The sequence below is a fragment of the Homo sapiens genome, chromosome 7 (genome assembly GCF_000001405.40).
Source record: "Homo sapiens chromosome 7, GRCh38.p14 Primary Assembly".
Lineage (NCBI taxonomy): Eukaryota > Metazoa > Chordata > Mammalia > Primates > Hominidae > Homo > Homo sapiens.
The window spans coordinates 56,221,823-56,293,911 of record NC_000007.14 but is presented as its reverse complement, the minus strand read 5'-3'; the positions used below and the strand labels follow the sequence as shown (position 1 = coordinate 56,293,911).

General features: G+C 43.7%; 2 pseudogenes; one reads left to right on the top strand and one right to left on the bottom strand.

The window, feature by feature from the left end:
* XPOTP2 (XPOT pseudogene 2) lies at positions 1,928-6,125 on the bottom strand (annotated as a pseudogene).
* CCNJP1 (cyclin J pseudogene 1) lies at positions 63,952-65,481 on the top strand (annotated as a pseudogene).
* Positions 65,482-72,089: the final 6,608 nt, after the last annotated feature.

Here is a 72,089-nt window from a genome sequence, read left to right as displayed (position 1 = left end):
GCCTTACTTTCCTCCTCTGTAAAAGGATCCTAAATCTGTGTGTGAGGAAGGGCAAGTGTGGTAATGGCTGGGTTCAGCAGAATCCCTGCATACAGTTGTATAAGGTGCATATTGCCCAATCCCAGGAGCCACCACATACATAGGCTAAATGTGAATGGAGCCACCTGGAATTGTTCCACATGGTGACCTGCCTCTCAGGTGCCTTCTGCCTCTAATGATTTTGCAATTCACTGATGGTTTTCTTTTATCCAGACATGAAACACTATTCTTTGTATGAAGGATGGAACCACATTTACCTCCCCAATATTTTCTAGTCTATCTGGTTTTGAGTACAACTTAATTGCACCCAAAACTGTCCATGTAAAAAACAATCTTCTCCAAACTCCTCTAGCATCTCCACTTGCTTTCAGCGTCTCCATAGAGAACCCTCCCTCCTGTGGCGATGTCTGTGCGTAAGCAAGCGAATCTGAAATTCTGTGTCTTCACAGATGGATAATTTCAAGACAAGCCCAAAGTACATTAACAGAGGAATGGGGAAGAAATCTACAAGGAAGCCATATAAGCAGCCTTAAGCAAGAGAAAAGTAGGTGATTCTGATAATGCTACAAGTTCCAGGAACCCAGAAAGGATAAGAATGAATAAAAGTATATATTTTAATCAAATTGAGTTTTTCCTATTATGAAAGTCTGATATGCTCATTATAAAAATAAAAGTTTTAACATAGTGTATTTCACCTCCTTTTGACTTTTCCATTCTTCTTTAATTTTTTTTTTTTTTTGGAGATGGAGTCTCGCTCTGTTGCCCAGGCTGGAGTGCAGTGGCCCAATCTCAGCTCACTGCAACCTCTGCCCCCAGGGTTCAAGCTATTCTCCTGCCTCAGCCTCTGGAGTAGCTGGGATTACAGGCACCTGCCACTGTACCCGGCAATTTTTTGTATTTTTAGTAGAGACAGGGTTTCACCATCTTGGCCAGGCTGGTCTGGAACTCCTGACCTCGTGATCCACCTGCCTCAGCCTCCCAAAGTGCTGGGATTACAGGCTTGAGCCACCGCGCCCGGCCTATTCCTTTAATTTTATGTTTGTTGTTGTTGTTGTTGTTGTTTTTTGTTGTTGTTGTTGTTGTTGTTGTTTGAGATGGAGTTTCGCTCTTGTTGCCTAGGCTGGAGTGCAATGGCACAATCTCGGCTCACTGCAACAACGTCCGCCTCCTGGGTTCAAGCGGTTCTCCTGCCTCAGCCTCCCAAGTAGCTGGGATTATAGGCACCTGCCACCATGCCCAGCTAATTTTTTGTATTTTTAGTAGAGACAGGGTTTCAGCATGTTGGCCAAGGTAGTCTTGAACTCTTGACCTCAGGTGATCCACCTGCCTCAGCCTCCCAAAGTGCTGGGATTACAGGAGTGAGCCACTGTGCCCTGCCTAATTTTACATTTTATACCCTTTTTATTTTGTTTTATTTGAATCCGTTTAATGTAAGTATAATAATGCTGTAGGTAAATTTCATGAATATTTTAGCTTTTTAAGCTTACGGCTATTTAACAAACAATTTATCTCATACTATCACAACCACTTTATAAACATAATGTTTAGTTAAGTTTTTTTGGCCAGGTGCGGTGGCTGACGCCTGTAATCCCAGCACTTTGGGAGGCCAACGTGGGTGGATTGTGAGGTCAGGAGGTCCAGACCAGCCTGGCTAATATGGTGAAACCCCGTCTCTACTGAAAATACAAAAAATTAGCCGGGCGTGGTGGCACGCGCCTGTAGTCCCAGCTACTTGGGAGGCTGAGTCAGGAGAATCACTTGAACCCAGGAGGTGGAGGTTGCAGTGAGCCAAGATGGCACCATTGCACTCCAGCCTGGGCGACAGAATGAGACTCCCTCTCAAAAAAAAAAAAAAGTTTTGTTTTTTGTTTTAGTTTTTGTTTTTTTTAGATTTCACTATGTAAAATTTATTTATATATATATATTTTAAAAAGTATAACACTGGAGCCTAAAACCATTCTCTTTTGTAGAATACATATTGGCATTGAAACAGTTTAAAGAAATGAAATGGCTATCTACAAAAAGTTAGTTTTGATTGTTGTATTCCCCCCATACTTTATGTGTCTTCACACATAAAGAAAATTTTCAAACATTTTATATTCAGCAATTTTTTAAAAAGTGTACTGTTTTCTACTGCTATAGTCTTTATAAAGGACTTGACTTAAAACTTCAAATAAAAAAGAATTAAGGTTCTAGGATAACTCTGTGTCTTTTAAGAGCATCTTTATACAGAACAATTTGGACCGGCATGCAGGCAACATCTTTTGTTGTTACATACCTGTATTAGGAAAATTACACCCATTTCACATAAAAATCCCAAAACATATACTGCAATAAGCTCAAAACAATGTGAAAAAGACCAGTGTGAATGGCACACACAAATCGCTTCTTTATAAATTAACTGGAATTCCTGATCATGAAGTAGGCACAGGGAAATCCAGTCAATAGGGCTTTGCTCTCTGGAAGAACACCTTTAAGTAATTTTTTAAAACTTTAGCATCAGGCTGCTGAAGCGCTTGACAAAACTCCTGAATTATTTCTGGAGCTACTTGCAAGGAGGGCAGGTATTCTTGTTGAAGATACTGAACACATTCTGGGCCCCATTTGAGATGAATTGTTTTCAGTGTCACTGCACACTCAGATAAAGCCAATACTGTTTGTGCATCTGCCAGGTCAAAGGTTTGTTTTAAAGGTGCTAGGAAACATGAGGGGACAATGTGCTTATAAACAAAATCAGCAAATCCCACTGGTCCATCTTTACCTCTCCAGAGTTCCACCAACTTTGAGAGGATGATAAAACATGTTTTCTGTGCAATTGGATCTGGATATTCAACTGCTCCTTGGGTAACAGTAACCAGCACTCTACATTTTGTGCAGCTTGATTTGCTATAACTTCACTCATCCCACTGCCTGTGACTGTTTGCAGGAAAGCAAAGTAACTCCTCCACAACATCTGCTTCTCTAAAGCAGCAGACTAGTCATTTTCTTCCGCTGGCTGGAGCAGCACTTCAAAAATTGCATGAAGCAGGGGCATGAACATCTGTTGTAAAAACGGAGATACCTGTCTCTTGAATTTGGCCGTAATCTGGTTGATAAGAAGAATGAACTCCTGGAGGTCTTCTGCTTCACAATCTTTGAGCATACGTTCTGAAGCAGCTGGGATGAACGGAAAAACTTCTTCCCCCAGGCAAATAACCATTCGATGAAGGAAAGTACGGACTCCACTTCTGAGAATATCCTTTTGTAAGGGACAACTGAGGGCTGGCAGGAATGTCTGTAAACAGTCCAGACAAACTTCAGAACAGCCACATTGTTTTATAGTCTGCTTGTTGCTGAAAGCTTTACTGGTTGGACTTGCAAATCCAACAGCATGGTTGAGACAGTCTGCTAGAGAGGCTTGCCTATCTTCATCTTGTGCCAGCATCAACTATTCTAACAGAATTTTAAACTTCTCCATTAGTGGAGTCAACAGATTCCTCACCAAGGCTTGTTTCCTTTCTGCCAGGTATTCACTATTAACAGTCAGCACTCCAGCTGTCTCATAAATAAAAAGTTGATCATCGCTGCCCAGTAAAGACTGGTGGCCATTCTCAGGTGGAGAAAGCTCTAATAAATCTTGTATTCTATTCAAAATATCCTCAGTGAGAGGATTCATTTGCTTATTGAGAGATTTGACAAATCTAGAAAACAGGTAAGCCATCCTGCTCCGAACTTTTGCACTGGAATGCCGCAGACTTCTGTGATCTAAGAAAGCCATTAGTACACGTGGAATGTGCTGAGGTTCAACTGTGAAAAACTTTTCATATCTAACAACATTTTTGAAGAACTCCAACGTCACAGATGTATGCTGATAGGAACTGACTCTTGATGTTACCAGAATTCTCATCATATCCTGCAAAGCACTGGCTTTTGAAACATCACCTGCAAATGGAACACCGTGAGATACTAGAAGAGCTTCTGCCAACATATACAGCAATTTTTTTTTTTTTTTTTTTTTTTTTTTGAGATGGAGTCTCGCTCTGTCTGAGTGCAGTGGCGCGATCTCGGCTCACTGCAAGCTCCACCTCCCGGGTTCACGCCTTTCCTCTGCCTCAGTCTACGGAGTAGCTGGGACTACAGGCACTCGCTACCACGCCCGGCTAATTTTTTGTATTTTTTTAGTAGAGACAGGGTTTCACCGTGTTAGCCAGGATGGTCTCCATCTCCTGACCTCGTGATCCGCCTGCCTCGGGCTCCCAAAGTGCTGGGATTACAGGCATGAGCCACCGCGCCCGGCCATATACAGCAATCTTATTGCTACTTCAACTTCCATAAACCATGTAGTCTGCCAATCCTGCAGTGTAGAACTAAAAACGCTGTGAACAGAGGCCACCAGTAACTCTGGTGAAACTTGAGCAAGCCTGTCCAACAGTAACTTCAGTTGTTTTCTATATTCTACAAACATGGCTTCATCTTCACCCTCATTTTCGAAGTTATATTCTTCATCGTAAGTCAATTTTTTCATAACGGCCAACATGATTGCCTCTACATTAGCTTTTTGCTGATCCAAGAGCACTGTAAGCTGTTTCCAAATATGAAGATAATAATAACAAAATCCTATAATATTAGGAGAAATATCATCTTCCTCATGAATTAGTAGCTGCAACATCAGTGCCACTTTTGTTTCAATAGCTTGTAGTGCCTCTTGAGCATTCTTAATATCCGCATTCTTAATTAATTTACTCCAACTATCAATCAATTACTGTCCCATTCCATTTACCAGCTTAGAAAATCTGGCCAGGAAGTCAACATCTTCTTCCTGGTCAATGCTGAAAGACCCAGCAGACTGTAATCCTTGGCACAAAGATTCTACTAGTTTCATTTTATCGACAGGGTCCATTCCTTTATTTACAACTTCAAATAAACAGTCACATGCTTCTTCCCGTAGAACTCCTATTGACATATGACCTAGCAGCACACTTATAAACCTATCATTGGCTATAAGGGGTAAGTCTATCCAAGAGACGTAAGCCCCAACTACTTCAAAGCACTGACGGTCACTTCAGAATTAGTATACTGATAATTTTGTAATATTTGGTACCATCATTCCACCAGATTTGGAATGCACTGTTCCCTCATGGTATCTTTAATGAGAGTATTCCTACGAGCCTCCTCTGACGTATGCACCACATCACGATCCACCAACTCTGAATCGATAGCCATGAGGATTCGCAGGCACACATCTACTCCCCTTGGATTTAGGTCCACTACTGAGAGAATGTAAACAAAAATACTTGGGCCACTTAGTGAGATATTCTGTAACAAAAAGCAAGGCGAAGACTTGGGCGGCTTTATTTCGTATAAAGGTCTTCTCTGGTTGGGGATTCAGCATCTGAGCTTGCAGCCATGATATGCGCGTCTCCCTAATTAGTTGTTGTTGAACCGTGGTTAGTTCTGAGTATTTGTATTTAACTTAATGTTCCAGCACTTGAAAGCAGAAAAACTTTACATGTTCATCACTATATGTCCTCTGGGCTACAGCCTCTGTGCACACACCTGCCAGGTATCTGGGGAAATCTTTAACCGCTCAAAATAGGCCAGGGCCCTTTGTCTAAAGTCTGAATCAGCATTTGATTTTGGCCCTAATACAGCCTGTTCACCCATCCTTGCTGCCATACTTGGAGTTTTCTGGTTACAATTGGCGTGCCCTCTGATCCCACAGAGGAATTTATAAACATCTTCCCTATCACTCCATCCCGCCTCCCAGCCTGCACTCCAGATGGTCAGACGGCAGAGCGCAGCGGCGCGGCACGCAGAGAGCTGGGAGAGCGGCCCTAGTCGTCGCCGTAGTCCTCCGTCACGGCTGCAGCGCCAACGCCAGAGACGGAGCTGTCCGGGACCGCGCGCCTCTCGTCGCTCCGCGTCCCCTGGCACCTTCTCTTGCATGGCGCCAGGCAGGCAGGCAGGCAGGCAAGCAAGCAAGCGGGCGGGGTCGGCGCCCCAGGAAGGGAAACAGCTCGAGCGCCGGCTAACGCCGCCGCCGTCGCCGCTGTGTCAGCGCCAAGCGCGCTCCCCGCGTCTGTGCCGCGCGGGCGGGCGCCGGCGCCCAAAAAAAAGTTTTTGTTTTTTTTTTACTTACGCCTGTAATCCTAGCAGTTTGGGAGGCCGAGGCAGGCAGATCACCTGAGGTCAGGAGCTCGAGACCAGCCTGGCCAACATGGTGAAACCCTGTCTTTACTAAAAATAGCAAAATTAGCTGGGCATGGTGGTTGGTGTGTGCCTGTAACCATAGCTACCTGGGAGGCTGAGGCAGGACAATCACTGGAACCGGGGAGGCAGAGGCTGCAGTGAGCTGCGACTGTGCCACTGCACTCCAGCCTGGGTGATAGAGCGAGACTCTGTCTCAAAAACAAACAAACAAACAAAAACCTTTGTTGATATAATTACAGATTCACGTGCAGTTCTAAGAAAAATTAGAGCACTCTATATTCAGTTTTCCCAATGGTGACATCTTGAAAAACTACAGTACAATATTACACACAGGATGACATTGATATAAGCAGTTGATCTTTTTCAGGTTTCCCCAATTTTATGTATAACTCATTTGTGTCCGTGTGCATGTACATTTAATTTTATACAAAGATATCGTATCTGAAGCTTTCTTTATCCACCACCATCAAGATATTGAACAACACCATTGCCAGGAGGACATCTCATGTCAGTCTTTCATAACTGCACCCACCTTCCTTTTCGCTCCCACCCCTAACCTTTGGTAATCTTGTTTTTTCTAAAATTTTGTTATTTCAAAAATATTCTATAAATAAAATCATATAGCAATATGTAACACTTCGGGGCTGGCTTTTTTCACTTAGGATAAATTCCCTGGAGACTCATCCAAGTTTTTTTATTTAAAAAATCAATAATTTATTCTCTTTTTATTGCTGCATAGTACCCATGGTATGCATCTACCACAGTTTGTTTAATCATTCACCAGGTGAAATACACTGGGCTTTTTCCAATTTCAGACTGCTACTAATAAAGCTACTGTTTTCAGAATTTTAAGTGAACATAAGTTTCCCATTTCTCTGAGATAAATGATCAAGTACACAATTTCTGGATTGTGTAACATTGTGTATTTAACTTTATAAGAAACTGCCAAACTGTTTTACAGAGTGACTGTGCCATTTTACATTTCTGCCAACAGTGACTGAGCGATTCAGTTTCTGCATATCCTCACTAGCATTTAGGGTTCTTACTATTTTTTGTTTTGGTTATTTTGCTAGGTGTGTAGAAATATCTCATTGTAGTTTAATTTGGGGAGGCTTTTAAGTTACAAATTCAATTTTTGAATCATTTTGGGGCAGATCAGGTGATCCACTTCATTTTTGTTGAGTTTTGGCAGTATGTGGCTTTGAGGAATTGGTCCATTTCTCCTAAGTTGTGATTTTTGGTATTCTCTTAATGTTTTAATGGCTACAGAATCTGCAGCAATATCCCAGAATATAGTATTAATATATCCTATATGTAGGTGTTATATTTTTGATATTGATGATTTGTGTCATCTATTTTTGTCAGTTTTCTTTTTTTTTTTTTTTTTCTTTTTTTTTTGAGACGGAGTCTCGCTCTGTCGCCCAGGCTGGAGTGCAGTGGCGCAATCTCGGCTCACTGCAAGCTCCGCCTCCCGGGTTCACGCCATTCTCCTGCCTCAGCCTCCCAAGTAGCTGGGACTACAGGCGCCCGCCACTACGCCCGGCTAATTTTTTGTATTTTTAGTAGAGACGGGGTTTCACCGTTTTAGCCGGGATGGTCTCGATCTCCTGACCTCGTGATCCGCCCGCCTCGGCCTCCCAAAGTGCTGGGATTACAGGCGTGAGCCACCGCGCCCGGCCTATTTTTGTCAGTTTTCTAAAGGTTTATCAAGTGTACTATTTTGAAGAACCAGCTTCTTATTTCATTGATTTTTCTCTATTGTTTTTCTTTCCTTAATTTAATTCCTGGTGTAATTTTTATTATTTCCTTCCTTATGCTTGGTTTAGATTTATTTAAAAAAAAATTTTTTTTTTTTTGAGACGGAGTCTCACTCTGTTGCCCAAGCTGGAGTGCAGTGGCATGATCTCGGCTCACTGCAACCTCTGCCTCCCGGGTTCAAGCAATTCTCCTGCCTCAGCCTCCCGAGTAGCTGGGACTACAGGTGCACGCCACCACGCCCAACTGATTTTTTGTATTTTTTTTTTAGTAGAGACGGGGCTTCAGCATGTTGGCCAGGATGGTCTCGATCTCTTGACCTCATGATCCGCCCACCTCAGCCTCCCAAAGTGCTGGGATTACAGGCGTGAGCCACCGCGCCCAGCCAGATTTATTTATTTATTTATTTATTTTGAGACGGACTCTCGCTCTTTAGCCCAGGCCAGACTGCAGTGGCGCTATCTCGGCTCACTGCAAGCTCCGCCTCCCATGTTCACGCCATTCTCCTTCCTCAGCCTCCTGAGTAGCTGGGACTGCAGGTGCCTGCCACCGCACCGGGCTAATTTTTTGTATTTTTAGTAGAGACGGGGTTTCACCGTGTTAGCCAGGATGGTCTCGATCTCCTGACCTCGTGATCCGCCCGCCTCGGCCTCCCAAAGTGCTGGGATTACAGACGTGAGCCACCGCGCCCGGCCGCCAGATTTATTTTTATATTTTTGATTTCCTGAGGCATAGGAACTTAGATTACTTATTGAGATCTTTCCTTTTTCCTTATATAAGCATTTAGTTTTACAAATTTTCGTCTCATAATGTCTTTAGCTACATCCCAATATTTTGTTATGTTTTATTCTTGTTTGCTTGTATGCATTTTTACTTGTTTTGAAGCTTCCTATTTGGCCAGTGGACTATATAGGAGTGTGTCGTTTAATTTTTCCAGTTTAGTTTTGTTGTTTTTGTCTTATTGGTTTCTAGTTTGAATCCATGACCAGAGCACACACTGTATATAATTTCAATTTTTAAAAATTTGTTGAAGTGTATTTTGTGGTTCAGGATATAGTCTATCTTAGAATATGTTCCATGGGCACTGGGGAAAAAATAGCGTATTATTTTACTGTTGTTTGCTGTGTTCTATGTATGTCAATTAGAACCTGTTGGTTGATTATATGATTCCAATCTTCTGTATCTTCACCAGTTTCTACCTAGTAGTTATATTAGTAGTTGGGAGAGAACTGTTAAATTCTTGAACCCTGATTTTGGATTTGTCTAGTTATCCTTACCGCTCTATTGATTTTTGCTTCATGGATTTTGATGCTGTGTTCTTTGGTCCATACACATTTGGGATCAGTAGGTCTTTCTGGAGAATTGATGTGTTTATCATATATAATAATGGTATGTCTCTCTTTGTAGTAATTTCCTTTGCTATGAGTCTACTTTAACAGATATTATTATAGCCACCCTTGATTTTCTTTTATTATAGTATTCCTGATGTATATTTTCCATCATTTTACTTTTGACCTACCTATGTCTGGATTTGATGTGAGTTTCTTGTAAACATCATATAGTTGTGTCATAATGTTTTTATCTACCCTACCAATGTCTACATTTTTGTTGATGATATATTAAGACCACTTTCAGTGAAAGTAATTATTGACTCATTAGTGCTTAAATATATCTTTTTTCCCTGATTGTCCCCTCTGTTTTTCTTTTCGTGTCTTACTTTCCTGAGGACCACTTGAATGTTTTTTAAATATACCATCTCAGTTAATTTATAATGTTTTTGACTGTATTTCTTTGTATAGTGTTTTTGTTTGTTTGTTTTGATGGAGTCTCACTCTCACCAGGCTGGAGTGTAGTGGTGCAAGCTCAGCTCATTGCAACCTCCAACTCCCTGGTTCAAGCGATTCTCCTGCCTCAGCCTCCCGAGTAGCTGGGATTATAGGCACACACCACCACATCCAGCTAATTTTTGTATTTACAGTAGAGACGGGGTTTCACCATGTTGGCCAGGGTGATCTCCATCTCCTGACCTCATGTTCCACTCACCTCGGCCTCCCAAAGTGCTGGGATTACAGGTGTGAGCCACTGCACTCAGCTGTGTATAGTATTTTTAGTGGTTGCTATGGAAATTAAAATATATATAATGTGACTTATCATCGTCTAAGGGTACCAGAATTTCACTACTTTGAGTGAAGGATGAAAATCTCATTTCCAGTTGGGTCCCTTTACCTTCTCTACCTTTTAACATGTCAGTCCTGAGTATCAGATGTTTTCATAATTTTTGTTGCAGTCATCAAATATGACTTACAAAACTCATGAGGAAAACAATAGTCTGTTGTATGTACCCAGATTTGCTCTTTCCATTGTTCTTTTTTCCATCCTGATGCTCTAAGATTTCTTCTTTTATCATTTTCTTTTGTATGAAGAACTTCTTTAACCAGTTCTTTAAGTCAGGGACTATTTTAAAAAGTTTTCTTTACTATGAGAATGTTGTTTCTCCTTCCTTGCCAAAGGATACTTTTGCTGGATATAGAATTTTTGACTGTTACTTCTTTTCTTTCAGCACTCAAAAAATATTCTGCCACTTTTTTCTGGCCTCCAGGGGTTCTGATGTGAAATTCAGTTATTATAGTTGGCATTCCCTTATAGGTAATGTGTTGTTTCTATCAGGCTTTTTTCAAGATATTTTGTCTTTAGTTTGCAGAGATTAATTATGACGTGTCTTGGCATGATTTTTTGTATGTGTGTATTTATGCTGTTTGGGGTTTTCTCATTTCCATGAATCTGTAAGTTTTTCTTTGTGCCAGATTTTGAAAGTTTTTATTCATTGTTTTTGCAAATGCTTCTTTAGTCTTCCTGTGTTTTCCCTCTCTTTCTAAGACTCTGATGGTATGAGTCACAAATCTTGTGTTAGTGTTCCACAGGTCTCTGAGGCCCTGGCTCTTTTCACTTTTTTTCAATCTATTTTCTGTATATTATTCAAACTGAACAAATTTCATTCACTTATCCTTAAACCCAATGATTCTATGCTTTATGCAACCTTACATGATTTACCAACTCCTCTATTGAGCCCACTGAGCAAATTATTTTCTGTTGTATTTTTAAGTTCTATAATTACCATTTGATTCTGATATAGTTTTGCTGTGTCCCCACTTAAATCTCATCTTGAATTGTAGCTCCCATAATCCCCATGTGTCACGGGAGGGACCCAGTGGGAAGAAATTGAATCATGGGGGCAGGTTTTTCCCATGCTGTTCTTGTGATAGTAAATAAGTCTCACAAGAGCTCATGATTTTATAAAGGGCAATTCCCCTGCACGATCTCTCTTGCCTGCTGCCATGTAAGACATGCCTTTCTCCTCCTTGCCTTCCACCATGATTGTGAAGCCCCCCACCAGAGCCATGTGGAACTGTGAGTCCATTCAACCTCTTTCCTTTATAAATTACCCAGTCTCAGGCGTTTCTTTATAGTAGTATGAAAATGAACTAATACAGATTCCTTTTCATAACTTGCATTTCTTTGCTGAGAATTTATATTTCTTTATTTGTTTCAAGAAAAGTTGTCACTGGTAACTGAAGCATTTCTATGACAACAGCTGTAGAATCCTTATCAGATAATTCCAACATTGGATTCACATCACTATTGTTATCAGTTGATTGTATTTTCTCATTCAAATTGCATTTTTTAAATGATTCTTAATGTAATGAGTGATTTTCTGTAATATATTAGCCAGTTTGTCTATTATACCGGAAGACTCTGGGGTCTTGTTTTAATCTTTCATTTTAGCAGGATATCACCTTATTTAGGTTTAGACGTGGGTCCTGGCTTACTTTTGTGGGCTGTGGTTCCAATGACAGTTTGAGTTTTAGAGCTTTTGCAGTGTTATTTTATTCTTTTTGTTTTATCTGGGGCTGCTGGGATCCCTCTTTTGTTCTTGCTAGTGTTGCCTGAGGAGATGAAAAGGGCTTCCTCAGGATGGACTACTCAGTGTCTCTTGGTAGAGGAGTCTCAGGCCTTGGTCATAAAGAAGCTTCCCTGGCTGAGTACTGCATTGGTAGCATGTCCCCTTCTCATGAGGGTCCAAGAATGCTTCCCGGACCAGAGGCACTTCTTGTGGTTAGATTCCTCCTTCTGGTTCCCCACAGTCCCCCAACGTCTCTAGGTGGTGAAGGACAGTCTCATGTCCAGAAGGCAAAGAGGCTTCCTGAGCTGGGCTGTTTATTATGAAGGGTCCCTTCCAGTGCCACCTCTCTGTCCCAATATCTTTCAATGGGGAAGGGGAGTCTCTAGCCCAAGGGAAAAGTCAGTTCTTTCCTTGGCCATTTATTAGTAGGTCACTTGATCAGCCCCTCTGCAGTCATACCATCCTCACCTGGTGTGGCCCGTAGGACTTCAGTTCAATCCCAGGGAAGAATCAGTCTACCTGGGCTGCCATCTGTTGTTTGGTTGGAGGTTGAGAAATGCAGGTCTAAGTTGCCTTGTATTGGGTTGGGGGACATAAGACACTCTGCTACTGTGATTTACCTTCAGTGCTGGGATCCTAAATCAGTTTGCTTTCCTCTTACCACCTTTCAGAGTTTTTCTTTGGTTGCCTGTTACATTATTTTCAGAGTTTACAGTTGTATTTAATGGGGAGGAACAGAAAGCTATGAATATATCATTTGTCCAGACCAGAAATCCGAGAGCATATACATATATTTTAATGGCATCATCATAGCTCATTATATGGCTTTGGAATGGGTTTGTAGTCCAAATATAGAGAAACTTTTTTTTCCAATATTTTACTGTTAAAAATCTCTATGAAACAATGTTTTCCACATTTTGGGTTCTATATCATAAGATGTATGACCAGAACAGAAACAGTGTTCAAAGAGTACAAACGTGCTTAAAGTATCTTTAATAGTGCATCTTGATAGTGTGATGATTTCCTGCAGCTGTATCACAAACCACCATACACTTTGTGGCATAAAACAGCAGTGATTATGTTTCATAATCTCTCATGTTGCTGGGTTCAGCTGGGCAGTTTTCACTCAGGGTCTGCATGGAGTTGTAGTCAAACCGTAGCTGAGGCTTCCTTACTCCCATGCCTGATGGGTGATGCTGGTTGTGAGTTGGGGTCTGAGCCATGCTTTGGCAGGATCACTGACATGAGTTTTTTCTGTATGGCCTGAGATCCAGCATGGTGGCTGGGTTCTGAAAGCAAGGGTTACAAATGATTCCAAGCTGATGCTGTATTGTCTTTTATGATTTAGTTCTGAATGTCATGCATCACTTCTGCCATTTTTTATTTTTGAGAAGTGATTCCTTAAGATCAGCTCATGTTCCAGGGGAGGAGAATTAGACTTGATGGGTAGAAATGTCAACAAATTTGGACACATGTCTTAAGACCACTACATATAAAAAGGAAAAGAGGGACAAATATCTGGCCAGATATGAGAAACCCATGTCAGCTGGAGCTATTATAAGTTGTCAGTGGCCAACCCTATATGCAAGATAAGAAAAGGAATGATACGTCTCATCTACTACAGGAGAGGGCTTGGCAGGGGAGCTGTGGGAGTAACTCTCTGCCATTTGTACATGACACTCAGGAATTATAAAATCTCTTGACATGAAAAAGTGGCTTATTTCAACCAAATGGAGAATTCTGCATTCCTTATTAAATAGGCAGACTATGTTTCTCCAGAAATTTGAGGGTATGAGAAAGAAAATATATGGCTACAGTATGTTTTTCTGCATACCAATGCTTTCATTAGCTATAAAACTGTATTATATTTCTTAAAGAAGTCAATGACAGGGTATTTAATGTAACACTCTGAACAGAACATTTCCAGTGTTATGTAGCATTATAAGAGTACAACAGGGACATTGTGAGATTGAGACTAAGATGGCCTAAGTGTTAGAATATTTTATCCCTTCAGTGACTCATGAGAATGTTTTTAGGCAGCAGGAGGGAGCCATGACAGTTTGTGCTAACAGTTTTTCCCATATATAAAAACTCAGGCCAGGTGCAGTGGCTAACACCTGTAATCCCAGCACTTTGGGAGGCCAAGGTGGGTGCATCACCTGAGGTCAGGAGTTCAAGACCAGCCTGGCCAACATGCTGAAGCCCAGTCTCTACTAAAAATACAAAAAATTAGCCAGGCAAGGTGGCAGGTGCCTGTAATCACAGCTACTCGGGAGGCTGAGACAGGAGAATCGCTTGAACCCGGGAGGTGGAGGTTGCAATGAGCCGAGATTGCCCCACTGCACTCCAGCCTGCAAAAAGAGTGAAACTCCATCTCAAAACAAACCAAAACAACCCCCCCCCAAAAAAAACAGTATATTATATGTCCCAATCATATGACTACTGTAGTTTTTGATTGATAATGCACGTATTTTTTAATTTTTTAATTTAATTTTATTTTTTAATGCACATATTTTTATTTTGTTGTTGTTTTGGTTCCAGAGTCTTCTGTCTTTTAGGAAGACTCTAGACAATGGTTAAGTAATTAAACTAGACTTGGGTGTAGACAAACAGTAACATGATTCTGTCACTGTACTTTAACTTTTGTCCACTCCCCTGGTTTTTTCATCTCCACTAATGCTACATGAAATTTCAGTTAGGTCCTTCAGCATTTTTTTTTTTTTTAGATGGACTCTCACTCTGTCTCCCAGACTGGAGTGCAGTGGCGCGATCTCGGCTCACTGCAAGCTCCGCCTCCTGGGTTCACACCATTCTCCTGCCTCAGCCTCCCGACTAGCTGGGACTACAGTCGCCCGCCACCATGCCTGGCTAATTTTTTGTATTTTTAGTAGAGACGGGGTTTCACCATGTTAGTCAGGATAGTCTCGATCTCCTGGCCTCGTGATCCACCCGCCTCGGCCTCCCAAAGTGCTGGGATTACAGGTGTGAGCCACCGCGCCCAGCCAGGTCCTTCAGCTTTTAAGGTCATTCATGGGTAAAAAAATGTCCCCTAAGTTATTTTCAGGTTTTAACAAAAGATATTATAAATCATGTATTTTTCTAGGTGTTTTAAAATAACCCAGTTTAGTGTTGTATCAAAGCCTAAGCTATCATTCTCTTAAAATGTCTTCAGTCTCCTAGCTCAGCCTTTTTGTGGCTAGGAAACCTGCAGTGGGGAGGGGGCAGTGGATGATGGTGGCCTCCTTCCCTCTGCTTCATTCCGTCACTCTCTGACTGTACTTTGGGTCCCTGCAGAGTTGGAAAGGATGAGAGGGGAGAGGAGAGGTGCACTTGACTAATGCCTTTGGATTTCCCATTGGACCTTCTGGTTGTGTCCCATTGGACCTTCCTCATGGGGGACTCTGGAGGGTTATTTGGTCATCCCCTCCCTGTCATCAGGAATCCCTCACCTGAACTTCCCTTGAAGTGGGCAATGCCTCTTCCCCTCGCTGCTTTTAGCTCTCTGCTCAGCTCCTGTCCTGAAGTTCACCTTCTGTTGGGGTCATCTTGTCCCTGATGGAAGAGTCCCTTTAGCAGGCCCATATGTGGCACATAGACACCTCACTATACTTTGCCCTGCCCACTCTAGACATACAGGCCATTCTGGTACAGTTCCTTCTCTGAGTGACAGCCAGGTGTGAGACTGCAAGCCCTTTTCTGCAGCTCAGTCACAAGCGAGTCAGATGCCCAGTTCCCTATGATGTTCCAACCCCAGAGCCACACAGAATACCCCCAGATGGCTTTCTTCCAGCCCCCTCTTTTGCCCTGAGGCTCCCATAGGGAGCGGATATATAGTATACTAACAAGTCTCTCCAGAGAAATCCTCTATACCCTTCTTAATCCATTCTTATATAAGCAGCCTGTCACAGGACCAATGCTGGCTGAAGCGGTTTGGCCTCTCTTAGCATGTCCTGAGCATGGTCTAGGCCCTTAGTTAAGGATGTTTGTGTCCTTGACACATTTCATACCTGTCTTGGCCTTTGTGATCTCTGCCAAAACTTTGAGCAACAGGGTAGCATCTATTTAAGCAAAATTGTTATTTAACACTTCATTTTACTGGCAATTTTTTTTTTTTTTTTGAGACAAAGTCTCACTCTTGTCACTCAGGCTGGAGTGCAGTGGCGCCATCTTGGCTTACTGCAACCTCCACCTCCCGGGTTCAAGCAATTTTTCCTGCCTCAGCCTCCTGAATAGCTGGGATTACAGGCGCCCCCAACCACACCTGGCTAATTTTTGTACTTTTAGTAGAGACGAAGTTTTGCTGTGTTGGCCAGGCTGGTCTTGAACTCCTGACCTCTGGTGATCCGCCTGCCTCAGCCTCCCAAAGTGCTGGGATTACAGGCATGAGCCACCGCGCCTGGCCTTTATTGGCACTATTAACTAGGAAACTGGAGAAAGACGAAATATCAGGATGTTAATGAAATCTTATTACCTCTTTCAAGCCTCAGACATATCATTTTATACAATGATCTTTTTGTTTGTTTGTTTGTTTTTGAGATGGAGTCTCGCTCTGTTGCCTAGGCCAAGTGCAGTGGCGCTATCTCAGCTCACTGCAACCACCGTCTCCGGGGCTCAAGTGATTCTTGTGCCTCAGTCTCCTGAGTAGCTGGGACTACAGGCATGTGCCACCACGCCTAGCTAATTTTTGTGTTGTTAGTAGATACAGGGTTTCACCATATCAGCCAGGCTGATCTCGAACTCCTGACCTCAAGTGATCCAACCACCTCAGCCTCTCAAAGTGTTGGCCTTACAGGTGTGAGCCACCATGCTCATCCTATGCAATGATCTTAAACATCCAAGGAAGTGTGAGCTCATTGCAGAACTCATCTGCCTCCTGAGATCTAGCACTGCAAATGACCAAGAACTGATAGATTCTGCAGCTTTCATTTGTAGTTAGGACATGGTAAGGTCTCTGCCACACACGTCACAGCTGAATCACAATTACAGTTCCTTTAATTATAAATATGTAAACATGGACGTAGAGTGTGTAATGATAGAACATAGAGACTAAGAAGGGTGAGAGGGTGAGAGGGAGGGCAGATAATGAGAGATTACTTAATGGATACAATGTATGTTATTTGAGTGATGGATACCCAAAAAGCTCTGACCGTACTATGCAATCTATGCAGGTAACAAAATCACACTTGTACTCCATGAATCTGTACAAATAAAAAAAATTTAATAAAAAGTTAAAAAAAACCCACAAATATTAAATTACTTTTACAAGTGTGTATCAAGGACTCTGTCTTCCAGCCAAATGAATTCTAACTGGGGAAAACTTACATTGACTGTTCCATGGGAATAAGTGGAGTTTCAGATAACTCCTGGCAGCTCTCCACTAGGATATTATTTTGTAAATGCCTTTAATAAGGAGACTTTCAGAGGCTGCAACCTGGAAACTCAGCCTAGGGTTGGCAACAGGCAGGCACTTAATCAAGTTGTAAAACGCATTCTAATGTAAAAGGAGAAGAATCCACAGACAGCTGGCAGGGACTCAGTGCCCTGGCCGGGCTCTGGAAGGCCCTGCTGGGCATCTTTAACAGGTTGCAGCCAAGAAAAAAAAACGGGCTAGTGGTTCCTAGGAGAAGTGCTTGAGGAAACAGAATTACCCGCCTCTTCATGACATCTTTTCAGCAGATGCAGTTTCAAATGGAGTGATTGATTCTACCTTTTCGTCCCCCCTCCACCCACTTCAGGCAGAGCCAGCCAACTAATTTAGACATTTCTCTTAGATTAGGAGCCAGGAAATGAGAAAAATCCTGTCTCACAAGGGAGCTCTTCTCAGGTCACATGGCTGCCTGGCAGAAATGCAGATAAATAGCCAGGTGCAGTGGCTCACGCCTGTAATCCCAGCACTTTGGGAGGCCCAGGTGGGTGGATAGCCTGAGGTCAGGAGTTTGAGAGCAGCCTGGCCAACATGGTGAAACCCTGTCTCTACTAAAAACACAAAAATTAGCTGGAAGTGGTGGTGCATGCCAGTAATTCCAGCTACTCAGGAGGCTGAGGCAAGAGAATCACTGCAACCTGGGAGGCAGAAGTTGCAGTGAGTCAAAATCGTGTCACTGTACTCCAGCCTGGGTGACAGAACAAGACTGTCTCAAAAAAAAAAAAAAAGAGAGAGAAAAGAAAGAAAGAAATAAACAGGAATGTTTTATTTGGGGGGCAGGGGACCCAATGAATGACCACTTTTGTAATTGTTCTGTTCCTTCTACCACCTCATACTTTCTGTCCCCCTTTGCAACCTTTCTATTCCTGCACAGCCATTCTGCACAGTCTCTGAACACTGCAACGTTAGAATCATTCATAGGGGCTGGGCATGGTGGCTCACACCTGTAATCTCAGCACTTTGGGTGGCTAAGGTGGGTAGATCACCTGAGGTCAGGAGTTCAAGACCACTTTGGCCAATGTGGCGAAACCCCATCTCTACCAAAAAATCAAAAAATTTAGCTGGGCATGGTGGTGTGTGCCTGTAATCCCAGCTACTTGGGAGGCTGAGGCAGGAGAATTACTTGAACCCGGGAGGCAGAGGTTGCTGTGAGATGAGATAACGCCACTGCACTCCAGCCTGGGTGACAGAGCGATACTCCGTCTTGAAAAAAAAAAAAAAAGATTCATTTATAGGACCATTAAAGCAAAGAATCTTAGAATCACAGAATGTGACATGCTTGATGTTGTGGAATTGAATTGAACAGAAAGAAGGTATGCTGTTCATTAGCTGGGTGAGTAGGAAAACTGCCTAGCCTTTCAAAGCCCTGGTTTCCTCATCTGTGAAATGGGAACAATGACCAGAATGATCAAACTGGAGAACATAGCCACAGCATCATATACCATAGTACTTAGAATATAGTAGGAATTCAACAACCCCAAGCCCCTTTATTTTTTATTTCTATTTATTTTATTTATTTTTTTTTTACAGACAGGATCTTGCTCTGTTGCCCAGGCTGGGGTGCAGTGGCATGATCATAACTCACTGCAGCCTCCAACCCCTGGGGTCAAGTGATCCTCCTGCTTCAGCCTCCTGAGTAGCTGGGATACAGGTGCACACCCCCAGGCCTAGCTAATTTTAAAAAAATTTTTGTAGCGATGAGGTCTTGCTATGTTGCCCAGGCTGGTCTTGAACTCCTGGGCTCAAGTGATCTTCCCACCTTAGCCCCCCAGAACACTGAGATTACAGGTATGAGCCACTATGCCAGGCCCCACATCCCTTTAAGCTATATTTTCACAAACTTGAAATCCTGGAATATTAAAGATTAAAGAAACTAGTCACTTGCCAGTTCAATTTCCTATACCATTTATTAATGTCCTCTAAACAATATGTAGGCTGCCGTGTTCCTTTTAAATATAGCATTTAAATCTGAACTTGTCTGGCCCACGGACAATAAGGCAGGTCTCTGTACAACTAAACATCAGAATAAAAACCCTTTGTTGAGCCAGTCAAAACCAATGAGTCAAAGCTGAGTTCCCTGTTTGATATTTATGCAATTGTTTTTAGAACTAAAGTGAAGAAGTTTGCATTTATATCTACTACATTCCATATCATCAGGCTTGGCCCATGAGCTCAGGCTAGAGGGACACTATTTCATAACCCTTTATACCCTTCCACATCCAGAGCAGGGGAAGAATCTCGGGGAATTACATTGCAACCCACTGACCAGCCACGTTTGCTGAAGAAGAAAGCTGCTTTATGTGGTCCATCTCTTGTTTCTTGGCTGCAACCTGTTAAAGGTGCCCAGCAGGGCCTTCCAGAGCCCAGCCACGGCACAGCATCCCTGTCAGCTGTCCACCAATTCTTCTCCTTTTGCATTAGAATGCATTTTACAACTTGATTAAGTGTCTGCCTGTTGCCAACCCTAAGTTGTGTTTCTAGCTTTCAGCCTCTGAAAATCTCATTATTATTATTATTATTATTATTATTATTATTATTTGAGATGGAGTCTCACTCTGTTGCCCAGGCTGAAGTACAGTGGCGCATCTTGGCTCACTGCAACCTCCAACTCCCGAGTTCAAGTGATTCTCCTGCCTCAGCCTCCCAAGTAGCTGGGATTACAGGCACACACCACCATGCCCAGCTAATTTTTTTATTATTTTAGTATAGATGGGGTTTCACCACGTTGGCCAAGATGGTCTTGATCTCCTGACTTCATGATCCGCCCGCCTTGGCTTCCCAAGGTGCTGGGATTACAGGCGTGAGCCACTGCGCCCGGCCTAATTTTTATATTTTTAGTAGAGACGGGGTTTCACTATGTTGGCCAGGCTGATCTTGAACTTCTGACCTCAGGTAAGCCACCTGCCTCGGCCTCCCAAAGTGTTTGGACTACAGGTATGAGCCACTGCACCCGGCCAGCACTGACAATCTTTTTTTTTTTTTTTTTTTTTGAGACAGAGTCCCGCTTTGTCGCCCAGGCTGGAGTGCAGTGGCATGATCTCAGCTCACTGTAGCCTCCGCTTCCCAGGTTCAAGCAATTCTCCTGCCTCAGCCTCCCAAGTAGCTGGCACTATAGACCTGCGCCACCACACCTGGCTAATTTTTGTATTTTTAGTAGAGATGGGGTTTCACTATGTTGGCCAAGCTGGTCTTGATCTCCTGACCTCGTGATCCGCCCACCTCGGCCTCCCAAAGTGCTGGCATTACAGGCATGAGCCTCTGCACTCAGCCAGCACTGACAATCTTAATGAGTATGTCCTCTGATTCTCCACTGGGTCTGACAGGTATAGGAAATTGGGCTCTAATGTGAAGAAGCTAATACCTAAGAATTTAGGAAAAATGTTTTAACTTGTTGTCCAGTAGAGCTTATCTGAGCTCTGAATTGGGGTCTGGGACCCAGGCCCAGCTATTCTTAGTCATGTTGCTTTTTTATTTCTTCTTCCTTTTTTTTTTCTTTTTCTTTTTTCTTTTTTTTTTTTAATATATTTTTTGTCTATGCCCCTAAAGTGAGGACATCTCCTTCTGAAACTCACCATTGAAGTGGCGTTGTTGTCTGGAGTAAATACCTGCGGTTCATCATCTTGCACCAAGAAATTTAGGACATGGACACACACAAGGAGTTTAGGAGCAGAGGTTGTATAGGCAGAGGAGACCGGGCATGGTGGCTCATGCCTGTAATCCCAGCACTGTGGGAGACCAAGGCGGCGGATCACAAGGTCAGGAGATCAAGACCATCCTGGCTAACATGGTGAAACCTCATCTCTACTAAAAATACAAAAAAATTAGCCAGGTGTGGTGGTGGGTGTCTGTAATCCCAGCTACTTGGGAGGCTGAGGCAGGAGAATCGCTTGAACCTGGGAGGTGAAGGTTGCAGTGAGTCGAGATCGTGCCATTGCACTCCAGCCTGGGTGACAGAGTGAGACTCTGTCTCAAGAAAAAAAAAAGATTTTGATGCTGCTTTTCATTAAAAAGGAAAACATTATCAAGGACTCCTGTACCCTCACTATCTGCCTAAGTAATTTCTTCTTAACTTCTGTATCACCATGATGAGTGATTAGGGCATTGGACAAAATTAGAACATTCTTAGGCCCTAAACACCACATTACCATTATCACATTATCCTGGTATTGGCTGGGCGCAGTGGCTCATGTCAGTAATCCCAGCACTTTGGGAGGCCAAGGTAGGTGGATCTCTTGAGGTCAGGAGTTCGAGACCATCCCAGCCAACATGGTGAAACCCATCTCTACCAAAAAATACAAAAATTAGCCAGGCATGGTGGCACATGCCTGTAATCTCAGCTACTCAGGAGGCTGAGGCACAAGAATTACTTGAACCCAGGAGGGGGAGTTTGCAGTGAGCCGAGATCATGCCACTGCACACTCCAGCCTGGGTGACAGAGTGAGACTCTGTCTCAAAAAAAAAAAAATTATGTTGGTATTTCAACTCATTAGGAATGGTCAAAGTCTTTACCAATGGTTGAACAAGGTAGTGTAAGTTTAGTTCCTATAGAATGTAGCCAAAGAATGACCCTTTGCCCCTTATAATTATGGAAACTTTGTTTTCGAAGAGGCTTTTCCAGAAACTGACTTTACCTCCCTTGAGTAATATTCTGTTCAGGTGATCATTCACCATCTACTTGGATATGGCTAATTATAGAAAGCTGACTATTTCGTAGAAATCCCCATAACATCTCACTAATCCCTAAATTCAACTTTAAATAGAAAAAGGGTCCATATTCCTATAATTAGGAGTGTTAGATAATGCCTTCGCTGCATGGAGTCACTTTGCATTTGAACTACTCCCTGCTGTGTAGTAGATGACTTTATTGTGCATAATAGATGCTCAATAAATATGTGTTTAATCTATAAATTCAACAGTGTTGCTTATTGCCCAGAAGTCATGGTGAGTAATATTTATATAATTAGCCAATCATGTCAGGAGTTTTGAAAGACGTATTAAGTCAACATAAGCAAACTATTTTTTCATTTAGTTTTCTCAACATTAAAAAAAAAACCCTTCCTCCTAGGCATTATAAATGATGCTGGAACAAAATAAGATTAATAAATGTCCCTTGATGTTGAGGATCCTAAATTCTCAAGGAAAGGGAGGTGATATATACACAGCTAGTTATTCTGACAACATGACTGAGTTATACAAAGCAAGTACCAAGTGTATACACCACAGGAGAGTGGGAAGCAGAGAAAATTTCAATACATAGGCATAGAATTGACCCACAACACAGAGGTCGAGGATGTTGATACCAACTCAATGTTGCAATGACTATAGCCACGTGTGCTCACTTTATTATCACTCCGTTTCTGTCCTTAACCATTGGTCTAAGTTGGCCCAATGGTTAAAACCATGGAGCATCCTGATCTCCAACTCCTTGTTTTCCTTGGTGTGGGTAGATACAGAGCCCAGGGCTATGGTCAGGAAACCTCAACCTTGTACATTCTGGCCATTAGCAAACATGGAACACCTCCAGCGTTTCAAGCATGGAGCCACAGGGAGAGGTGGAGGGCAAAGGGATGTCACCAACAAAGTTCTTGTCCTCAGAGGACAGAGTCTGGTCCTGAAGACTCACATAGAATTAAACATGTCAGACACAGTAATGAAACCAAAGCAGAGGCCGGGCGCGGTGGCTCACGCTTGTAATCCCAGCATTTTGGGAGGCCGAGGCGGGCGGATCACCGGGTCAGGAGATCGAGACCATCCTGGTTAACACTGTGAAACCCTGTCTCTACTAAAAATAGAAAAAAATTAGCTGGGTGTGGTGGCAGGCACCTGTAGTCCCAGCTACTCTAGAGGCTGAGGCAAGAGAATGGCGTGAACCCGGGTGGCAGAGCTTGCAGTGAGCCGAGATCGCGCCACTGCACTCCAGCCTGGGGGACAGAGCGAGACTCCATTTCAAAAAAAAAAAAAAAAAAAAAAAAAACCGAAGCAGAGACATAATGCCTAAATTTATGTTTTCCCAACTGTCAGTTTATTTATATGAAACTCTACAGTCGACACTATTAATTACCTTACCTATAGCCAGTCCTCACTTTTTTTCCTAATGAAATCTCCATGTTGAGTGCAGGTAGTAGGATCTCATCCTTTGATCTCAAGAAGGAATGTCCCTCACCCACAATGTGGTATGAATCATAATTTGTCTATGCCAGTCATGGTGTGGTAGAGATGCAAGCTGCAACCGAACTCTGTTCTACACATCTATTGCTATAGTTGTAGCAAACCTGTGTCCAACTTGGGACTGCATTTTCCAGCCCTGTTTGACTAGGGTGACCTGCTGGTGGAACTGGAAATAAAGTAATATGTGCAATTTCTGCCTCATTTACTGAAAAGGAAATTCGGGGGTTTAAACTTCCATACTTTCCATCTTCCCACTGGCAGGAAAGGTGACACTCAGTAACTTTTGAAGCCATCAGCCTGAATTCCTGAGCTACTACATGGAGTAAAGCTTCCTGTTACCCTGAATGCACACCTGGAAAATTCTACTTTATTTATTTATTTATTTATTTATTTATTTATTTATTTATTTATTTATTTTTGAGATGGAGTTTCGCTCTTGTTGCCCAGGCTGGAGTGCACTGGTGCGATCTCAGCTCCCTGCAACCTCTGCCTCCCAGATTCAAGCAATTGTCCTGCCTCAGCCTCCCAAGTAGCTGGAATTACAGGTGTCTATCACCATGCCTGGCTAATTTTTTGTGTTTTTAGTAGAGATGGGGTTTCACCATGTTGGTCAGGCTGGTCTCAAACTCCTGACCTCAGGTGATCCACCCACTTTGGCCTCCCAAAGTACTGAGATTATAGGCATGAGCCATCTCACCAGGTTGAAATCACCTGAGGTCAGGAGTTCAAGACCAGTCTGGCCAACATAGGTGAAACCCCGTCTCTACTAAAAATACAAAAAATTAGCTGGGCATGGTGGCAGGAGCCTGTAATCCCAGCTACTCAGGAGGCTAAGGCAGGAGAATTGCTTGAACCCAGGAGGCAGAGGTTTCAGTGAGCCAAAATCACGCCATTGCACTCCAGCCTAAGCAACAAGAGCGAAACTCCATCTCAAAAAAAAGAAAAAAAGAAGAAGAAGAAAACATTTGTGTGTATTTAATAAGGAAAACTCTAGATTATTTAGGATACTTTACGTTGGAGTCCTTTTGATAGCAGCGTGACACAATCAACATGTATATATGGAATTTCTCTTTGCTAGTGATATTATTTAGCTCTGTGTCTCCACCAAAATCTCATCTTGAATTGTAATCCCCATGTGTAGAAGGAGGGATCTGGTGGGAGGTGATTGGATCATGGAGGTGGTTTCCCCCATCCTGGTCTTGTGACAGTGAGTGAGTTCTCACAAGATCTGATGGTTTAAAAGTGGCACTTCCCCTTTCACTCTCTCTTTCTCCTGCCACCATGTAAGATGTGCCTTGCTTCCCCTTCACTTTCCACCATGATTGTTAAGTTTCCTGAGGCATCCCCAGCCATGCAGAACTGTGAGTCAATTAAAACTCTTTCCTTTATAAATTACCCAGTTTCAGGTAGTTCTTTATAGAAATGTGAAAATACAGCTAGATTCTAACTTTCTAACTTTCCCTTGTCACATGGACATGTGACACGGATCTACCAAATGAAGTCAGAAAGGAAAACTTGAAAATGTTTCCTTCTCTGTCTTACAAGGAAGAAGTGTGTAAAAGGAACCTGCTGAAGAAAATTTAGTTTTGCTTTTGATACTTTCTTTCAATTTAAGATTCCTGTGTGTGATGTTGATGCCTGGAGCTGCAGCAACTGTCTTGTGACTGTGAGGAAAAGCCAAGAGAAAGCAGAGAAGTCCTGGTTGTTCCGGAGGCTAAGGCAGGAGGATCGCTTGAGCCCAAGAATACAAGTCTGCAATGAGCTATGATTGTACCAATGCACTGTAGCCTGGGCAGTAGAGCAAGACCAAGGAAGGAAAGAAGGGAGGAAGGGAGGAAGGGAGGAAAGGAGGAAGGGAGGAAGGAAGGAGGGGAAGAGGGGAGAAGGGGATGAGCGGAGGAGGGGAGGAAGGAAGGAGAGGAGGAGGGAAGGAGAGGAGGAGGGAAGGAGAGGAGGAGGGGAGGAGGGGAGGAAGGAAGGAGGGGAGGTGGGAAGGAGGAAAGGAGGGAGGGAAAGAGAAAGAGGGAGGGAGGGAGGAAGAAGGAAGGAAGGATGGAAGGAAGGAAGGAAGGAGGAAGGAAGAAAAAATAAAGAAAGAGAGAGAGAAAGAAAGCAGGGAGGAAGGGAGGGAGGAAGGAAGGAAGCAAAGAAGCAAGGAAGGGACAGAGGGAGGGAGGGAGGAAAGGAAGGAAGAAAGGCCAGCACCCTGATGCCACTGAGCTGATGAACCCGCCCTGGAAGAATCTACCTACAACTTTTTGGTACATGAAAATTGTCATGGCTTTCTTGCTTTGGCTACCATTAGTCTGATTTCATGTTACATGTAGTCAAAAGCATTCTTAAATTATTCCAAAGTCTTAGATGTAAACATAAAATTTCTTTTTGCCTGGACGCGGTGGCTCACGCCTGTAATCCCAGCACTTTGGGAGGCCAAGGTGAGCGGATCACCTGAAGTCAGGAGATCGAGACCAGCCTGACCAATGTGGTGAAACCCCCGTCTCTAGTAAAAATACAAACATTAACTGGGCATGTTGATGGTTGCCTGTAGTCCCAGCTACTCAGGAGGCTGAGACAGGAGATTTCCTTGAGCCCGGGAGACAGAGGTTGCAGTCAGCTAAAATCATACCACTGTACTCCAGCCTGGGCAACAGAGCAAGACTCCATCTTAAAAAAAAATTCTTTTTATGTTATCTATTAAATTAATTATCTTTTATACAAAATTACATGAAAAAAAGTCAAATTTGCTGTACATGTAAATAAAATACATGGTCCCTTTCATCATTCACATCTACAGAGGATAGGAGGCACCATTACAGTCTTTTTTTGGAAAATCTCAGCTTGTTCACTTGTTAGCTTGTAGACTAGATTGACTAAGTCATTATTTTCAGAAATACAGAATTTCTAACATAGTAGCAGTATATAAGAAAATGTAGGTTGAGTGCAGTGGCTCATGCCTATAAACCCTACACTTTGGAATCCCAAGGCAGAGGAATCATTTGAGGTCAGAAGTTTGAGACCAGCTGGGGTAACATAATGATACCCCTCATCTCTATACAAAATTAAAAAATAAAAACAAGCCATGCATGTGGTGCAGGCCTCTGGTCCCAGCTACTTGGGAGGCTGAGGCAGGAGGATTGCTTGAGCCCAGGAGTTCAAGGCTCCAGTGAGCTATGATCATACTACTGCTCTCCAGCCTGAGAGACAGTAAGACCCTTGTTGCAAAGAAGGGAAGAAAGAGAGAAAAAGAGAGAGAAAGAGGAAGAGAGAGACAGAGACAGAGACAGAGGGAGAAAGAAAGAGGGGGAGGAAGGGAGGAAGGAAGGGAAGGAAGGAAGGAAGGGGAGGAGAAGAGGAAAAGAAGAAGAAAGAGGAGGAGGAGGAAAGGAAGGAACAAAGGAAGGAAGAAAAGAAAAGGAAGAGAAAGAAAAGAAAGAAAATGTAATTGACGATGAGACTGTCCTGAAACATCCAGGATACATAGCACAATCTAGAACGTGTATATTTTGCATTACACATGTGGTTGTCTAGCTCACCTACGATGATGTATGAATTCCCATGTTAGTGGCTGCTCATGGAGAATTCAAACGCCTCCTGCCCCCACCGCACTGCTGAAGCAGCAGTCACAGCATAAAACTTCTGACAGATAACAGACCTTCATTAAAGAGCACTAGGCAAGTTTGGCCGGGCACTGTGGCTCATGCCTGTAATCCCAGCACTTTAGAGGCCAAGGCAGGCGGATCACTCGAGGTCTGGAGTTTGAGACCAGCCTGGCCAACATGGCAAACAAAAAATACAAAAATTAGCTGGACATAGTTGTCCACGCCTGTAAACCCAGCCACTCAGGAGGCTGAGGAAGAAGAATCGCTTAAACACAGGAGGTGGAGGTTGCAGTGAGCCAAGATTGCACCACTGCACTCCAGCTTGGGCGACAGAGTGAAGCTCTGCCTCAAAAAAAAAAAAAGTGATATAGTGATATGCATCAAGGCAAGCAGTAATAGCTTTCCTGTTACTTAGAATCTCTAGGGGCCAGGTGCAGTGGCTCACGCATGTAGTCCCAGCACCTTGGGAGGCCGAGGTAGGTGGATCACTTAAGGTCAGAAGTTCGAGACCAGCCTGGCCAACATAGTGAAAACCCGTCTCTACTATCAAACAAACAAACAAAAAGTTAGCTAGGCTTGGTGGCTTGTGCCTATAGGGTTTTTAGGATTTTTAGGATCAAAAATTGTTATGGGCTGGGCACAGTGCTTCATGCCTGTAATCCCAGCACTTTGGGAGGCCAAGGTGGGCAGATCACTTGTGGTCAGGAGTTGGAGACCAGCCTAGCCAACATGGCAAAATCCCATCACTACAAAAAATTCAAAAGTTAGCCAGGCGTGGTGGTGTGCACCTGTAATCCCAGCTACTCAGGAGGCTAATACAGGAGGATTGCTTGAGCTCAGGAGTTGGAGGCTGCAGTGAGCTATCATCGGACCAAGCCTGAATGACAGAGCAGGACCCTGTTTCAAAAAATAAAAAAGAGTATCTTATATTGGTGACATTGCCCTCTGTATGCCTTTGTTTCACCATGATTTGAAAGTATTCATTAGTCCTCTAAGAGCTAGTTTTTAATCTATTTAATAGTATATATAAATATGCTATTTATATATATAAATATGCTATTTATATATAAATATGCTGTTTATATATAAATATGCTGTTTATATATATAAATATGCTGTTTATATATATAAATATATATATAATAAATAAAGTATATATATAATATATATAAATATGCTATTTAATAGTATGGATTTTTTCATTTACTAGAGTTCAGAAAAGGGATTTATCTTTTTTTTCTCAAATAAAAAATGTCTCTCTCCATGAATCAAGTGCATTCTTGCTACTTGAAAACAGCTTCAGGTGCAAGCCCTCCACCAAGGATTCACAAGTTAGGCTGGGCGCGGTGGCTCACGCCTGTAGTCCCAGCTACTCGGGAAGCTGAGGCAGGAGAATGGTGTGAACCCGGGAGGCGGAGCTTGCAGTGAGCCGAGATTGTGCCACTGCACTCCAGCCTGGGCCACAGAGTGAGTCTCTGTCTCAAAAAAAAAAAAAAAAGGATTCACAAGTTAATAAGTTTTGTGGCAGGCCTAATCATCCGCCCTTGCCAGGAAAGTCCTGAGTAACCCTTTGGAGGAAGCAGCCACTTATCGGGGGAAATTCAGCCAGATATCGGGCAAAATTCACCCCCCGATATTTCACGTAGGTTCTTTTCTATTTTCCCTAAGCGTTGGCCAGTTTGAGAAATAAAGGGACAGAGTACAAAAGAGAGAAATTTTAAAGCTGGGCGTCCGGGGGAGACATCACATGTCGGTAGCTTCCATGATGCCCCACAAGCCGCAAAACCAGCAAGTTTTTATTAGTGATTTTCAAAGGGGAGGGAGTGTACGAATAGGGTGTGGGTCACAGAAATCATGTGCTTCACAAGGTGATAGAATATCACAAGGCAAATGGAGGCAGGGCGAGATCACAGGACCACAGGATCAGGGCGAAATTAAAATGGCTAATGAAGTTTCAGGCACCATTGTCATTGATAACATCTTATCAGGAGACAGGGTTTGAGAGCAACTGGTCTGACCAAAATTTGTTAGGCAGGAATTTCCTCATCCTAATAAGCCTGGGAGCGCTACGGGAGACCAGGGCTTATTTCATCCCTACAGTTTCGACCATAGAAGACGGCCACACCCAAAGGGGCCATTTTAGAGGCCTACCCTCAGGGGCACATTCTCTTTCTCAGCGATGTTCCTTGCTGAGAAAAAGAATTCAGCGCTATTTCTCCCATTTGCTTTTGAAAGAAGAGAAATATGGCTCTGTTCCGCCCGGCTCACCGGCGGTCAGAGTTTAAGGTTATCTCTCTTATTCCCTGAACATTGCTGTTATCCTGTTCTTTTTTCAAGGTGCCCAGATTTCATATTGTTCAAACACACATGCTCTACAATTTGTGCAGTTAACGCAATCATCACAGGGTCCTGAGGTGACATACATCCTCCTCAGTTTACAAGATGACAGGATTAAGAGATTAAAGTAAAGACAGGCATAGGAAATCACAAGGGTATTGATTGGGGAAGTGATAAGTGTCCATGAAATCTTCACAATTTATGTTTAGAGATTACAGTGAAGACAGGCATAAGAAATTACGAAAGTGCTAATTTGGGGAACTAATAAATGTCTGTGAAATCTTCACAATTTATGTTCTTCCACCATGGCTTCAGCCGGTCCCTCCATTTGGGGTCCCTGACTTCCTGCAACAGCCACTGGCGTCGGAAATGCTGCCCTTCTGTAGGGTCAGGCGGAGAGAGGTGATTGCATCAGGCTGCCTGACACTGGCTGGCAGAAGCTGAAATTCTCAGTAAGTGACATCTTGATGTTCTGGAAAGCAGGTTAGCCGTGAGAACACAGGGACAAACAGTGGGGGATTCAGGAGGGCCTTAGAAGAAAGCCTTCAGGGCCGGGCGAGGTGGCTCATGTCAGTAATCCTAGCACTGTGGGAGGCAGAGGTGGGTGGATCACCTAAGGTCAAGAGTTCAAGATCAGCCTGGCCAACATGGTGAAACCACGTCTCTACTAAAAATACAAAAAAAATTAGGTGGGCATGGTGGCAGGCACCTGTAATCCCAGCTACTTAGGAGGCTGAGGCATAAGAATTGCTTGAACCCAGGAGGTGGGGAGGTTGCAGTGAGCTGAGATCATGCCATTACATTCCAGCCTGGGCAACAGAGCAAAAACTTCATCTCAAAAAAAAAAGAAGAAGAAGAGGAAGAGGAAGAAGAAGAAGACAGCCTTCAGGTGGCAGAAGGGAGTGCAATGTTGAGAAGGAAACAATGAAAGACAACCAAGGCTGGGTTCCAGCCCCAAGGTTCAGCTGTCATACCAATTTCTTGATGCCAGGTTTGCCGGGGCACCTGACATGGGTGGAGTAAGAAGGTGAAACCCAGGACCAGAAAGAGGAGGTGGTGAGCCAGGTCAGATTTAGGAGATCAGCAGGGAACAGCAAAAGATGATGCAGGAGGGTGAATATTTAATATTTTTATTTTATGTTATTTTTTGAGACAGGGTCTTGCTCTGTTGCCCAGGCTGGTGCACAGTGGTACAAGTGCTACTTGGGAGGCTGAGGCTGGAGGATGGTTTGATCCCAGGAGTTCCAGGCTGCATGGCTCACTGCTGGCTCACTGCAGCCTGGAATTCCTGGACTCAAGCCATCCTCCAGCCTCACCCTCCCAAGTAGCTGGGAATACAGGCATGCACCACCACACCCAGCTAGTATTTTTATTTTTTGTAGACCTGAGGATCTTACTATGTTGCCCCAGCTGGTCTCAAACTCCTGGCCTCAGGCAATCCTCCTGCCTCAGTCTCCCAAAGTGTTGTGATTACAGGTGTGAGCCACTGTGCCCAGCCAAATATTTAATTAAAAAGCCCAAGTCTGAATATACATTGGTAAGGCAGGAATGGGTGGACATTAAAGGGCCCAGTTAGAGGCAGGAACAGAATCCAGTGGTGGGACATACTGAGGCCTAAATCAAAGTGTGAACGCAGGCATAGGATGACACTTTACTAAACAATCAGGTTGACAGGAGTAGGTTGTGGAAAGACAGTTTGGCCCCGGAATGCTTGCTCAGTTCAGGACCCAGGCAGGGATCCTCAGCATGTGCTGGGTTGGTCATATTTTCCCTTTATACCTGAGCCAGGCTGCAGAACCATGAGTTCTTTTTTTTTGACTGAGTCTCCCTGTGTCTCCCAGACTGGAGTGCCCTCTCAGTTCACTGCAACTTCTGCCTCCCGGGTTCAAGGAATCTCCTGCCTCAGCTGCTAGTTTATTCCTTTGTTCCTGGTTCCTCTAAGTCTTCCTCTGGTGTTGTGTCCCTAGCCTTTGCTACGTAACAAGCCACCCAAACATTAGTGCTTTAAACCAATTACAATTCTGTGCATTCGGTGCAAGTTTACTTTGCTGATTTTTCCTGGGCTCTTTCATCTGGCTATATTTTTTTTTCTTTTTTTTAAATTGTGCTAAAATACAACATAAAATTTACCATCTGATACGGTTTGGATGTATGTCTCCTCCAAATCTCATGGTGAAATGTGATCCCCATTGTTGGAGGTGAGGTCTGGCCTGAGGTGATTGGGTCATAGGGGTGGATCCCTTGTAAATGGCCTGGTGCCCTCCCCATGATGATGAGAATGTTCTCATTCTGTTAGTTCACACAACAGCTAGGTGTTTCAAGGAGCTGGCACCTCCTTCTCTCTCTCTCTCTCTGTCTCTCTCCTCTCCTCTCTCTCCCTCTCTCTCCATGTGATGTGCCTGCCTGTTCTCGTTTCACCTTCTACCACGAGTAAGTTTCCTGAGGCCTCACCAGAAGCCTAGCAGATGCTAGTGTCATGAATGTACAGCCTGCAGAACTGTGAGCCAAATAAACCTCTTTTTTTTTTTTTTCTTTTTTGGAGACAAGTCCTGGCTCTATCACCCAGGGTAGAGTGCTGCAGTGGTATGATCATAGCTCACCGCAGCCTCAAACTCCCAGGTTCAAGCCATCCTCCCACCTCAGCCTCCCAAGTAGCTGGGACTACAGGCGTGCACCACCACACCTGGCTAATTTTTGTATTTTTTATAGAGACAGGGTTTCACCATGTTGCCCAGGCTGGTCTCGAACTCATGAGCTCAAGCAAGCCTCCAGCCTCAGCCTCCCAAAGCACTGGGATTACAGGTGTGAGCCTCTTTTCTTTATAAGTTACCAGCATCAGGTATTCCTTTACAGCATGGCAAAACAGACTAACTCACCAGTTCTTAAGTGTACATTTTGGTACTATTAAATACACTTATAATGTACAACCTTTATCACCACCCACTTCCATAATTCTTTTCATCTTTAGAAACTTAAATTTTATATACATTAAACAATAATTCCCCATTTTCCTGTCTCCCCTGTCCCTGGAAACTACCAATCAACTTTCTGTCTATATGATTGTGACTACTCTAAGTACCTCGTATAAATGGAATTATACAGTATTTGCCTTTTTAGGACTGGCTTATTTCACTTAGCATGTTGTCCTTAAGTTTCATCCAGGTTATAGCATGTGTCAGAATTTTCCTTATTTTTAAAGCTGAATGATATTTCATTGTATGTCTATACAACATTGTGTTTATTAATTCATGTGCAATGGACACTTGGGTTGTTTCCATGTATTAGCCATTGTAAATAATTCTGCTCTGAACGTGGCTGCACAAGGATCTCTGAGTCCCTGCTTTCAATTCTTTTGGGTATATAACCAGAAGTAGAATTGCTGCATCATATGGTAATTTTTTTTTAATTTGAGATGGAGTCTCTCTCTGTGGCCCAGGCTGGAATGCAGTGGCATGATCTCAGCTCAGTTCACTGCAACCTCCATCTCCCGGGTTCAAGCAATTCTCCTGCCCCAGCCCCCGCCGAGTAGCTGTAATTACAGGCATCCACCACCACCCAGCTAATTTTTCTATTTTGCAGTAGAGACAGGGTTTCACCATGTTTGCCAGGCTGGTCTTGAACTCCTGACCTCAGGTGATCCACCCTCCTTGGCCTCTCAAAATGCTGGGATTACAGGCATGAGCCACCATGCCTGGCCAATTGTATTTTTAATGTTTCGAGGAACCACCACACTGTTTTCCATAATGGCTGTACCATGTTACATTCCTACCAATAGTTCACAAGGGCTTCAATATCTTACATGGCTGGAATTTATGGGGTTATCAATTGCACAAGAAGGTCCAAGCTGGCCTCACTCAAAGGTCCAACAGTTAGTGCTGGCTGTTAGCTGGACACCTAAAGTTCCTCAATGGTGCCTGTGTCAGTCCTGGTATTCCAAGCAGATGCCAAGTCTGGATTTATTAAAGAAAACTCTAATAAGAGTGCAAGTGATTTATTAGGGAAAATTCTGCTACAGAAAATGGGAAGGGAGCCAGCAAAGTCCAGGACAGTCATCAGACCTCAGTGCAAGTCTAGCACCAGTGAAGAAGGGAAAGACTTTGAACAAGGTTCTGCAAAAGTTTCTGCAAAGCTGATGGGGCGCCCATGACAGGAGTGGTGCATTTCCCAGGAGTGGGCTTGCCTGAGAATCCTGCCACGCTCAATCACTCCCTGGGAGCAGTGGGGAAAGCTTGGCCTCCATGGAAACATGGTGGTTGGTAGATTTCTGAGTGCAGCAGCTGGGTCACTGGTCAACTCATTCCCTGTGTTCTAATATCTGAGGAAGAAAAATAGGAAAAGGATTGGTAAAAAGAACTGTGACTGCTTTGTAACTTCATCCCATTCACAAGAAGGCAGAACGGCTTCTCGTTACACATAAATTATCACTGTGTATTGTACTAGGCCTCTGGCAGGGCCTACTTCAATAGTGATACTTCTTCCCTGGACATCTGCTGCAGCCTCCAGCACCACTCAAGGTCTCTATTCAAACGCCATCCTCTGCCATCAGGTTCTTCCCTGATGACCCATTTAAAATCTGAAACACCTCTTCCCCAGCCACACTTCTTGCCCTTCTTCCCCACCTTATTTCCTTCTATGGCAGGTGTTGCATTCTATATATTTGGCTCCTTCACTAGAATATCAGTTCTACAACTGCAGGGGTTTGCCAGTTTTATTCAGTATTATATCCCTAGCATGTACAAGTGGGAAGGCCAAAGAATGTGCTCGATGAAAAAGATTTTTATTGAATAAAGAATAGTAGCTCATGTCTGTAATCCTAGCACTTTGAGAGACCAAAGTAAGAGGATCGTTGGAGGCCAGAAGTTTGAGACCAGCCTGGGCAGCATAGCAAGACCCTGTCTCTACAGAATTTTTTTAAAAAATCTAAGTATGATGACAAATACCTGCTTGAGCCCAAGAGTTCCAGGCTGCAATGAGCTATGATCACACCAGTGCACTCCAGCTTGGGTGACAGAGTGAGACTTCATCACTAAAAAAGAAAAAAACAAAAAAAGAATGAAAAAAGTCTGTGATCTATTATACACTGTCCTGTAGACTCTATTCATCTATCATCTATCTACCTATCCATCCATCCATCCAACTATCCATCTAGCTATCTATCCATTCATCCATCTATTCATTCATTCATCTATCCATCCATCCATCCATCCATTTATCCATCCATCCGTCTATTTATCCATTCATCCATCTATTCATCCATCCATCTATTTATACATCCATTTATCCATCGATCCATCCATTCATCATCCATCTATCCATTTATATATTATCTTATACAATTTATATATAATCTTATCCATTTATATATAATCTTATACAATTTTTCTCTACTTTATTGTTATCCTTCAATTACTAAGAGCCAGAACAGTCACATAATGTGTGTGGGGGTCACACAATTGTGAGTGATGGACCTTGGATGGGAACCCAAGCCTGCCTCCAAATCTACTATATTTCCCAGTAACATGCATGGCCTCATTACAAAGATACAGACAGAGAAAATGAGGAAGGAAGTGAGGGAGGAGGAAGGAAGCAACAACATCCACATATACCTAAACCCTGCTAAATTCAAGTAGAGTATTCAGAGTCTCATAACTAGAAAACCATCTTGACTGTTTTTATTGTTTTGTTTATCCAGTGAAATGTCCAACATTTTAGCATAGCTTCAACAAAGTGCATTTAACGATGTGCCTACATTATAAAGGCAGAGGGAGAATCTTCATGAATTTGAGTGATTTCTCCTTAGGAATCACACATCCTCATCATCCCCATCCGGGTGGCTTCTCTGAGCTATAAATAGATGAAAGAACTGAAGACTCTGTACTTGCTAGTCCACCTGAGGGGAGACGGAGAATGCTCCCCAGCAAATTTGAACTCTTTAGAATCCTTCTTAAGAAAGTGCATGATTAATGAGCCATTTAGAACACATGCCAGAATCCACATGCTTTTTAAGTGCGTTCTGCATAGAAGCAGGGATTGTTGGTATCCAAGATATAAGGGCCTCTGTACACAGGATTCCTCTTCTTGTTCCAAAAAAGGGAGGAGATGAAAAATGCATCTAGGGCTAAAGAGGACTGGGAAACAGAGGTTGCTTTGAGAGAAGTATGATGTAACTGTGAGAGGAAAATAAATCTGGGGGCCCCAAATCACTAAGCTAAAGGGAAAAGTCAAGCTGGGAACTGCTTAAGGCAAACCTGCCTCCTATTCTATTCAAAGTCACCCCTCTGCTCACTGAGATAGATGCATATCTGATTGCTTCATTTGAAGAGGCTCATCAGAGACTCAAAAAAATCCAACCATTTGTCTCTTACCTACCTATGACCCAAAAGCCTCTCCCCACCTCGAGTTGCCTGGCCTTTGCCTCCGGTTGTCCCACCTTTCTGGACTGAACCAATGTACATCTTACACATATTGACTGATGTCTCATGTCTCCCTAAAATGTATAAAACAAAGCTGTGCCCCGACTACCTTGGGCACATGTCGTCAGGACCTCTGAGGCTGTGTCACAGTGCGCACCCTCAACCCTGGCAAAATCAACTTTCTCAATTAACTGAGAAAGTCTCACATTTTCAGGTTCACATACCTTCCTGCAAAATAATTTGAATGCCTCTAATTTGACAGTTTCATGTTTAGCAGCATAACTATCACTTCTCTTAGCACTATGAACAAGGAACTCCTTATTGAAAATAGAAAGCTAACTGAGATTCTGCAGGGCTTTTTAGTTTACAGACAAAAGCAAATACCCTATCAACATAACATTGACAGCACCTGAAGGCCCACTATGTGCTGCTTTGAAATCCCCCCCATCTCTGGGTGATAAAGCATGCTCTGAAGAGACTCTGCAAGACCAGCTTTTCTGTAAGTGGACTGTGGCTTATTTATAGTCATTCTGCACGTATGCTAACGAGCCATGGCCACCTGGCAGACATAATTTAACTTTCTATGGCTCTTGGTTTTCTCATCTGTAAAATTACAAGGTTGGACAAGTTAAATTCTAAGAACTGTTGAACTGACCGGGCACAGTGGCTCATGCCTGTAATCCCAGCACTTTGGGAGGCCGAGGCGGGCGGATCACAAGGTCAGGAGTTCGAGACCAGCCTGACCAACATGGTGAAACCCCGTCTCTACTAAAAATACAAAAATTAGCCGGGCCTGGTGGCATGTGCCTGTAATCCCAGGTACTTGGGAGGCTGAGGCAGGAGAATCACTTGAACTCGGGAGGTGGAGGTTGCAGCGAGCCAAGATCGCACCATTGCACTCCAGCCTGTGTGACAGAGCTAGACTCTGTCTCAAAAAATAAATAAATAAATAAATAAATAAAAACTAAGAACTGTTGAACGAAAACATTCTCTGCTCTCAGGACACTGTGGTTAAAATAGCATGTTATTTTGACTTCTTAGTAATCCTGACTGTCCTTCTTCCCCATTGATTCTGAATGAGGATTTTCTGCCTGCTCTAACTTACCCAAAACATTAGCTCAGCTGATGATCTGACACACTGAACAATGACTAAACAGTGACTGAGATAAGGCCACTGGCTAAATGTATGTAGATAAATGTTCAAACCTCTCTAGGTCTCAATGCTAGTGTATGGAAGACACATTTGAGAGCAATAACTTAAGCAACTTAACCCTGAAAATAACACCATGGTCTAAGGAAATGTGTGTTCAAAGTTTCAAGCTAAGGAATCCAGAAGTGGCCAACCTGAAGATCCACTCCTTATCTGTGAAGGACATCAGAAGCCCTGTCCCATCCCCTTGAAATGCAGGCTCTACAGGGGCTGCCCTTTGTTTTGGGTTACATGGAGGTTGCTAGGTGGGGGTTGCTAAGTGAAAAAATGATATAACTGGTGTGCATTTTTTAAAAAGGTAGGGAGTCTCCTGTCCAGCCTGCCACTCCTGGACTGCCCCATTTATAAGTCCTCAATAAATCCTATTGACACAGGATTCTTTGGGTGCTGCTTCACCAGCTGGAAACCTCTGTGGCTGGCAGCACCTCTGCCCGAGTTTTGCTCATGACTGCTGGGTTGGCTCTGCCCACTCAGCTCGGCAGGCTGTGCTGAGCTGGCTGTGCTCGGCTCTCGATACTGGCCCAGATCCCACACCCACTGTAAGCGAGCCAGGTGCAGAGTGGCGAGGGGTGTGTGAGTGAGCAAGCATGAGGCACAGCCATGGTGCACAGCCAAGTGCACTGGCTGCTAAGGTGAGGTGGGCAGCTCCAGGCACCAGCACAGGCACAAGCTCTGTACAAGGCTGTGGCTGGACCAGATGTGCCTCAAGTGGTTTCCACCTTGGGCACTGGCATCTGGATGAGGGGAACATGTTGGTGCCCGAAAATTCAGAGACACCAGCAACCACAGAGGCCTAAGTGCATGTTACAGCTTGTCACAGCTCTGGATCAGGAAATCCCAAGACCTGGGCCCCCAGAAGGTTTACCGCTCTTCCACTGTAGTCCAGCAAATGAGAGCGTGTCACCACCTGCTTCTTGGCGAGCCAGCCAGGAACTTGTTACAGCCCTTTTCACTCTTGTCATTCAGCAGGCTGTGGGTTCTTGTCCCGTGACCAAGAATAAGGTTATGTGGACAACCAGAGAGTAAGCAAGGTGGAGAAGAGTTATACTGAGCAACATAACAGCTCTCAACATGAGAGGGGAACCCGAAGTGAGTAGCCCCTTCCCCAAGACAGGTAGTCCCATTGTGGGGCTGAGTCTGGGGTTTTTATGGGCTCAGAATGGGGGAGTGCATGCTGATTGATCCATGGGTGGGCCTGGAAAAAGCATCATTTGATTGGCTAAAAAGATATCGAGGAAGTTCTCACTCCAGTCCTGGGCTGTAGTAGCTAGGTTTTCAGGCATCGAGCTGTCTTTGGCTTGAAGGTCGGATTTCAGCAGGGACCTGCCTCTGGCTGCCTAGGAATTTGTCTGCCTCCTGCCAATGACATTATGTAACCTTCACTGGCTCCAGGTCTCCTCTTTGGCTTCTGGGACATGGGGCCATCTCTATTGGAGTCAACAAGGGTCCAGTGCAATAGCTGGAAATTTGCAGAAGAAAAGAAAAGTTGCTCAAAGATGTGTGAGGAAAGAAATAACGAGGATGAAGCTAACAAAGAGCATTCTATTTCTCAAGATTACAGCAGCCCAAGATTATTGAAAGGAAATCACGTTTGGAACTGTCTCTCTGGGCTAGTTTGCTGGCAGGTCTGCATGGTGGACCACACTGTCATCTGTTTTTTGTGTCCTTCAGCATGATGAACTCTGCTGTATGCGTCCTGGTGCTGGAACTGCTATTACCAACAAGCTAATTGAGTTTGCTGGCCTTGAAAATGCATCCCTGTAGGTAATGTGATGATGTAATGCTGTGTTCCTGCCCTCTGGATTTCCTCCCTGCCATTACAGAGGCCTTATGTATGAGACTGGAAACAAAATCAAAAACAAAAAAACAGGATCGCCTTTTGATGTGACTTAAACAAGGCTGGAACAGAGCCTGAGGCTAAGCTTTCCATATGCCAGGACTCAAGATGCCAGGACTCAAGTGAAGTAGGAAAATCCCAGAAAGCAGGTGGGGGTCCATGAGAGTCTGGTGGACACAGGTCTGAGGAACATAGGTGCAAGGATGCCTGGAAGAAGGGTGAGCAAATGGCAAATGCCGGATGCACAAGCACCACTTATGAACAGAAGGAGGACGGGGCTAGGTCAAATAATCCAGCAGACCCTGAGCTGAGTTTGGAGAGAGGGAAGGCAGGACCCCTCTGAAGTCTAAGGAAAAAGAGCATGGCAGACTGCCCAGGGGAGGTGGTATGCCCAACACAGGACAAGCTGGAGGCATGCAGGGAAGTCCATCTGGGCTGTGCAAGGGAAAGCTAGAAACTATCAAAGCTAGTCAGCTACTGGAAATTCAGTGAGCCCCTCTGTGCCAGGGGCGGGGCTGTGGAAAGCCAGGCAAGGCACCTGCCCTCATGGAACTAACCTTCTAGTGCTGAAAATGAACTGAAAGGGCTTAAAAACAGACACACAGACCAATGGAATAGAATCAAGTCCAGAAATAAACCCTTGTATATGTGGTCAAACGACTTAGAACCAAAAGCATTCAATGCTGAAAGGACTCTCTTTTTTTTTTTTTTTTTTTTGAGATGGAGTCTCATTCTGTCACCCAGGCTGAAGTGCAATGGCACAATCTCGACTCACTGCAACTTCCGCCTCCTGGGTTCAAGTGATTCTCCTGCCTCCACCTTCCAAGTAGCTAGGGTTACAGGTGTCCACCACAATGCCCAGCTAATTTTTGTGTTTTTAGTGGAGACAAGGTTTCACAATGTTGGCCAGGCTGGTCTCGAACTCCTGACCTCAGGTGATCTGCCTGACTTGGCCTCCTAAAGTACTGGGATTACATGCCTGAGCCACTGGACCGGTCCTTGAGCTATACAGCTTTCTGAAAGCTGCTCAATTGTTGTACATTTAGGTGCTCAATTGCTGTAAACTTAGGTCCCTTAATCAGTCTGCTTTTTTTTTTTTTTTTTTTTTTTTTTTTTTTTTTGAGACAGGGTTTTATTCTGTCACACAGGCTGAAGCATAATGGTGTGATCATGGCTTACCACAGCCTGAAACTTTGGGGCTCCAGGGATCCTCCTGCCTTAGCCTCCTGAGTAGCTGGGGCTACAGGCATGCACCACCACACCTGGCTAATTTTTTTTTTAATCTTTTGTAGAGATGGGGTTTTGCTATGTTGGCCAGGCTGGTCTCAAACTGCTGGCCTCATGTGATCCTCCCAACTTGGCCTCCCAAAGTGCTGGGATTACTGGTATGAGCCACTGCAACTCGCTACTATGGCTGCTTGAAGCGCCACACAGACAATGAAATAAAGTTATTATCTGGCAGACACAGGGCCTCCAAGAAGATATTCGTGTTACTTCAGTCTCTGTCTTTTGTCTGATAAAAGTCAAAATGAATATGAATTTCCATCATGAATCCTCTCCTTCTTTCTCCCAATGCAGTGAACAGAGCCTCTAAAGTTGCCCTTGGGGTATCTCTTATCATGCAGTTTTGCTCTTCAACATTTGCACCGTAATTAACTACTTTTTGTGTTGCCTTTCATTTAGAGCTATGCCCAGTGAACTGCTTCCTGGTAAATACTTCACGTCCTCAGCAGCACAATGAAGTTAGAAAAAAATGCAAAAATACTTCCTGAGTGAATAAATGATGATGTTTTTTGTAATGCAATGCACACACAAACACACCACTTCCAAGGAAGGGAATCATTAAAATATTTTTAACCCATTTCACATCAATATTGCCCATGTTATCTGAATCACCACTTGGCAAAATGATATATATATATATATCATTAAATTGGACTGTGAGAGCTGACCATAAACACGTTGCAGAAGAAAGTCCTGGTTTGTGAAGACAGGTGAAAGGAGAAAGTGCTTGCCTGCTAATGGAAGATAAATTACCCAGGAAGGTAAAAAATAAAAGGCAACCTGAAACAAAAGCAACATGAATCAATTTCATTCTGAAAAGAACAGAAGTGAAACAATGTTGCTAAATGAGACACAATTTCTGACAAAGATCTTCTCTGTTCTCCAAGAACTTTTGTTGTGCTGGGCGTACCAAGAATTATGTGTTTTCTTCCCAAAAAGTCAGTGTATTTTATTTTATGTGTGGTACCTCTCTTTGCCTCTTCTCCCCACTTGCTACAATTTAAGCTGTCTATTGTAGTGCCCTATCTCTGATCAGCCCTAAAGATCTGAAAAGTCCTGAGTTTGCAAGAATTAAAAAAAAAAAAAATAGGGCCTTGGGTTTGACAGTGATAGATCCTACTGTCCCCTCGGGATGATATTCCTGCACTGTGAAGACCACAGATCCTCCAGTAACAAGCAGTAGCTCCTGTTTGCCTCATGCCTTTGTGTAGAGGTCAGGATACCTGCAAGGGAAAGGGCATTGCTGGGAGAGCCTAGGCTACTTTTACCAAGCACAGCAGGGGCAGTTTCATATTAGAGGCAATACGTTTGGGTGAAAGGGAAGGTAGAGATACAGTCCTTGAACTCAAGGATGTCATAAAGGAAAGCAAAGTTTACGATGCAAAAATGACCCTTTAAACTTAACCCAAAATTGCTATAAGCTACTTTCTTCATTTTTGGAGACAGGGTCTCACTGTGTTGCCCAGGCTGAAGTGTGTGCAGTGGCGTGATCATAGCTCACTGCAGCCTCAAACTCCTGGGCTCAAGCAATCCTCCTGCCTCAGCCTCTGAGCAGCTGATACATAGGCGCGTGACACCAGGCCCAGCTAATTTTGTAAATATTTATTTTTTATAGAGATGTTTGCTAGGCTGGTCTGGAACTCCTGGCCTCAAGTGATCCTCTCTTCTTGGCCTCTTGAAGTGCTGGTATTACAGGTGTGAGCCACCGTGCCCCACTGCTATTCAGCTACTTTCAAGCACTGTGCCCTTGCCTCCCTAAACCTCAGTTTCCTCATCTCTAAAATGGGATAACAGTAGCATCTGCTACAAAGGATTGCTGTAGGGAGTAAATCATATCATACATGCAAGGCTAGTATCACTGTGGTGAGAGCCAGAGAAATACCACTTACTGTTATTGGTATTATTTGTATAGTGAGCTTTTTATACCTTAGCATTCCTTGGTGTAGTGAGTGATTAATACCATCTTATTTTTAATGAATGAACAATTAGAATCCAATTAAGCAAAGAGAATTGCATTACTCTTCTGACTAAAAGCCTGGTACCCAAAGGATGAAATTTGAACTCTTTCGCATGGCTTTCCATCTGGCGCCAGGCTCACCTGCCAGCCTCTTCCCTGTCAGTACAAGCTCTGCTGAGCTTCCAGAATTTATACACACTCACTGAACATTCACCACATTTGAACTTGACTTGTACCTGTGGGTCCAAACATAGCATGTGTTCAGTCCTTTCCTCTATGACCAACAAATGGCAGATGGGAAAGTGAGTTGGAGAATTCCTATGTGATCTTCAATGCCCAACCCAGATGCCACTTTCCCTATGAAGCCATCCCTTGGCTGCCCTGAAGCATTGGTCATTTATCTCTCCTCCGGGCTCACACCATATTTTATGACAGTGCTTATCAAATTGTGGTCCCTGGACCAGAAGCAATAGCATCATCTGGGCACATATTAGGCCAGTATCACTGTAATAGAGGCTGGAGAAATACCACTTGTTGTTGTTATTATTATAGTAAGCTTTTTGTACCTTAACATTTGTTAGAAATGCAAATTACTTGGCTCCATCATGGACCCACTTAACCAGAAACTCTGGGGCCAGGACTCAGCAACCTGCGCTTTAAGGAGCCTTTCCCATGATTCTGATGCACACTCGCATTAGAGAACCATAGCTCGATGCAAACCTCCACTTTACCCTGCCTCCTACACTTTCAAAATCACTTGCTTAAACATATGACTCTGTCCTACAAGAGTTAGCTTTTAGCCAACTTCTTTTACCTTGCTGTGTCTTAATTTTCCTCATCTTTTAAAAATAGGAATGATCATTTTATCTTACAAGAATGCTTAAAATTAGCAATAAACTGTGATCTATAATATCTCAAACACTAGTGTCCTCCAGACCCCTCCACCCTCACCTCTCAACTGTTTATTCATGATTGCCTAGTGTAATGGTCTTCATATAAAACTGCCCATTGCTTTGCCAAAGAGACCCATCCAAGAGGTATAATTCCAGGTGGAGAGTCTGTTAGGCTTTTGGGAACTGAGCAATCTATCCCAAACATCAACAAAAATGACTGAACTATTACAAATGAGTGAACCATGAGTAAACTCTTCAGCATGAGGTAGAGATGGCAGGAAAGGGAAGAAAGATTATTTATGGCTACCTCCAAGGAGGATGAGTCAAGCCAGGGTCAAGAAAGGATAAGTTAGAGGGATGGATATAGAACTTTGCAATCAACTTACTGTGATTGTGCCTTTGGGGTGGCTGCATTGTATGTGAGTTTTCTCTCCATCGCTAAATGAGTATGCATAAAGATCCCAGAAATTGCACTGTTTTGCCCATGAGCCTGGTTCCATACACGTGGAAGGGCCTGCATGAGGGATGACTGAAAGAGGCCTGGTGGCCACAGTGACGTCACCTATGTAGCTCATGTACCAGATAAAAATGTGTCACAGGCTCCATGCAGCTTTCCTGGCTGGAAGAGTTATACATATTTGGTGAACACATAATAAATGTTTTCAGAGTCAGGCAGGGCTTGCAGTAATCAGGGTAGACTTCCCAGAAGTGATCTATGGGTTTAAAGAGATCTGGGGTTCAGATTGTCAGAGACAGTTCAATGAATATTTCAGCCAGGGGAATAGCTGAGCACCTCCCACTAAGCTCTCTCTTAAAACACCATTTGTTTATCTCATAGCGCTTTTCGCAATTTGTAATTATCGTTCATTTATTTAGGGTTGGTTTCATCCTTCTCCTATACATGCTAGTTGGGCAAGGGCCACATCCAACCTTTTTTTTATTATTTTATCCTGAGCATCTTAGAGCTAGACCTAGAATGGGGTAGGTTCTCAATATGTGTTTTTAATATTCATCTCAACGAACATTGTTTAAATGAATGAATGAGTCAGGCCAGCTGACCAGGTAAGGCAGTGCCTAGTTCCAGAAGGCTCTGACATCTTTGCTGGAAAATTTGCTCTTAATATCATAGTCAGTAGACAATTGTGAGCTCCTCGAAAACAAAAATTATTGGTCGGGCATAGTGGCTCATGCCTGTAATCCCAGCGCTTTGGGAGGCTGAGGCAGGTGGATCACTTGAGGTCAGGAGTTCAAGACGAGCCTGGCCAACAGGGTGAAACCTCGTCTCTACTGAAAATACAAAAATTAGCCTGGAATGGTGGTGGGCGCCTGGAATACCAGCTATTCGGGAGGCTGAGGCAGCAGAATCGCTTGAACCCGGGAGAGGTTGTGGTGAGCTGAAATTGCACCATTGCACTCCAGCCTGGGCAACAGAGCAAGACAACGTCTCAAAAAAAAAAAAGAATTATTTCCCAATAATCATTAATTCAGTGAATTTATTCAATAGTAGACTGTGCCAGACACCATACAAAGTTTAAACAGAGAGCACCCCTACATTAAAGGAGATCAGACTCTGAATGTGGGCAGGGATTGGCTGTGTACATGAGCAGCAATAACATAGAATAGGAAGGATGCCTGCTGCGTGGGAGAGGCAGGAGTTCAGTGTGGAGGGAAGGAAGGACAGAGAGCTTCAAGTCTGTCTAGAGACAGCTTGTTGATGTGGAGCTGGGGAGAACAGGAGAGAGCAAATGGTTGAGTCTGGCTACATCCTCTTTGCCTCCCCCACAACATTTAGCATACTGCATTGCACACTGCTGGCATTTAATGACAGTAATGTCTGTTGCATTATTACTTACCTCCTTGATCAAGGACGTGACAGAAGGCAACTGCGAATATTTTAAATGCAACTTCTTCCGAACTGGAACTTGTTTTTTTTCTTTCTTTGAGATGGAGTCTGGCTCTGTCGCCCAGGCTGGAGTGCAGTGGCACGATCTTGGCTCACTGCAAGCTCTGCCTCCTGGGTTCACGCCATTCTCCTGCCTCAGCCTCCCTAGTAGGTGGGATTACAGGCACCTGCCACCAAGCCCAGCTAATTTTTGTGTATTTTTAGTAGAGACGGGGTTTCACCGTGTTAGCCAGGATGGTCTCGATCTCCTGACCTCGTGATCCGCCCACCTCGGCCTCCCAAAGTGCTGGGATTACAGGCATAAGCCACTGCGCCTGGCATGGAACTTGTTTTTTTTTTTTTCACCAACCAAATTAACATTCAGTTTAAAGCAAGTCCTAAAGGTTCATCCATCAAATGGGAATAGAAAGGATGATTTGTGTGTGTGTGGAGTATTGAGTCATTTATCATTGCCCAAGAATTTGTAAGAGTTATACAAGTAGGCAAAGATGGCCCATGCATGGCTTACATTGTGTCAAGGGCTTCATCCTAAAAGCAGCCTTTGGACAGTTTTAAGACTGGGGCATTTGGTCAGAACCGCGTTTTAGGAAGATACCTGTATGGTTTTGTTTCTTTGTTTTGTTTTTGAGATGGAGTCTAATTCTGTCACCCAGGGTGGAGTACAGTGGCACAATTTTGGCTCACTGCAACCTCCTCCTCCCAGGTTCAAGCATTTCTTCTGCCTCAGCCTCCTGAGTAGCTGGGACTACAGGTGTGCGCCAACACACCTGGCTAATTTTTTGTATTTTTAGTAGAGACAGGGTTTCACCATGTTGGCCAGGCTGGTCCTAAACACCTGACCTCGTGAACCACCTACCTTGGCCTCCCAAAGTGCTGGGATTACAGGCATGAGCCACTGTGCCTAGCCTCACCTGCATGGTTTTTGAGGGATGGGTTGGTGGTAGGAATGGCTAGTCTTCCTCCTTTCTCCCATAGTAACTACGCTTCTCCCCTCTCTCATTGCAAGCCTGTCATGGAATAGGATTGTAATTATTGGCTCACGTGTCCTTCCCTCCCACCAGAGAGAAGGGCAAGTTTTTTGAGGTCATGGAGTGGGCCTTACTCTTAGAAATCTCTCAGTATTATATTAGCTAGCAAAATTGTCAGGAGGGAAAACAAATGACAAATAATTTCAGTAATTCTGGCAAGAAATGAGGCTGGCCTGAGCCAGGGTATCATTTGTAAAACATGGAGGGCAGGCGCAGTGGCTCACGCCCAGCACTTTGGGAGGCCATGGTGGGAGGATCATGAGGTCAGGAGATCGAGACCATCCTGGCCAACATGGTGAATCCTTGTCTCTACTAAAAATACAAAAATTAGCTGGGCTTGGTGGCACGTGCCTGTAATCCCAGCTACTTGGGAGGCTGAGGCAGGAGAATTGCTTGAACCAGGGAGTCGAAGGTTGCAGTGAGCCGAAATCACGCCACAGCACTAGCAAGACTCTGTTTCAAAAAAAAAAAGGAACGTGGGCAACAAATGTCTGCTACACTTTAGCTGGAAGATATAGAGAACTTTGTCACAGATGGTGGGGTGAAGGAGAAGGAGGAGTCAGGGATTTGAATGACTCAGGTAAAGAATGATGGGTGGCTCTTTGGGACAGAGCACAGAGGAGGAGAAACACGTTTAGAGAAGCATAGCGCAGGTTCAGTTTGGGACATGTTGTATTTAACAAACCAATGGATCTTTGAAGCACAGATGTCTAAAATGGGTTGGATTTGCATGTATAAGTTTTAGAGACAAAGCTGAGCTAAAGAATTCGATGACTCCAAAAATCAATAGAGTGATAGGTAAAGACAGAGAAAGACATGAAGTCAGCCACCTGCTGTACAATATTTGGTATTATCTGTCTTTCTAATTTTTGCCAGCTGGGCCATTATAAGTCAGCATCTCAATGCTGTTCTACTTTTCATTTATGTATTTATCTATATTCTTTTTTGCCTACCAGAGCTCCTTCTTCTGTGAATTGCCTTGAAATATCTTTGGCCTATTTTTCTATTTTTTTTTTCCTGTCCTTTTTTTTGTTGTTGGTTTGGAGGATCTCTTTGTATATTCTAGAAATTATTCCCTTGACTGTTTTAGGCATTGGGAATATCTTCCCACACTCTGTGGTCTATTTAATTTGCATTTGCAATTTCTAGCTTATGCCAGGGGAAGTAATACATTAACTGAGCCCCAGAAATACAGTGGAAGCACATTTCAGAGTAAGATAAGGTTGGAGAGTGGACATATTGATTGAAGAGTGTAAGAATTTGACAGGCAGGCCGGGCGCGGTGGCTCACGCCTGTAATCCCAGCACTTTGGGAGGCCGAGGCGGGTGGATCATGAGGTCAGGAGATCGAGACCATCCTGGCTAACAAGGTGAAACCCCGTCTCTACTAAAAATACAAAAAATTAGCCGGGCGCGGTGGCGGGCGCCTGTAGTCCCAGCTACTCGGGAGGCTGAGGCAGGAGAATGGCGTGAACCCGGGAAGCGGAGCTTGCAGTGAGCCGAGATTGCGCCACTGCAGTCCGCAATCCGGCCTGGGCGACAGAGCGAGACTCCGTCTCAAAAAAAAAAAAAAAAAGAATTTGACAGGCAAAGCCAGAAGATGTACCAACTGATGGGAATGGCATGTTTTTATGGGCCGTAATGTGGTTTGGATGTGTGTTCCCACCCAAATCTCATGTTCAATTGTAATTCCCCATGTTGGATGTGGAGCATGGTGGGAGGTGATTGAGTCATGGGGGTGGATTTCTCATGAACGGTTTAACACTATTCACTTGGTGCTGGTCTCACTATCATGAGATAGTGAGTTATGTCAAAATCTGGTGGTTTAAAAGTGTGTAGCACCGCCCCCACCCTCCTCTCCGCTCTTGCTCCTTCTCTAGCCATGTGAAGTGCCTGCATTCCCTTTGCTTCCCGCCATTATTGAAAGTTCCCTCAGATCTTCCCAAAAGCAGATCCTGCCGTGCTTCCTATACCTCCTGCAGAACCAGGAGCCAATTAAACCTCTCTTCTTTATAAATTACACAGTCTAGCAAAGCGAGAATGGCCTAATACAGGGCAGTTACAGAAAAGCCCAGGTGTGGGGGTGTGATAGGGTGGAGAGCTGCAGGGAGGAAGAGTGAGCATGAATGTGATGTTTATGTTGACAGAAAGCCAGGGGAGAGGGGTAGGGGGAGCTAGGACCACAGTCTAAAGAGCAGCAGATGTCAGTCTAAAGACTTGGTCTTCATCTGGGGGTGGTGGAAGTTAAGCAGACGAGAGACCTGGCCAGAGATTTCCTTTAGTAAGCTGAGCCTGGAAATGACATGGAAGGCGCTCAGAACCGGGGGAGACTAGTGTTGGGATACCAATTTAGGGAACCTGGCAACAGGGTAGGGTGGTGGTGAGTTTTATGTGTCAACCTGGTTAGGCTGTGGAACCCACTTATGGAATCAAACACTAATCTAGGTGTTTTTGTGAAGGTGTCTTGTGGATGTGATTAACAGCTACGATCTGTTGACTACTTTTTATTTTTATTTTTGAGATGGAGTCTTGCTCTGTCACCTAGGCTGGAGTGCAGTGGCATGATCTCAGCTCACTGCCACCTCCGCCTCCCAGGTTCAAGCGATTCTCCTGCCTCAGCCTCCCGAGTAGTTGGGAATACAGGCGTATGCCACAGTGTCTGGCTAATTATTACATTTGTAGTAGAGGCAGGGTCTCAACATGTTGGTCAGGCTGGTCTCGAACTCCTGGCCTCAGGTGATCCGCCTGCCTTGGTCTCCCAAAGTGCCGGGATTACAGGTGTGAGCCACCACAGCTGAACAATCCATAGACTTTAAAGTAGACTTAAGTGAAGTGGACTTAAGTAAAGTCTGTGATATGGGTGGATTCCTCTTCCCACCTACGGATTCTTCTTTCAGTTGAAGGCCTGCAGAGTAAAACTGAAGGCCAGGCACACTGGCTCACACCTATAATCCCAGCACTTTGGGAGGCCAAAGCAGGCAGATCACCTGAGGTCAGGAGTTCAAGACCAACCTGGTCAACATGGCACAACACCATCTCTACTAAAAATATAAAAATTAGCTGGGCGTGGTGGCGGGTACCTGTACTCCCACCTACTCGGAAGGCTGAGGCAAAAGAATCGCTTGAACCAGGGAGGCGGAGGTTGCAGTGAGCTGAGATTGTGTCATTGTACTCCAGCCTGGGCAACAAGAGTGAAACTCCATCTCTGAGGTTTTCTGGAGAAGAACAAACTCTACCTCAAGACTGTGACAGACTAATTCTGCACCAGTTTCCAGCCTGCCCTTATACATTTTGGACTTACCAGTCCCTACAATCATATAAGCCAATTTCTTCAACTCTCTTTCTCTCTCTCTCATAACACTTATCCCTAGGAGACAGAGAAGAGATAAATAAATCCTATCAGTTCTCTTTCTCTGGAGAACTGATTGACACAGGAGGTAGGTTATTGGCCTTTGAAGCTTTTTGTTGTTGCAGGCCATCAACTGAAAATTAAATTAAATTTTAAAAAGCACATACACTTCAAAATATGTATATTTTTATTTAGAAATTATTTACATGTACCCAAGTACTAATATGTTGTATATGTTACAAAACACAAAAATAGAAGGTTTTAAAGAATGAACTATGGGTTGCGCGTGGTGGCTTACGCCAGTAACCCCAACACTTTGGGAGGCTGAGGCGAGCAGATCACAAGGTCAAGAGATTGAGACCATCCTGGCCAACATGGTGAAACCCCATCTCTACTAAAAACACAAAATATGCTGAGCATGATGGCAGGCAACTGTAATCCCAGCTACTCAGGAGGCTGAGGCAGGAGAATTGCTTGAACCTAGGAGGCGGAGGTTGCAGTGAACTGAGATCATGCCACTGCACTCCAGCCTGGGCAACAGAGCAACAGACTCTGTCTCAAAAAAAAAAAAAAGGAACTGTAAGAATAACTGGAACTCAAAGTTGAAGAATTTTCTTCTTGTGTTCACCAAGACATACTCACAGTTTGTGGGTATTAGCTGACCAAGGTGACAGATGACAAATATCAAACTCCAATGATTGCAATATAATAAGGACTGAACCAGAATAAAAAAAGATGATGAAAGACTAAGTCAATTTTCTTTTTCTTTTTTTTTTTTTTTGATACAGAGTCTTGCCCTGTCCCCCAGGCTGGAGTGCAGTGGCATGACTGTGGCTCACTGAAGCCTCCACCTCCCAGGTTCACCCCATTCTCCTGCCTCAGCCTCCCGAGTAGCAGGGACTACAGGCGCCCGCCATCACGCCTGGCTAATTTTTTTTGGATTTTTAGTAGAGATGGGGGTTTCACCGTGTTTGCCAGGGTGGTCTCGATCTCCTGACCTCATAATCTGCCCGCCTCGGCCTCCCAAAGTGCTGGGATTATAGGCGTGAGCCACTGTGCCTGGCCTCTTTCTTTTTTTTTTTTTTTTTTGAGACAGAGTCTCGCTCTGTCCCCCAGGCTGGAGTACAGTGGTGCGATTTCGGCTCACTGCAGCCTCCGACTCCCAGGTTCCAGCGATTCTCATGCCTCAGCCTCCCGCATAGCTGGGACTACAGGAAGGCGCCATCATATCTGGTTAATCTTTTGTTGTTGTTGTTGAGATGGAGTCCCACTCTGTCACCCCGGCTGGAGTGCAGTGGCGCAATCTCGGCTCACTGCAACCTCCACCTCCTGGCTTCAAATGATTCTCTTACCTCAGCCTCCTGAGTAGCTGGGATTACAGGCATGTGCCTCCACTCTCGGCTAAGTTTTTTTTTTTTTTTTTTTTTTTTTCAGTAGAGATGGGGTTTCACTGTGTAAGCCAGGATGGTCTCCATCTCCTGACCTTGTGATCTACCTGCCTTGGCCTCCCAAAGTGCTGGGATTACAGGCATGAGCCACCGCACCTGGCCTTATTTTTGTATTTTTAGTAGAGATGGGGTTTCACCATGTTGGCCAGGCTGGTCTCAAACTGCCGACCTCTTGATCTGCCTGCCTTGGCCTCCCAAAGTGCTGGGATTACAGGCGTGAGCCACCGTGCCCGGCCTCACCTGCATGGTTCTTGAGGGATGGGTTGGTGGTAGGAATGGCTAGTCTTCCTCCCTGCTCCCATAGTAACTATGCTTCTCTCCTCTCTCATTGTAAGCCTCTCATGGGATAGGATTGTAATTATTTGCTCATGTGTTCTTCCCTCCCACCAGAGAGAAGGGCAAGTTTTTTGAGGTCATGGAGTGGGCCTTATTCTTAGAAAGCTCTCAGTATTATATTAGCTAGCAAGACTGTCAGGAGGGAAAACAAATGACAAACAATTTCAGTGGTTCAGGCAAGAAATGAGGCTGACCTGAGGTAGGGTAACATTTGTGAAAAATGGAAGCCAGGCACAGTGGCTCACTCCTGTAATCCCAGCACTTTGGGAGACCATGGCGGGCAGATCATGAGGTCAGGAGATCGAGACCATCCTGACCAACATGGTGAAACCCTGTCTCTACTAAAAATACAAAAATTAGCTGGGCTTGGTGACACGTGCCTGTAATCCCAGCTACTTGGGAGGCTGAGGCAGGAAAATTGCTTGAACCAGGGAGTCAAAGGTTGCAGTGAGCCAAAATCATGCCACAGCACTCCAGCATGGTGAAAGAGCAAGAATCTGTCTCAAAAAAAAAAAAAAAAAAAGGAGTGGAACATGGGGAACAGATGTCTGGAAATATACAGGACTTTGCCACAGACAGTGGGGGTGATGAAGGAGAAGGAGGAGTCAGCGATTTGAATGACTTAGGTAAAGAATGATGGGTGGCTCTTTGGGACAGGGCACAGAGGAGGAGAAACACATTTAGAGAAGCTGAGGCAGGAGGATCACTTGAGCCCAGGAGGTTGAGACTGCAGAGAGCTATAGTTGTGCCACTGCACTCCAGCCTGGGCAACACAGCAAGACTCAGACTCAAAAAAAAAAAAAAGAATTATCAAGATACTCAATTGTGGATACCATCTCAGGCCAATCAGGATGGCAATTATTAAAAAGTCAAGAACAACTGATGCTGGTGAGGCTGTGGAGAAATAAGAATACTTTTACACTGTTGGTGGGAGTGTAAATTAGTTCAACCATTGTGGAAGACAGTGTGGCGATTCCTCAAAGACCTAGAACCAGAAATACCATTTGACCCAGCAATCCCATTACTGGGTATATTCCCAAAGAAACAGAAATCATTCTATTATAAAGATACATGCACACGTATGTTCACTGCAGCACTATTCAGAATAGCAAAGACATGGAATCAACCCAAATGCTCACGAATGATAGACTGGATAAAGAAAATGTGGTACATATGCACCACAGAATACTACACAGCCATAAAAGGGAATGAGATCATGTCCTTTGTAGGGATATGGATGGAGCTAGAAGCCATTATCCTCAGCAAGGAACAGAAAATCAAACACCGCATTTCTCACTTATAAGTGGGAGCTGAACAATGAGAACACATGGACACAGGGAGGGGAACAACACACACTGGGGCTTGTTGGAGGGGCGGGGGAGGGAGAGCACCAGGATAGACAGCTAATGCATGCGGGGCTTAATACCTGTGGTTACATAGGTGCAGCAAACCACCATGGCACACGTTTACCTATGTAACAAACCTGCACGTTCTGCACATGTATCCCGGAATGTAAAATAAAATTAAATTTAAAAAAAAAAGAAAAAAAAAGATGCTCAATTGTGGAATGACCTGGTTCTTAACAGCATGCAATCCAGAGTAAAGCCTTGCTTCCTTGAGCTATTCCAAAATACACGACACCAGTATGAACCCTAAATACATCCTTACTGAGATGCCCTAGGGTTTTCCATGATCTGTGTGCTCTTCTTGCATCGCATCAGTAAGCCCACTTTGTTCAGCTGTCAGTGTGTTCCTGGTGGTCTTGGAAGGACAGGGCCAGTTCACGTGTGTGGACCTGTGCAATCCAGAGTCCTGGGCTTAGAAGCATTAATCCCTGGACCGGATTAATGTTTGGCTGCTGCCATATTGAATTCTTTTAATTTTTTTAGAGACAGGGTCTCTTTCTCTGTTCCCCAGGCTGGACTACAGTGGCATGATCCCAGCTCACTGCAGCCTCAAGGTCCTGGGCTCAAGCAATCCTCCTGCCTCAGCCTCCTGAGTAGCTGGGACTAAAGGTGCGGCCACCATGCCCAGTTAAGTAAAATAATTTTTTTTTTAGAGATGGGGTCTTGCTATGTTGCCCAGGCTGGTCTTGAACTCCTGGGTTGAGGCCACCATACCTGGCTTGAAATTCTTTATTATTTTTGTACAGGGGGCTCCCTGTGTTCGTTTTTCACTGGGCCCCAGAAGTTACATAGGGAGTTCTGCTGAAGGGCAGGGCCCGTGGGCAACTTCAGGGTCATCGTGGAAGAGGATGTGAGAAGTGGGTGAATTCAGGACTTTTTGGCTAGGATCCGTAAGACTGGCTGATATTTGGGATTTGGGTGGGAGAATGCAGGGAAGAGAGAGGAATCATTCCTGCATGTGGGCTGGGACTTGGGCAATGAGTGCCGTTTATCAGATGGGAAATATAGGGTAAACAAGTCAAGCAGATTTTGAAGTGGGCAGGTGGGGTCAAGAATCTCAGTTTGGTGAAAATAAGCTTCCTACCAAATATTATAAGGATGGGATATTACATTTTAAAAAATTGCTGACCAGCCAGGCGTCGTGGCTCATGACTGTAATCCCAACATTTTGGGAAGCCAAGGTGGGAGGATCACTTGAGGCCAGGAGTTTGAGACCAGCCTGGGCAACATAGCAAGACCCCATCTCTGCAAAAAATTTTAAAAAATTAGCCGAGCATAGTGGTGCGCACCTGTAGTCCCAGCTACCTGGAAGGCTGAAGCTGGGGAGGATTGCTTGAGCCCAGGAGGTGGAGGCTGCAGTGAGCTATGATTGTGCCACTCCACTCCAGCCTGGGCAACAGAGTGAGGCCCTCTACCAAAAAAAAAAAAGAAAAAAAAAATGGGCCAGGCACGGTGACTCACGCCTGTAATCCTAGCATTTTGGGAGGCCAAGGCGGGCAGATCACCTGAGGTCAGGAGTTTGAAACCAGCCTGGCCAACATGGTGAAACCCCGTCTCTACTAAAAATACAAAAACATTAGGTGGGTATGGTGGCAGACACCTGTAATCCCAGCTCCCTGGGAGGCTGGGGCAGGAGAATTGCTTGAACCTGGGAGGTGGAGGTTGCAGTGAGCTGAGATCATGCCACTGCACTCCAGCCTCCAGACAGGGAGAGACTCTGTCTCAAAACAAAACAAAACAAACAAACAAACAAAAAGATGACCCAATATTGTACTATAGTTTTGCAAGATGCTACCACTGCAGGGGAACCAGGGAAGGGAGTTCATGAGCTCTCTGTATTATTTCTTACAACCACATGTGAATCTATAATCATCTGAAAATGAAAAGTTTAATTTAAAAAACTGGAAAATTGTTGACTCAGAAAATCAGGACGTGAACAGAGCAATAGGCAGCTCGGGGCAGGTGTTGCTCAATTTTATTCATCAGTTCTTAAATCTGGAAGGAGTTTGGGGGCAGCTCACAGAGGCAGACACAGCTGGAAACAGTGAAGGGACTGTTCGTGGTATCTTGGGGGACGGTGGCAGCGGCTGTGGCACCTGAGCATCTGTCCTTCCTGGTGGTCTGGTGTAGAGGACTGATGGGATGGACAGCAGCTCATCTCTTAGAAGCCCTGCCAAGTAAAGGGGTGAACTTGGCTCTAGAGGACAATGTCCTTGGCTCTGATGATACTGACTTCAGCACTCACCTCCTCTAGCAATTTCAGGTCACGTTGGCAGTGGGACAGACACAGGGGCACGAAACCATGGGTAGAGAGGAGGCCAGGATAAGCCCGGTTGGTGTTCACTTTCAAGCTTTCCTTCACTAGAGTCAGGTTCCCAGCAGGGAGAGGAGCATCTCATCTTAAGATATTTGCAGATGTATTCACGGAACTTCCCACATATCTGGATGAGGATATACGACTTGCCCCCTGGAGGAAAGAGTTAAATGAATCGATAAAGCACAAAATGTTCTGTAAAATTGCTTCCATATTTTATTAGATGCAGATGAGCATGAATTATTGTGAAGCCAACAGGGGAGTTTGCAAATTTCTTTCTTACCTTTTTCCATCAACAACCCCCCTCACCTAGATGGTTATGGCAGGACTGATTGAGGGATGCTGGTTTGGGGTGGGACCTTTAAATAAAGAGCTCGTTTACTTACTAATTCATCCAGCCATCAGATGTTTATGGGGCACCTACTGTACTTCAGGGAATGCAAAGCGCAGTTACACCTTGCAGGTATCATTCTTGTTGATCAACATTCCAGCGACACCACCAAGGTCCTTCTGAGATGCGCCACTTTTGTTTTACAGGTATGCTGGGGATGGCTTTTGGGAGAGGAAGCTTCCATTTGAGCCTCTCAGAGTGCCACTGTCTTATCTATGCCATAGAAAAGAAGGCACATTTCACCTACCCTTCCATGGTCAGAAATGCAAATTAACATTAAATTCCAATTTCCCACAACCTCCCCATTTGCATAAAGGTGTAAAACTCCTTAGGGGGAAAATGGACACAGTTGTGCAAAATTGCTTTTCTAGCTGAATAGATCTGATTAGTTTCTTACACTCTGTGTGGCTCTGCCAATTTATTTTTTCTCTTTATTTATGAGACAGAGTCTCACTCTGACGCCCAGGCTAAAGTGGGCACACTCTCGTGGTGTGACACAATCTCAGCTCACTGAAACCACTGCCTCCCAAGTTCAAACTATTCTCCTGCCTCAGCCTCCTATGAGTAGCTGGGATTACAGGCAAGCACCACCACACTCAGCTAATTTTTGTATTTTTAGTAGAGACGGGGTTTCACCAGGTTGGCCAGGCTGGTCTCGAACTCCTGACCTTAGGAGATCCACCTGCCTCGGCCTCCCAAAGTGCTGGGATTACAGACGTGAGCCACTGTGCCCGGCCACTAGTTTTTCTTTTTTAAAAAACTTTTTGGCTGGGTGCAGTGGCTCATACCTGTAATCCCTACACTTTGGGAGACCAAGGTGGGAGGATTGCTTGAGGCCAGGAGTTTGAGACCAGCCTGGGCAATATAGTGACACCCCATCTCTACAACAAATAAAAAATTAGCCAGGTATGGTGGTGCGTGCCTGTAATCCCAGCTAGCTGGGAGGCCGAGGCAGGAGGGTCACTTGAGCCTGGAGTTCAAGACCAGCTTAGGCAACATAATAAGACCTCATCCCAGGTTGCGCCACTGCACTCCAGCCTGGGCGACAGAGCAAGACTCCGTCTCCAAAAAAAAAAAAAAAAAAAAAAAAAAAACCCACCCCTGCAAAAATTACAAAAATTAGCCAGGTGTGATGTAGCCGGGTGTGATGGATCACTTGAGCCCAGGAGCTTGAGGCTGCAGTGAGTTGTGATAGCACCGCTGCCCTTCAACTTGGGAAACAGAGCAAGACTGTCTCAAAAAAAATTTTTTATTTATTTATTTATTTTTGAGATGGAGTCTCACTCTGTCACCCACATTGGAGTGCAGTGGCGCGATCTTGGCTCACTGCAGCCTCCACCTCCCAGCAATTCTCCTGCCTCAGCCTCCATAGTACCTGAAATTGCAGGCGCATGCCACCATGCCTGGCTAAGTTTTGTATTTTTAGTAGAGATGGGGTTTTGCCATGTTGGCCAGGCTGGTCTCGAACTCCTGACCCCAGGTGATCCACCTGCCTCAGCCTCCCAAAGTGTTAGGATTACAGGCGTGAGCCACTGTGCCCAGGCAAAAATTAATTAATTAATTTATTTATTTATTTTGAGACGGAGTCTCGCTCTGTCCCCCAGGCTGGAGTGCAGTGGCGCCATCTCAGCTCACTGCCAAGTTCTGCCTCCCGAGTTCACACCATTTTCCTGCCTCAGCCTCCCGAGTAGCTGGGAATACAGGCGCCCGCCACGCCTGGCTAATTTTTTGTATTTTTAGTAGAGACAGGGTTTCACCGTGTTAGCCAGGATGGTCTTGATCTCCTGACCTCGTGATCTGCCCGCCTCGGCCTCCCAAAGTGCTGGGATTACAGGCGTAAGCCACCGCACCCAGCCGCAAAAATTTATTTTTAAGTTTTTTCATTTCAATAGCTTGAGGGGTTCAAGTGGTTTTTGGAGACACATGGAAGAATTGTATGGTGGTGAAGTCTAGGATTTTACAGCATCTGTCACCTGAGTAGTATACTTTGTATCCAATAAGTAGTTTTTCATCCGTCACCCCCTAACATCATCCCCCTTCTGAGTCTCCAATGTCCCCACTCTGTGTGTCTTTGTGTACCCATAGCTTAACTCCTACTTATTGGTGAGAATACGCAGTATTTGGTTTTCTGTTCCTGAGTTACTTCACTAAGGACAATGGCCTCCAGTTTCATCCAAGTTGCTGCAAAAGACATCAGTCTTATCAGTCTTTCTTTCTTTCTTTCTTTTTTTTTTTTTTAGAGACAGGGTCTTTCTCTGTCACCCAGGCTGGAGTGCAGCAGTATACAACTCACTGCAGCCTTGACCTCCCAGGTTCAAGTGATCCTCCCACCTCATCCTTCCAAGTAGTCCCAAGACTACAGATGTGCACCACCACAGCCAGCTAATTTTTAAATTTTTCGTAGAGATGGGGGTCTCACTGTGCTGCCCAGGCTGCTGTCGAACTCCTGGCCTCAAGCAATCCTCCTGTCTTGGCCTCCCAAAGTGTTGGGACTTCAGGCATGAACCACCTCACCCTGCCCCTATTTCATTCATTCATTCATTCATTCATTTTTTAGAGATGAAATCTTGCTCTGTCATCCAGGCTGGAGTGCAGTGGTATGATATTGGCTTACTGCAACCTTCATCTCCTGGGTTCAAGTGATTCTCCCACCTCAGCCTCCCTATTAGCTGGGACTGCAGGAGTCTGCCACCATGCCTGGCTAATTTTTATAGTTTTAGTAGAGATGGGGTTTCATGTTGGTCAGGCTGGTCTCAAACTCCTGACCTCAAGTGATCCACCATCTCGGCCTCCCAAAGTGCTGGGATTACAGGTGTGAGCCACCACACCCTGCCTCATTTTTTTTTCTTTTATGGCTGGGTAGTATTCCATAATATATACACACCACATTTTTCTTTGTCCACTCATCTGTTGATGGGCTCTGCCAGTTTGATCCCAGCTGGACATCTGAGGGGCCTGGCTTCCCCTTAGCACCCCATCCCAGGGTAGGGGAACTGGGGATGAGAGAATGCATATGTTGTATTTCTCAGCTCTCCTTTAGAGGTTGGGTATAACAGAAAGGATTGTAGGATCACTGGAAGCTGCAGTGATTGGAGTCTTTCACAGGCCCTGTCTGTCCCCACAGAGAGGAGGGAGTGAGGGCTGTGAAGAGCTTGTCTCTGCTGGCTTTGGCCTGAGCTGGTAGGAGCAATGGCGGCTGGCCCCATGGCCTGTGGGTGCTGGCTCAGTTGAGGGGTGGGGTGTGGGCCCTCAACCCATCCTGGGAGGGCTTCCAGGGCTGTCAGGAGCACAACAAATTGACATTTAAAGGCTGCGGAATTTTTTTTTTTTTTTAAACAATCAGACAGAGTCTCTCTCTGTTGCCCCGGCTGGAGTGCAGTGGCACGATCTCGGCTCACTGCAACCTCCACCTCCCTAGTTCAGGTGATTCTCCTGCCTCAGCCTTCCGAGTAGCTGAGACTACAGGCATGTGACCACACCTGACTAATTTTTGTGTTTTTTTTTAAATTTTATTTATTTATTTATTTTGGAGACAGAGTGTCACTCTTGTTGCCCAGGCTGGAGTGCAGTGGCATGATCTTGGCTCACTGCAAACTCTGCCTCTCGAGTTCAAGCGATTCTCCTGCCTCAGCCTCCTGAGTAGCTGGGATTACAGGCACGTGCCACCATGCCCAGCTAATTTTTTGTATTTTTAGTAGAGATGAGATTTCGCCATGTTGGCCAGGCTGGTCTCATACTGCTAACCTCAGGTGACCCACCTGCCTTGGCCTCCCAAAGTGCTGGGATTATAGGCGTGAGCCACCACACGCAGCCCTGGAAGCTGTGGAATCTGCCTCAAAGAGACTTCCTGAGGAAAACCAGAGGGCCGCATTGATGGCCCTTTGCCTGTGTAGCCACACGGGATTCTCACGGCAGCCCAAAGTAGGGCCCTGAGCAAGGGAGTTCTCCTGGCCCCCAATTTAGGGGCAGAGAAACAGCCCAGCAAGCCCAAGAACTCATCTCTGATTACCCAGTGAGTTGTGGAGATTGGATTTCCACTTGTCATACTGCCTTTACATCTTGGCTTTTCAGAGAGAAGCTGTGCATTCAGCCCCTTTCAAAGGCAGAAAAGTGTTGTCGAAAAATATACCAGGGGCCAGGCACGGTGGCTCACGCCTGTAATCCCAGCACTTTGGGAGACTGAGGCGGGTGGATCACCTGAGGTCGGGAGTTCAAGACTAGCCTGGACAACATGGTGAAACCTGTCTCTACTAAAAAAATACAAAAAATTAGCCAGGTGTCGTGGCAGGTGCCTGTAATCCCAGCTACTCAGGAGGCTGAGGCAGGAGAATCACTTGAACCTGGCAGGCAGAGGTTGCAGTGAGCTGAGATTGGGTCATTGCACTCCAGTCCTGGAGACAAGAGAGACTCCATCTCAAAAAAAAAAAAAAGAGAGAGAGATAAATATACTGGAGAAGCCAGGCACGGTGGCTCATGGCTATAATTCCAGCACTTTGGGAGGCTGAGATAGGAGGATAGCTTCAGGCCAGGAGTTTAACACCAGCTTGGGAAATATACTGAGACCTTGTCTCATTAAAAAAAAAAAATTAGCTAGGTGTGGTGGTGTGCATCTGTAGTCTCAGCTACTCAGGAGGCCAAGGAAGGAGGATCACCTGAGCCCAGGAGTTTGAGGTTGCAGTGAACTATGATCACAATCATGCCAGTACACTCCAGCCTGGGCAATAGAGGCCCCTATGTAGGAAAGGGCACCCTTTGCTGCATCTCTCTCTCTCTTTTTTTTTTTAAGGGAGGATGCATCTGTGACAGCCTCAGGAGGTCCTATGACATGTGCGCAAGGTGGTCGGAGGCACAGCTTGGTTTTGAACATTTTAGGGAGACAGAGAGACATCAATCAATATATGTATGATGAACGTTGGTTCGGTCCAGAGAGGCGGGACAACTCAAAGTGGGGAGGGGGCTTCCAGGTCATGGGTAGATAAGAGTAAAACGGTTGCGTTCTTTTGAACTTCTGATTAGTCTTTCCAAAGAAAGCAATCAGATATGCATTTATCTTAGTGAGCAGAGGGGTTACTTTGAATAGAATGGGAGGCAGGTTTCCCCTAAGCAGTTCCCAGTTTGACTTTTCCCTTAGCTTAATGATTTTGGGGTCCCAGGATTTATTTTCCATTCACACAAGTATTAAACAGACTGTAGCTTGTTACCATGGTATGTTAACTATAAGGAAATGTGTTAACTGCAAGCTTTAGTGCTAGATTATCCATCTACAAATCACATGATCAGTGAACGATTCTGTCACTTGTTGCAAAGCCCGTCACTGCACATCTATTATTCAGTTCACACACAGCAAAGTGTGTAGGCGTGTTGCCTCCCTATCTAATCCCAGTGTTAAATCCATGTGACATTTTATAAAAATGGATAAGTGGGAGTTGGCCAGCAAAGATCAAAGTGCAGCAAAGAAACAAAAAGTGATAATACTGGGAATGAAATTTGATGGTGACATAAATGGAGTTATAAAAGTAGCAGCTGACCGTGGAAATATTGGTACTGCGGCTGATACCTTAGACACCCAATCAGAGAATTAGTGAAGGCAAACTTATCAACAGAAATGAAGGATTTAAAAAAAGAATTAAGGTGTCCCAGAGGAAGTGGCCCCAGTGGTAAACAACTTTGCATTAAAGGAACTCTCAGAGATATTTCCCAAGATTGAAAGCACAAAGAATAGAACATTGGAAGCTGATTCAATCTTACTCAGCAGTATGACAGTTCACCAAAATGTTCACTCTGTTGTTCACATAGTTGTACAAACAGGAGAAGGCAAGCACTGCTAAAACTACTCTTGATACATATTTCACAAAGAAAGATTTTAGTTCCCAATATTTCAATTACTTAAAATTTCAGTGTATGAAATATTTTCTTATTTTTAAATTTTTCTATACATTTATAATTGACAGTAAGTTTTTAAAGTTCTGACTTTTAAAGTTCATGAAACAATCATAATTTTTCCCATTGATTTTTTTTTTTTTTGAGATGGAATCTTGCTCTTTCCCCCAGGCTAGAGTGTAGTAAGGCAGTCTCAGCTCACTGCAACCTCCACTTCCCAGGTTGAAGCGATTCTCCTGGCTCAGCCTCCCAAATAGCTGGGACTACAGTCACATGCCACCACCCCTGGCTAAGTTTTTTGTATTTTTAGTAGAGATGGGGTTTTGCTATGTTGGCCAGGCTGGTCTTGAACTCCTGACCTCAAGTGATTCTCCCCCGTCAGTCTCTCAAAGTGCTGGGATTACAGGCATGAGCCACGGAGCCAACCCCCATTGATTCTTAAGATTGTTTTGCATGGTTCTGGCTTGCACAGTCATTGGGCATTTGATGATCCCCACTAGCACACAAAGCAAGGATTGTCTGTATTTACAATGGTAAAAAAAAAAATGCTATTTTATTTGCAATGCTAGTCATTAAACAAAACAAGATAAAATAATGAGGTAAAATAATTCCATCTTTAAAACTTGTTGCATTTTTTCCATGAAAAAGTGTTGTGTGTTCCTACAAAAGGAGCAACATGTTGGATGCGGTTGCTCACGCCTGTAATCTCAGCACTTTGGGAGGCCGAGGCGGGGCAATCACCTAAGGTCAGGAGTTCGAGACCAGCCTGGCCAACATGGTGAAACCCCGACTCCACTAAAAATAGAAAAATTATCTGGGGGTGGTGATGCGTGTCTGTAATCCCAGCTATTCAGGAGACTGAAGCAGGAGAATCGCTTGAACCCGGGTGGCGGAGGTTGCAGTGAGTTGAGGCTGCAGTCCAGCCTGGGTGACGGAGCAAAACTCGGTCTCCAAAAAAAAAAAAAAAAAAGGAACAACATACTGGGGTATAAAATTGCAGCAGAATTAAATTTTATTAGACAGTTGGGGCTTTGTTTTTGTTTTTTCTCTTTCTCTCTCTCTCTCTCTCTGTCTTTTTAAGAGACTGGGTCTTGCTCTGTTGCCCAGGCTGGAGTGCAGTGGCACAATCATAGCTCACTGCAACCTCAAACTCCTGGGCTCAAATGATCTTCCTGCCTTTGCCTCCTGAGAAGCTGGACCACAAGTGCTTACCACTATGCCCGGCTAATTTTCTTATTTTTTTTTTTTTTATATAAACGAGGTCTTGCTATGTTGCCCAGGCTGGTTTTGAACTCCCAGCCCCAAGGGATTCTCCTGCCTTGGCCAGCCACAGTGTTGGGATTACAAGCATGTGCCGCCACACCTGGCCCCTTCATAATAAAAATTCATAGCTCTGACATCATCAGCAAGAAAAAAACATTTTAAAAACTGCTTACCTTTAGAAAAGAAAGTTAGTTCAACCATTGTGGAAGACAGTGTGGTAATTCCTCAAGGATCTACAGAATCAGAAATACCATTTGACCCAGCAATCCCATTACTGGGTATATACCCAAAGGATTATAAATCATTTTGCTATAAAGACACATGCACACATATGTTTATTGCAGCACTATTCACAATAGCAAAGACTTGAAACCAACCCAAATGCCCATCAACGATAGACTGGATAAAGAAAATGTGGCACATATACACCATGGAATACTATGCAGCTATAAAAAAGAATAAGTTCATGTCCTTTGCAGGGACATGGATGAAGCTGGAAGCCATCATTCTCAGCAAACAAACACAGGAACAGAAAACCAACACCACATGTTCTCACTCATAAGTGGGAGTTGAACAATGAGAACGCATGGACACAGGGAGGGGAACATCACACACTGGGGCCTGTGGGGGATTGGGGGGCTAGGGGAGGGATAGCATTAGGAGAAATACCTGATGTAGATGACGGCTTGATGGGTGCAGCAAACCACCATGGCACATGTATACCTATGTAACAAACCTGCACGTTCTGCACATGTATCTCAGAACTTAAATAATCATAATAATAAAGAAACTATAATGCCAGAAAGATTAAATATATCGGTAAATGTAATGGAGTACTAATATCTACCAGTTAATAGAGAATGTCAGATTGAGTTTATAAATACATACATACACACACACATATATATACACTAGTATACAAATGAGAGTTTAAAAGACAAAAAAAGTCACATAGTTTACTGATATCAGAGAAAATAAACTTTAAAGCAAGCAAATATTATTGTGAGTAAAGAGGATTGCTATCATGATCAAGGGTTTGCTTTGCCAGGAAGATCATTTTATTAGTAATAATTAGTTCATTATTAGTAGCCCAACCTCATTTATAAGAAAAATTACAGAACTACATGAGAAATTGTCAAATCCATCAACAGAGTGGAATAGGAAAACACACCTTTCCTAGGAATAAATAAAGCAAGCAGTAAATTACGGATGGGTTGAAATACACAGTTAACAAGCTTGACCTAATGAATATGCATATGCGTGTCCCTGCACCAAACAATTAGGGGAATCATATTCCTCTCAACCACACACGAAACATTTATAAAAACTGACTGCACTGTGAGTCAGAAAGTTCTTTAAATTTTTCGTAGTACTGGCATCTAATAGACCACATTCACCAAAATTTAATTAGAAATCAGCAATAAAAAGGTAACTAAAACTCATGCATTTAGACATTTCAAAAACATACTTTATAAAGATCTTTTTATTCTGAAAATCACACACTTTTTAATTCGTGGGTCAAGGAAGAAATTAACATGGGAATGTTTCATTACTTGAAACTGAACCGTAATAAAATCTTATACATTAAAAATGTTAGTATGCACTGGGAGCTGCCTGCCGGTCCTTTAACAACCGGCAGCGCGAGCGTCCAGTCGCTAGGCCAGAGCTGAGACCCGCGCTTAGCAGCAGACTGTCTGCAGCGTGAGCGGGGCTGGCGTCCCCAGCACGCCGGAGGGGCTGGGGCTGTGAGGGCCGCGGTTCCGGACTCAAGTTACAGCGTCGGGCTGGGCGCGCCGCCGGGTCCCATGGAGTTGGAGGGGCAGTGGTGGCGAGGGCAGCTGGCCGCCGACATTCACCAAGCACTTCGCTACAGGGAGCTGAAGTTGCCCTCCTGTAAAGGCCAGTCCCCTCAATTAAGTCTCAGACGGTATTTTGCTGACTTGATTTGCCACTGTGAGCAATTGCTTCCATGCCTTTGCCCTTCTGCCCGCCATCTTGCTGTCTAGTTTACTGGACCTGTTCATGGACCGCTATGACATCTCTATCCAGCAGCTGCATTGAGTTGCGCTTTCCTGCCTGCTTCTAGCAAGTAAATTTGAAGAAAAAGAAGAAAGTGTGTCTAAGCTGGAGCAGCTCAACAGCCTGGGTTGTATGACTAATATGAATCTAGTATTAACAAAACAAAATTTGCTACATATGGAACTATTATTATTAGAAACCTTTCAGTGGAACCCCTGCCTTCCAACAGCCGCCCATTTCATTGAGTATTATCTCTCTGAAGCAGAACACAAAACAGGTCTTCATGACGGCTGGCCAATGATTTGCTTGGAAAAGACTAAATTCTAAATGGCCAAATGTGCAGATTACTTCCTGGAAGTATCTTTGTAAGATTACGCCTTTCTAAAGTATGCACCTTTAGTAGCTGCTGCGTATGTGGCTTCTGCGAGGATTATACTTCGTCTTTCTCCAACGTGGCCTACAAGACTGCATCGTCTTACTGCTTACTCTTGGGATTTCTTAGTGCAGTGTATTGAACAGCTATTGATCGCTCATGATAATGATGTGAAAGAAGCAAACAAACGGAGAGGGCAAGCAGGACCTCAGTCAGCACAACTAAGTGTGTTCCAGAAAGCCTCCCAGCCCTCACGGCTAGTTCATTTTCAGCAACCTCAATATCTCCATTAGACACCTCAGACCTCACTGCAGTATCGCCATCCTAGTCAGAACCACCAAGCTGTCAGCATATTGTATCGACCACACACACTTCATCTTACACACTACAGACATGTCCTGCTGGCTTCCAAGCTAGTGTTCAGGGCCTTGGGCACATGCAGACTAGTATTGGAATGTCACTGGCAATACCAGTAGAAGTTAAGCCTTGTCTGAGTGTTTCTTATAACCGGAGTTATCAGATAAATAAACATTACCCTTGTATTACTTCGTGTTTTGAAAAGTGATTATGTGTGAAGCTGATAACTGACCCAGACTGCTTTGTGACTATGGGTGAGCGTTTTGTAAACTTCTGTTCAAAAGGAAGGGGATCTAAGTGACATCAGAACTCTTCAGGTACCAGCTCCAGGAAGACTGAATATCCCTTTTAATGCACCATGAATCCTGGGAGGACTAAGCAAATTAACAGTGTGTCAAATTCTGTTACAACAAATCCCTGTATGACAAAAATGTTCAAGTCCTGGCTGATGGTCCAAATATTGCGAAAATATTCAATACAACAGAAAATTTGGGCAGACTCCAATTTGCCATTTTGAGATTTGACCTGTGGTATAGCATCTGGGCCTAATGTTGGCTTCTAAGTAAAAGACTAAATGTTTACCTTATCTGTGGACTTGCCAAACAGTCTTTTATGAAGGAAAGTTACAGTATTAATTTTTGAAAAGGTTTTTTATTCTGCAAATTTTTTTGTTCTACACATGATTTTAGAACTAAGTTTAAACTCATGAATTGTTATGCTATACCAATCTGCAGTAAAAAAAATTTTTTAGATGATTCTATATAACTTCCTCTCATAAATAGTATAGGTATCTGGATTTATATACTAAAATTAATGGTGGAGTAGATCTCTTATTTTTAAAATCACGGTCATAATTTTTCTTTTTTCCCCAAGTGATCAACCTCAAATTTTTAGAATTAAAACACATTTAACTCAGGGAATTTGTACTACTTGGAAACACTTAACTGTAATGCAACAAGCCTTGGAAATGTTATAGTGTGAACTACCTTTATAACATAGATTAAAATACTCTTGCTAGGGTGTGTTTTCAAATAAGAACATAATATTATAGCTCAGAATGAAGTGGTAGTTCCTGTGTTTCATAATACATATGTAGGTTTTGCCTTTCTCAGTGCAATCTGTGATTTATACTCAGAATCGACATTCTTAAAAAGTTATTTCAAGGGAAGGCATAACTAACTGTAAGAGGTTGGTGCTAGAATAAAGTAGGTTTATTTTGGAGGGGACCGTGGCCAGGGAAGTTCTCAGGTTGTGCTAGAGCAGCACTTTGTTATGTGGAAGACACGTTTTTTAAGCAACCTTTGAAGCCAGCTAGTCCGTCTAAGCAGGCAAAGGTACAGACTAAATTTCAGTAGCTACTTTCATTGGATTGACCCTGCAACTGCCCTGGGACATTTCACTGTACTGGTATTAACTGCAAACAGCAATAATTGTCATTACAGCAAGGGCAGTTTGGGGGTAAAGCATTTTGGAGGAATAACCTTAAAAGGTTAAAAAGTCACTGTAATAACTGATAAAGTGTATACATTGTGCTCGTTTCTGTGGGGGAAGAAAGATTTGTTGGAGGGAAGCTTTCTGGTTTAAAAATTAGTAAGCTATGTCTTTTTATGTGTGTTTTTTTTTAAGATAGCACTTGAATAGAAGGGAATCTGCATGGCAGATATGTGACTGTCACAATATGCATTGAAGACAAGCTTACTATAAAGATGTGGGTATGCAGCAGGAGTCTCAGTAATCAAGCCAGTGGCCTTTGTTAGGAAGGGAAGGGGCTCAACACAGTGATGGAGTGATCCAGATGGCTTCCGGGGATGAATGTGGGTGGGTAGCTTCTGCCAGCATGAATGCTTAGAAAAATATGCTTTCCTTAAAAAGAAAATAACTTTTAGAGTACATAGGGCATAATGTGGATTTATTAGTCTGGTAGATAAAATGAAAAAGCACTCAGGTAAGAACACCCACTCATGGCAGTTTTTAAGCATGAAAATTGTTTTTTGAAAGTACCATCACTTTTCCTTTTTAAAGAAGCCTGCTAATTGGATTTTGGTAGTTCTTACCTCAAGAAAACTTGAATTGTTTGGGGGAAAGTAGGCTCAAAAGAGAATATATCTTTCACATTCACATTCAGAACTCAGCAACCTGGAGTCCAATTTTCCGTATTTTAACTACCTCAGTAATGGTATGAATGTGAGATATTGGGATGGAGATCCTGACTTGAAACAACAGGCAGCGCCTGTGGCAACTTCATGTCTTGTCAAATACTTTTATTGATTGGTTTATATGCTATTCTTGTTTTAGAATAATATCTTTTCAAAAAAGCTTATTAATAACACTTTCCCAATTTATATTTTAAAAAGCCAAAGAACACTGGATTAATAATCTTTTGGAAGAGTAGAATAAAATAATTACTATTGCTGCATACCCGGGGTGGGATGGGGTGGTTGAAGAACCAGAACTATTTTTAAAACATTAGGTTTCAATATAAATACAACTCACAACTGCTAGCTTTCGGGGTGGGGGAGCATTGTGTGGGTTTTGTTTTGTTTAATTTATTGATTAGTCTTTGAAGTAGGCTTTTTTTGTAGATTATTGGACCGTCATTAAATGTGTACTGTGAAGAGATTAATATGTATGAAGGATTTTACCAAAGTCCATTAAATAAACACTACTCAAGTACAGACTGCAAACCAAAATGTATTGGTGTTATGACATGAATTGCAAATAGCAAGTATGGTGCTAAAGTCTACACTTTAGACCTTGGAATGGAATTAGATGAGTGCTATGCACTTAATTTTAAAATAAAGCTAGTTTTCCGTTAAAAAAAAGTGTTAGTATACACTAAAGCAATGCTCATAGGGAAATTTATAATCCTAACTGCTTATATCAAAAATATAAAGAGTAAAAATTAATGGCCAAATCATCTACTGTAAGAAGTTAGTGACAGAACACAGAATAAACTTGAGGAAAGTAGCAGGAAGAAAGTAATAAAGATAGAAGATGAAAGGAATGAATTCTAAAATAAAGATGCAATAGAAAGAATTGTCAAAGCGAAAAATAACTTCTTGGGAATGACACAGAAAGAAAAATGCTGCATGATTTCCCTTATATGTGAAATCTAAAAGAAAAAAAACAAAACTCTTGAATATCTAGAAATAGAGAATAGAACAGTGGTTACCAGGGGCAGGGGAGTGGGGAGATGGGGAGATGGAAGTCAAAGTGTACAAAGTTACATTTATATAGAATGAATAAGTCTAGAGAACTGATACACATCGGGACTATAGTTAATAGTATTGCACCGTATACTGAAAATTTGCTAAGAAAGTAGATTTTAGGTACTTTCACCATGAAATATAGCTAACTATGTGGGATGATGAATATCTTAATTTGTCCATAATAATCATTTCACTATGTACATGCATATCAAAGCATTTTTTACACCAGACATAGATGTAATAAAAATAAATAAACAAATATTCCATTGACAGCATTTAAGAAAAAGGGAGAAAAGGCATAATACCATGATTTTAAAAGGCATAACTTGAAGAGAACAGGTTGGGTGCAGTGGCTCACACCTTTAATTCCAACTCTTTGGGAGACCAAAGTGGGAGAATCACTTGAGGCCGGGAGTTCAAGACCAGCCTGAGCAACATAGCAAAACCCCGTCTCTACAAAAACAAATTTTCTTTTTGAGATGGAGGCTCATTCTGTCGCCCAAGCAGGAGTGCAGTGGTGCGATCTTGGCTCACTGCAACCTCCACCTCCCAAGTTCAAGCAATTTTCCTGCCTCAGCCTCCCAAATAGCTGGGATTACAGGCGTGTGCCACCATGCCCAGCTAAGTTTCGTATTTTTGATAGAGACTGGATTTCACCATGTTGGCCAGGCTGGTCTCAAACTCCTGACCTCAAGTGATCTGCCCGCCTGAGCCTCCTAAAATGCTGGGATTACAGTCATAAGCCACTGCGCCCGACCCTCTACAAAAATTTTAAAAATTAGCCAGGTATGATGGCACAAGCCTGTAGTCCCAGCTACTCAGGAGGCTGAGGCAAGAGGAGAGCTTGAGCCCAGAGTTCAAGTCTGCAGTGAGCCATGATTGCACCATTGCACTCCAGCCTGGGAGACACAGTGAGACCTTGTCTCTTAAAAAATATTTTTAATTAAAACAAACTTTACAAAAGAACAGATTAAATAAAGATAACGAGAGATGATGTACATAGTAAGAAAATCAGAAACACCCTAGAAACACCCTAGAAGAAGAAATGGACGTTGTCTTGGGGCGAAAAAGTTTATCCAGCTTACTCAAGAAGAAATAGGAGACTTGAATGCTCCTGAAATAACTGAACAGATTGAATCTGTACCTTATCCATAACAAAGAACAAACTCACAGAAATGCCCCCAAATAAGTAGACTTTTGGTTGTGTAAGATTTTTTCTTTTATCCCTATTCATCCCCTACAGTAGAGTTATTCATATCCTATAAAGCTAAGATCTTCAGCTACCAAATCTGATAACTGCTTGGAGATTCAGGGAAAACTGCTTAACCAGATACTTCAAACATAAATAGATTCAGTCATATGACTTCATAAACAGTGTAAGTTCCCCAAAACAGCAGAGCAAGGCATCAATGTTTAAGGAACTTCAAACCAACACTTTGGGAAAGTTAAAAACACGAAGAGGCAATGAGATGTTAAGTGACCCAGATAAGAAATTAACATCTTCCATTCCCTGAGTTTTCCCATGAAAACCCAAAGTGAATCTAAAAAATCCACAAAATCTTTCTAGAGCAGATGTTCAAAGTGTCCCAGGCTGTAGTTTTGTAGTTCTCTGAGCTACAGGTTTCAACCATTACTTAGGCTAAATTTCCCCTTTAATGTCTCCCAGGGCGCTGATGGGGGAACCCTCGATTCCCACCTCATTCCCCTCAAAAAGCTGCTTGCTTTTTGCCTCGGAAACCTGGGAAAAGTGAAGAGCAGGTGGTTTTGGACTGTTGGAACTGAAAACGAACGTGTAGCCTTGTAGTGAAGAGGGAGAAGGTAGGCACAGGAGACCTAGCTCCCAAGAGGGTTCTAGCACACACAGAAGCAAAGAGCTATGCCCCAATATCCAAGGGTACCTCTAAGATGCTACTTAATCCTATTATGCCTGGCACTCATGAGCAGTGGATAAAAAAGAAGGACAGGAATGCAATACAGCCATGATCTTTTCATACCCAACCCCACCCTGTGACCCCCACCCGGTCCACATTTACCACAAACTTATCATCATCACTTGCTTCTGCAGTAAATGCAATTAAACTTCCATGCCCAATCCACTGGAAACTTGAAGTGTGGCTTGTAGATGACCCACCTTCTTCTGCCATGATGGTGACTGTTGAAGCCAGTATTGCACTCTATAACAACCAGTGGGGAACTATGGAAAAGGCAAGGCTTGGAAGGACAAGGGACCTGAGTTTATATCCTGCATTGGAGTGGTCTCACATCTCACCATTTAGTATATGCCTCAGCAAAATTTAATTTTAATGTACCATTACAGAAGCTTTCATTGAAAACCCCAATCCCTGCAGACTTGCTATTGGCCCTGGATTCACTGCATTGCCTTATTTCTTGGCTGAGGCAGCCCTAGGTATGACTTGAAGTTCTCGTGGTCCTGGAAGTCTCTGTTGCAAGGTATGACTGCCTCTACAGACCTAGCACCACTGTGGCAGCTAATACTGGTCCCCGTGTCACAAGCGGGCATGGCCAAAGAGCATCTTTCTTCATTCCTGTGCCCTGTTACCTCTCCCTCCACCGTTCTGGGGCTCCCACATTGCTGTTGAGGTGCAAGATGCCTCAGAACCCACTTAGCACTTAGCCTCAAAATGCTGGGCAAACTTTTAACAATGGAAGACAGATGTCAACAGATCAATTCTTTCATCCTTTTCCCTCTTGGCAACGTGGCCTCTCTGAAGACAACCCGAGAAACTGAGATATCATCACCACTGAAGTTGTGAAAAGTTAGCAACACATTTCCTTATATTTGCTCTCCCTCCTTTTGGGCTGACTCCTTCTACCCTGGGATTGCACTCCCCAATAAAGTTTTGGGCTTTAAGCCCTGAAGCTTAAGACGCTATTCTTTAAAAGTGAGTTTTGGCTGGGAGCGGTGGTTCACACCTGTAATTCCAATGCTTTGGGAGGCCAAAACAGGAGGATCACTTGAGGCCAGGAGTTTGAGACTAGTCTGGGCAACATAGTGAGACCTCATCTCTAAAAAACATAAAAATTATCTGAGAAGGGTGGTACATGCCTGTAGTCTCCGCTACTCAAGAGGCTGGAGTCGAAGGATCGCTTGAGCCCAGGAGTTGGGGGATGCAGTAAGCTAAAATCATACCACTATACTCCATCCTGAGTGACAGAATGAGACCCTAAAAAAAAAAAAAAAAAAAAAATGGGTTTTATCTTTTTCGCTTTGTGCTGCCACCTTTAGAAACTGCCCTCCTAGTTTTATGGGCCATGAGCCCAAACCAACACTGACCACTCACACAGTACTCCAGCCCACCCCTTCCCTGGATCCCACCTTCATGCTAAATTCATCACAAAACTAAGCAATAGATTATGTACAAAACAAAGACTCAGCTTCAACTTTTGCAGAATAGCTTTCTACTTGAGCATTTCACAAATACACTTTTCTCCTGTAGCCAGACAGAGAACACTGAAGAATCCATTTTCAAGCAAAGTCTGGTTCAACAAAATATGAGCTAAAGGGGAAGGAGGGGCAACATTCTTCAAGGCAGATTGTCATCACAAATTAAAGCATTTTAACACTCAGGTATAATAGCTTATTTTCAGACAGCTGGGTGGCTTCCTTAGATTTTATTGACAAGAAAAAAATTAATTGTATAAAATCAGAATGTTTGAAAGTAATTTATCTAATCACACACAAGGGTGATATAAAATGGAGACATAACAGAAAATTAAAAATTTTGCTAGTCCCCTAGGTATTATGTCACATCTCACAGTCCTGAATCACTAGATTTCAAAAAAAGA